At 60.8% G+C, this 55,468-nt stretch overlaps 5 protein-coding genes and 1 non-coding gene across 10 annotated transcripts; 4 read left to right on the top strand and 2 right to left on the bottom strand.

The window, feature by feature from the left end:
- The first annotated feature begins 1,731 nt into the window (after positions 1–1,731).
- LOC136305831 (extended synaptotagmin-1-like) lies at positions 1,732–14,963 on the top strand. Of its 3 annotated transcripts, none has more exons than XM_066209146.1 (14): positions 1,732–1,773; positions 2,241–2,289; positions 2,810–2,899; positions 3,988–4,084; positions 5,286–5,357; positions 6,152–6,238; positions 10,319–10,456; positions 11,282–11,436; positions 12,190–12,282; positions 12,379–12,510; positions 13,410–13,515; positions 13,862–13,911; positions 14,260–14,317; positions 14,422–14,963. In XM_066209146.1, exons 2-13 carry the CDS (start codon positions 2,285–2,287, stop codon positions 14,291–14,293), a joined length of 1,059 nt encoding a protein of 352 aa, XP_066065243.1. In that variant the 5' UTR covers positions 1,732–1,773; positions 2,241–2,284; the 3' UTR covers positions 14,294–14,317; positions 14,422–14,963. The 3 variants fall into 3 exon arrangements, with proteins under 3 accessions (XP_066065243.1, XP_066065242.1, XP_066065241.1); XM_066209145.1 differs by having other exon boundaries at positions 14,413–14,963; XM_066209144.1 differs by having other exon boundaries at positions 14,260–14,963.
- Positions 14,964–15,740: 777 nt separating this feature from the next.
- Positions 15,741–21,302, top strand: MYL6 (myosin light chain 6). 2 transcript variants are annotated; one of them, XM_066209148.1, is made up of 7 exons: positions 15,741–15,819; positions 16,058–16,085; positions 17,741–17,884; positions 19,170–19,343; positions 20,151–20,228; positions 20,334–20,372; positions 20,897–21,302. In XM_066209148.1, the coding sequence occupies exons 1-6, from the start codon at positions 15,817–15,819 to the stop codon at positions 20,360–20,362; spliced, it is 456 nt and encodes a 151-aa protein (XP_066065245.1). In that variant the 5' UTR covers positions 15,741–15,816; the 3' UTR covers positions 20,363–20,372; positions 20,897–21,302. The 2 variants fall into 2 exon arrangements, with proteins under 2 accessions (XP_066065245.1, XP_066065244.1); XM_066209147.1 differs by lacking the exon at positions 20,334–20,372.
- A 497-nt stretch (positions 21,303–21,799) lies between these two features.
- Positions 21,800–38,247, bottom strand: SMARCC2 (SWI/SNF related, matrix associated, actin dependent regulator of chromatin subfamily c member 2). Its single transcript, XM_066209149.1, is given in 42 exon segments — positions 21,800–21,920; positions 24,141–24,545; positions 25,129–25,435; positions 25,516–25,527; positions 25,529–25,558; positions 25,560–25,652; positions 25,747–25,788; positions 25,790–25,914; positions 26,014–26,161; positions 26,205–26,269; positions 26,383–26,553; positions 28,240–28,473; positions 28,476–28,497; positions 28,895–28,918; positions 28,920–28,958; positions 29,034–29,162; positions 29,391–29,483; positions 29,608–29,642; positions 29,645–29,744; positions 29,747–29,762; positions 31,588–31,614; positions 32,034–32,129; positions 32,212–32,283; positions 32,878–32,948; positions 32,950–33,009; positions 33,235–33,267; positions 33,348–33,412; positions 33,488–33,581; positions 33,584–33,614; positions 33,700–33,791; positions 33,793–33,816; positions 33,900–34,031; positions 34,109–34,170; positions 34,173–34,183; positions 34,266–34,335; positions 35,008–35,077; positions 35,173–35,265; positions 35,386–35,467; positions 35,760–35,809; positions 35,811–35,846; positions 37,824–37,943; positions 38,093–38,247. Coding segments are annotated over 42 exon segments (3,669 nt in total). The 5' UTR covers positions 38,204–38,247; the 3' UTR covers positions 21,800–21,843.
- A 1,369-nt stretch (positions 38,248–39,616) lies between these two features.
- On the top strand, positions 39,617–39,698 carry TRNAS-CGA (transfer RNA serine (anticodon CGA)). Its single transcript has one exon. It is a non-coding gene; the product is annotated as a tRNA-Ser (tRNA).
- Positions 39,699–40,883: 1,185 nt separating this feature from the next.
- RNF41 (ring finger protein 41) lies at positions 40,884–50,615 on the bottom strand. 2 transcript variants are annotated; one of them, XM_066209141.1, is made up of 7 exons: positions 50,493–50,615; positions 49,583–49,712; positions 48,722–48,834; positions 45,713–45,984; positions 44,525–44,660; positions 43,566–43,669; positions 40,884–42,882 (listed from the first exon to the last, which is right to left on the bottom strand). In XM_066209141.1, the coding sequence occupies exons 3-7, from the start codon at positions 48,809–48,811 to the stop codon at positions 42,531–42,533; spliced, it is 954 nt and encodes a 317-aa protein (XP_066065238.1). In that variant the 5' UTR covers positions 48,812–48,834; positions 49,583–49,712; positions 50,493–50,615; the 3' UTR covers positions 40,884–42,530. The 2 variants fall into 2 exon arrangements, with proteins under 2 accessions (XP_066065238.1, XP_066065239.1); XM_066209142.1 differs by having other exon boundaries at positions 45,713–45,927.
- A 712-nt stretch (positions 50,616–51,327) lies between these two features.
- Positions 51,328–54,853, top strand: LOC136305830 (SOSS complex subunit B1-like). Its single transcript, XM_066209143.1, has 4 exons — positions 51,328–51,350; positions 52,373–52,440; positions 53,174–53,316; positions 54,765–54,853. The coding sequence occupies exons 1-4, from the start codon at positions 51,328–51,330 to the stop codon at positions 54,834–54,836; spliced, it is 306 nt and encodes a 101-aa protein (XP_066065240.1). The 3' UTR covers positions 54,837–54,853.
- The last annotated feature ends 615 nt before the right edge of the window (positions 54,854–55,468 follow it).

Raw genomic sequence — 55,468 nt, 5'->3', positions numbered from 1 at the left:
GGTGCGCGCGGGCGGCAGCGCCTTCCGCAGCCGCGTGCTCAGGGAGGAGCTGAACCCGCGCTGGAACGAGAGCTACGAGGTGCGGCCCGAGCCGCGGGCGCCGCGGCGCTCCCGTTGGTGGGCTCGGCTTTTGCTGCTGCGAATGCTTCTTGTGCTTCTGTTTCTACTCGCATTCTTTTTTTATTTCTATTATTCTCATTTCTGTTTCTGTTCTTTTTATTTCTATTCTTTTCGTTTCTATTTATTTCTATTCTTTTCGTTTCTATTCTTTTTATTTCTATTTGTTTCTATTCTTTTAATTTCTATTTATTTCTATTCTTTTCATTTCTATTTATTTCTATTTATTTCTGTTCTTTTTATTTCTATTTATTTCTACTTCTTTTGTTTCTATTCTTTTTATTTCTATTCTTTTCATTTCTATTTATTTCTATTCTTTTCATTTCTATTTTTTTATTTCTATTTCTATTATTTTCATTTCTATTTATTTCTATTTATTTCTATTCTTTTCATTTCTATTTTTTTATTTCTATTCTTTTTTATTTCTATTTATTTCTATTCTTTTTGTTTCTATTCTTTTTATTTCTATTTATTTCTATTCTTTTCATTTCTATTTATTTCTATTCTTTTCATTTCTATTTATTTCTATTTATTTCTATTTATTTCTGTTCTTTTTATTTCTATTCTTTTCATTTCTATTTATTTCTATTCTTTTCATTTCTATTTTTTTATTTCTATTTTTTTCTATTCTTTTTATTTCTATTCTTTTTTATTTCTATTTATTTCTATTCTTTTTGTTTCTATTCTTTTTATTTATATTCTTTTTATTTCTCTTTATTTCTATCTTCATTTCTATTTATTTCTATTCTTTTTATTTCTATTCTTTTTATTTCTATTCTTTTTATTTCTATTTATTTCTATTCTTTTTGCTTCTATTCTTTTTATTTCTATTTTTTATTTCTATTTATTTCTATTCCTTTCATTTCTATTTATTTCTATTCTTTTTATTTCTTTTTATTTCTATTCTTTTCATTTCTATTCTTTTCGTTATTATTCGCCGCCAGCGTTACAGAAGCAGAGATGAACCTACCAATACGTCGATAGAAAACCGCTAAACGCTAATAGCAAGATATTAATTAACATTAGAAGGTGCCAATAATAAAGTATCAAGCATCCCAATAATAATAGTAATAATAATAATAATACTATAAAAGAATATAGAATAATAAGAATAATAGGAATAATAAAATAAAAATAAAAATAGAAAATTAAAATTAATGTAATGACAGTAAGTATAATAAAAACAATACAATATAAAATAATATAAAATAATAAGAATAATAGGAATAAGATAAAAAATTAAAACAGAAAATTAAAATTAAAATAAATATAAATATAAGAATAATACGATAGAAAGTATTATAAAATAAGAAGAATAATAAAAATAAAATTAAAATTAAAATAATAAAATTAAAATAATAATATGAAATAACGTAAAATAATAAGAATAATGGGAATAATAAAAAAAAAATTAAAGTAGAAATTTTAAATTAAAGTCTAAATAAATATAATAAAAATAAATATAATAATAATAATACTACAATAGAAAATGGTATGTAATGGTAATAATAAAAGTTTAAATAGAAAATTAAAATTAACATTAAAATAATGATAATGGTGATGATCCCCCCAGGTGATCGTGTACGACATCCCCGGGCAGGACGTGGAGTTCGAGCTCTTTGACAAGGACATCGACAAGGACGATTTCCTGGGGAGGTGCAGAATTTTGGGGGGGGGGGGGCTCGGGGGGAGATTTTTGGGGGTCCAGGGGGAATTTGGGGGGAATTTTGTGAGGTCCAGAGAGGTTCTGGGGGGAATTTGGGGGGTTTTCAGGCGATCCGAGAGGGTTTGGGGGTGATTCGAGGCAGTTTTGGGGTTTCGGGGGGGGGGGTGATTTGTGGGGTCTAAAAAGATTTTTTGGGGGGGTCGGGAGAGGTTTTGGGGGAGGTCTGGGATGGTTTTGGAGATATTTGAGGGGGTTTTGGGGGGTCCCCGAGAGGGTTTTGGGGGTGTCTGGGGCGTTTTGGGGGAATTTTTGGGGAGTCTGGGAGGGGTTTGAGGGGATCTGTGGGGATTTTGGAGGGATTTGAGGGGATTTTGGGGGTCCCGGGGGGGTTTGGGGGGTCTCGGGGGATTTTGGGGGTCCCGGGGGGGTTTTGGGGTCTCACCCGATGCCCCCCCAGGTGCAAGGTGCCCCTGAGGAGGGTCCTGAGCTGCCGGGTCATTGATGAGGTGAGGGAGGGGCTGGGGGGGGGTCTCACTTTTGGGGGGGGGTCTCACTGAAGGGGGAGGGGTTTATTAAGGGGAGGTCTCATCGATTTGGGGGGGGGGTCTCACCTTGGGAGGGGTGGTCTCAGTGATTGGGGGGTGTCACTGAGTGAGGAGGGGTCTCACAAAGTGGGGGGGTCTCACGGAGCAGGGAGGGGTCTCACCACTCGGGGGGTTTCATTAAGTGAGGAGTGGTCTCACCGTTTGGGGAGGGGTCTCACCATTTCGGGGGGGGGTCTCACAGAGTGAGAAGGGGTCTCACCAATTGAGGGGAGGGTCTCATTAAGTGAGGAGTGGTCTCACCATTTGGGGAGGGGTCTCACCAATTGGGGGGGTCTCACGGTTTGAAGGAGTGGTCTCACCATTTGGGGGGTCTCACTGAGTGAGGAGGGGTCTCACGGATTGGGGAGGGGTCTCACTGATTGAGTGGGGGGGTCTCGCCATTTGGGGAGGGGTCTCACCATTTTGGGGGGGGTCTCCTCAGTGGCTGCCGCTGGAGCAGGTGCGCTCGGGGCGGCTCCACGTGCGCCTGGAGTCGCTGGAGCCGCGGCCCAGCCCCGCCCTGCTGGAGCAGGTACCGCCCCCGGGACCCCTCCCCAAAACCCCGAACCCGTCCCCGGAGACCCCAGACCCCTCCCCAAAACCCCCAACCCACCCCAAAACCCCGAACCCCTCCCCAGAGACCCCAGACCCCTCCCCAAAACCCCCAACCGACCCCCGCCCTGCCCTCGGCACCCCAAATCCCCCTCCCCACTCCATCCCCGCCCTCCCGGGGGTCTCCCCCCCGCCCTCAGTGCGACCCCCCGCCCCATTCCCGTTCCCCCAGGGGTCTCTCCCTCTTCATGCGACCCCCCGCCCCACTCCCGCCCTCCCGGGGGTCTCTCCCATTGCCCCCATACGACCCCCCACCCCTCTCCCCGTGCCCCGGGGGCCTCCCCCGCCCCATTCCCGGTGTCCGGGGGTCTCTCCCGCCCCATACGACCCCCGCCCCATTCCTGGTGTCCCGGGGGTCTCTCCCGCTGCCCCGGGGGTCTCTCCCGGTGTCCGGGGGTCTCTCTCCCCCCGTACGACCCCCGCCCGTTCCCGGTGCCCCGGGGGTCTCTCCCGGTGTCCGGGGGTCTCTCTCCCCCCGTACGACCCCCGCCCGTTCCCGGTGCCCCGGGGGTCTCTCCCGGTGTCCGGGGGTCTCTCTCCCCCCGTACGACCCCCGCCCGTTCCCGGTGCCCCGGGGGTCTCTCCCGGTGTCCGGGGGTCTCTCTCCCCCCGTACGACCCCCGCCCGTTCCCGGTGCCCCGGGGGTCTCTCCCGGTGTCCGGGGGTCTCTCCCCGTGTCCGGGGGTCTCTCCCCGTGTCCCGGGGGTCTCTCCCGGTGCCCCGGGGGTCTCTCCCGGTGTCCGGGGGTCTCTCTCCCCCCGTACGACCCCCGCCCGTTCCCGGTGCCCCGGGGGTCTCTCCCCGTGTCCCGGGGGTCTCTCCCGCTGTCCCGGGGGTCTCTCCCGGTGTCCGGGGGTCTCTCTCCCCCCGTACGACCCCCGCCCGTTCCCGGTGCCCCGGGGGTCTCTCCCCGTGTCCCGGGGGTCTCTCCCGGTGCCCCGGGGGTCTCTCCCGGTGTCCGGGGGTCTCTCTCCCCCCGTACGACCCCCGCCCGTTCCCGGTGCCCAGGTGCTGCACACCAACGCCCTCCTGCGCCCCCCCCCGCGGCCCCGAGCTCTCGGCCGCGCTGCTCGCAGTGTTCATGGACCGCGCGGCCCGGCTGCCCGTGAGTCACCTGGGGTCACCTGGGGACACCTGGGGACACCTGGGGTCACCTGAGGGTCCCCGAGTGTCCATGGGTGTGCCCAAGTGTCCCCCGATGGTCCCCGAGTGTCCCCTGAGTGTCCCCCGAGTATCCCCGAGTGTCCCCCGGGTGTCCCCAAGTGTCACCTGAGTGTCCCCCGAGTATCCCCAAGTGTCCCCAGGTGTCCCCGAGTGTCCCCCGAGTGTCCCCAGGTGTCCCCAAGTGTCACCTGAGTGTCCCCCGAGTATCCCCAAGTGTCCCCAGGTGTCCCCGAGTGTCACCTGAGTGTCCCCAAATGTTCCTGAATGTCACCTGAGTGTCCCCGAGTGTCCCCCGAGTGTCCATGGGTGTGCCCAAGTGTCCCCCGATGGTCCCCGAGTGTCCCCTGAATGTCCCCCGGGTGTCCCCGAGTGTCACCTAAATGTCCCCAAGTGTTCCTGAATGTCCCCAGGTGTCCATGGGTGTGCCCAAGTGTCCCCCGATGGTCCCTGAGTGTCACCTGAGAGTCACCTGAATGTCCCCCGAGTGTTCCCGAGTGTCCCCAAGTGTCCCCAGGTGTCCCTGAGTGTCCCCGAGTGACCCCTGAGGGTCCCTGAGTGTCCCCAGGTGTCCCCAAGTGTCCCCAGGTGTCCTCGAGTGACCCCTGAGGGTCCCCGAGTGTCCCCAAATGTCACCTGAGTGTCCCCACTGGATGTCCCCGTTTTGTCCCCATTTTTTTGTCCCAGTTTTCCCTCAGATGTCCCCGAGTGTCCCCAAATGTAACGATATTATTAAACTTCGCTGTATTAATAATTTTTTAAATATCTCAGATATAAAAATATGTAGTGTATATACATATACTATTTATAAGATATAAATTATATAATAATATTATTATAATATATATAAAATATTTATAAGATATAAATTATATAATAATATTATAACATATATAAAATATTTATAAAATATAAATTATGTGCCCCACCCCCATATTTGGGGGTCGTTTAATTTGCCCTTCGCTGCCCGTACCAATTAATTTATATCTTTTATAAACGCATATCTCTATTAAAAATTTAGAAGCCTCGAAATTGAAGCATTCAATATTTGCAATTTCAGTATTGATGAATTGGTATTTCTATGCCTATATGGAGAAATAAATGGTATAAAATTGACCCCCCCCTTGCCCCCTGTGCCCCCCCAGCTGCGGAAGGGCTCCAAGCCCCCCTGTGCCTTGGTCACCCTGGCCGTGGGCGACGTCACCTTCAGGACCAAGGTGGGGTTCGGGGGGCTCGGGGGGGATTTCGGGGGGCTTGGGGGGATTTCGGGGGGCTCAGGGGAGATTTAGGGGGGCTCAGGGGGGATTTGGGGGGATTTCGGGGGGCTCAGAGGGGATTTCGGGGGCTCAGGGGGGGATTTCGGGGGTCTCGGGGGGGATTTTGGGAGGATTTTGGGGATCTCAGGGGAGTATTTGGGGGGCTCAGAAGGGGTTTGGGGGGCTCAGGGGAGATTTAGGGGGGCTCAGAGGAGATTTAGGGGGGCTCAGAGGGGATTTGGGGGGCTCAGAGGGGATTTGGGGGGCTCAGGGAGGATTTTGGGGGGCTCATGGGTGGATTTTGGGGGGCTCAGGGTGGATTTCGGGGGGCTCAGGGGAGATTTAGGGGGGCTCAGAGGGGATTTGGGGGGCTCAGGGGGGATTTGGGGGCTCAGGGAGGGATTTTGGGGGTCTCGGGGGGGATTTTGGGGGGATTTTGGGGGTCTCGGGGGATTTTGGGGGGCTCAGGGGGGATTTGGAGGGCTCAGGGTGGATTTTGGGGGTCTCAGGGAGGATTTTGGGGGGCTCAGGGGGGATTTGGGGGGTCTAAGGGGAGATTTGGGGGGGCTCAGAGGGGATTTGGGGGGATTTGGGGGGTCCCAGGGAGGATTTTTGGGGTCCCCGGGAGGGTTTGGGGGTCTCAGGGAGGATTTGGGGGGGCTCAGGGTGGATTTTTGGGGTCCCAGGGGGGCTTTGGGGGTCCCAGGGGGGCTTTGGGGTGTTTCGGGGGTCCCTGACCCCCCCGCGCCCCCCAGACGTGCGGCCCCAGCTCGGAGCCCGTGTGGGATGAAGGCTTCTCCTTCCTCATCCGGCGCCCGCACGTGGAGACCCTGGAGCTGCAGGTGCTGCGGGGGGGCGTGGGCAGGGAACGACCCCAAATCCGCCCCACAGACCCCAAACAGACCCCAAACCCACCCCACAGACCCCAAACCCACCCCACAGACCCCAAACCCACCCCAGAGACACCAAACAGACCCCAAACCCACCCCACAGACCCCAAACCCACCCCACAGACCCCAAACAGACCCCACAGACCCCAAATCCGCCCCAGAGACCCCAAACCCACCCCACAGACCCCAAACCCACCCCACAGACCCCAAACAGACCCCAAACCCACCCCACAGACCCCAAACCCACCCCAGAGACCCCAAACCCACCCCACAGACCCCAAACAGACCCCAAACCCACCCCACAGACCCCAAACAGACCCCAAACCCACCCCACAGACCCCAAACCCACCCCAGAGACCCCAAACAGACCCCAAACCCACCCCACAGACCCCAAACCCACCCCAGAGACCCCAAACCCACCCCACAGACCCCAAACAGACCCCAAACCCACCCCAGAGACCCCAAACAGACCCCAAACCCACCCCACAGACCCCAAACCCACCCCACAGACCCCAAACAGACCCCAAACCCACCCCACAGACCCCAAACCCACCCCAGAGACCCCAAACCCACCCCACAGACCCCAAACAGACCCCAAACCCACCCCACAGACCCCAAACCCACCCCAGAGACCCCAAACAGACCCCAAACCCACCCCACAGATCCCAAACCCACCCCACTGAACCCAAACCCACCCCAGAGACCCCAAACAGACCCCAAACCCACCCCAGAGACCCCAAACCCACCCCACAGACCCCAAACAGACCCCAAACCCACCCCAGAGACCCCAAACAGACCCCAAACCCACCCCACAGATCCCAAACCCACCCCACAGACCCCAAACCCACCCCAGAGACCCCAAACAGACCCCAAACCCACCCCAAAGACCCCAAATCCACCCCACAGACCCCAAACAGACCCCAAACCCACCCCACAGACCCCAAACCCACCCCAGAGACCCAAACAGACCCCACAGACCCCAAACAGACCCCAAACCCACCCCACAGACCCCAAACCCACCCCAGAGACCCCAAACAGACCCCAAACCCACCCCAGAGACCCCAAACCCACCCCAGAGACCCCAAACAGACCCCAAACCCACCCCACAGACCCCAAACCCACCCCACAGACCCCAAACCCACCCCAGAGACCCCAAACAGACCCCAAACCCACCCCACAGACCCCAAACCCACCCCACAGACCCCAAACAGACCCCACAGACCCCAAACAGACCCCAAACCCACCCCAGAGACCCCAAACCCACCCCAGAGACCCCAAACAGACCCCACAGACCCCAAATCTGCCCCACAGACCCCAAACAGACCCCAAACCCACCCCACAGACCCCAAACCCACCCCAGAGACCCCAAACAGACCCCAAACCCACCCCACAGACCCCAAACCCACCCCAGAGACCCCAAACAGACCCCAAACCCACCCCACAGACCCCAAACCCACCCCACAGACCCCAAACAGACCCCACAGACCCCAAACAGACCCCAAACCCACCCCAGAGACCCCAAACCCACCCCAGAGACCCCAAACAGACCCCACAGACCCCAAATCTGCCCCACAGACCCCAAACAGACCCCAAACCCACCCCACAGACCCCAAACCCACCCCAGAGACCCCAAACAGACCCCAAACCCACCCCACAGACCCCAAACCCACCCCAGAGACCCCAAACAGACCCCAAACCCACCCCACAGACCCCAAACCCACCCCACAGACCCCAAACAGACCCCACAGACCCCAAACAGACCCCAAACCCACCCCACAGACCCCAAACCCACCCCAGAGACCCCAAACAGACCCCACAGACCCCAAATCTGCCCCACAGACCCCAAACAGACCCCAAACCCACCCCACAGACCCCAAACCCACCCCAGAGACCCCAAACAGACCCCAAACCCACCCCACAGACCCCAAACCCACCCCAGAGACCCCAAACAGACCCCAAACCCACCCCACAGACCCCAAACCCACCCCACAGACCCCAAACAGACCCCAAACCCACCCCACAGACCCCAAACCCACCCCACAGACCCCAAACCCACCCCACAGACCCCAAACCCACCCCAGAGACACCAAACAGACCCCAAACCCACCCCAAAGACCCCAAATCCACCCCACAGACCCCAAACAGACCCCACAGACCCCAAATCTGCCCCACAGACCCCAAACAGACCCCAAACCCACCCCACAGACCCCAAACCCACCCCAGAGACCCCAAACAGACCCCAAACCCACCCCACAGACCCCAAACCCACCCCAGAGACCCCAAACAGACCCCAAACCCACCCCACAGACCCCAAACCCACCCCACAGACCCCAAACAGACCCCAAACCCACCCCACAGACCCCAAACCCACCCCACAGACCCCAAACCCACCCCACAGACCCCAAACAGACCCCAAACCCACCCCAGAGACCCCAAACCCACCCCAGAGACCCCAAACAGACCCCAAACCCACCCCAGAGACACCAAACAGACCCCAAACCCACCCCAGAGACCCCAAACAGACCCCACAGACCCCAAACCCACCCCAGAGACCCCAAACAGACCCCAAACAGACCCCAAACCCACCCCACAGACCCCAAACCCACCCCACAGACCCCACAGACCCCAAACAGACCCCAAACCCACCCCACAGACCCCAAACAGACCCCACAGACCCCAAACCCACCCCCAAAAATTCAGCAGTCCAAATTCGAGCATAAATTTAAGTATCGAAGTATAAATTTAATTTATAAAGTGATTTTTTAAAAAATATAAAAATTAAATAACAATTAAATATCGATTTAAATAGTGAAATATAAATTGAATTTATAAATGTAATTTTAAAAAAATTAATATTAAGTGTCAATATTAATATTCAAATATAAATTTAATATCTTTTTAAAATTTAAATAACACTAAATATCGACTGAAATGTTAAAATCTGAATTCAACTTTTGTACAAAAAAATAAATAACATTTAAATATCGACTGAAATATTGAATTACAAGTGTAATTCATAAAGCTAATTTTTAAAAAAAAATTTAAATGACCTTTAAATATCGACTTAAATACTGAAATATACATTGAATTTTTTCAAAAAATTAAATAACATTCAAATATCAATTGAAATATGAATTTAAAAAAAATTAAATAACATTTTAATACGGATTTAAATACGAATTTTTTTTAAAATTAAATAACATTTAAATATCAATTGAAATATGAATTGATTTTTTTAAAAAAATTAAATAACATTTAAATACCGATTTTAATATGAATTTATTGTTTTTAAAAATTAAATAACATTTCAATACGGATTTAAATATGAATTTATTTTTAAAAAATCAACATTTAAATATCAATTGAAATATGAATTGATTTTTTTTAAAAAATTAAATAACATTTAAATACCGATTTTAATATGAATTTATTGTTTTTAAAAATTAAATAACATTTCAATACGGATTTAAATATGAATTTATTTTTAAAAAATCAACATTTAAATATCAATTGAAATATGAATTGATTTTTTTAAAAAAATTAAATAACATTTAAATACCGCTTTTAATATGAATCTATTGTTTTTAAAAATTAAATAACATTTAAATATCAATTGAAACATGAATTAAAAAAAATTAAATAACATTTTTATACGGATTTAAATATGATTTTTTTTAAAATTAAATAACATTTAAATATCAATTGAAATATGAATTGATTTTTTAAAAAAAATTAAATAACATTTAAATACCGATTTTAATATGAATTTATTGTTTTTAAAAATTAAATAACATTTCAATACGTATTTAAATATGAATTTATTGTTTTTAAAAATTAAATAACATTTCAATACCGATTTAAATACGAATTATTTTAATTAAATAACACTTAAATATCGATTGAATTATGAATTTATTGTTTTTAAAAATTAAATAGCGTTTCCGTACGGATTTAGATATGACTCTATTTTATTCTCTATTGTTTTCGTGTAACGGTCATTAACTCTTGCCGTGCCGCCCCGGGTGCCCGCAGGTGAAGGACGAGGCGGGCGCGGCCCTGGGCTCGCTGTCGCTGTCGCTGTCGCCGCTGCTGGCCCTGCCCGGGCTGGCCATGGACGGCTGGCTGCCGCTGCCCGGGGGGGGGGAGCTGCTGCTGCGGGCACAGCTCGGGGTGAGCGGGGGGCGGCCGGAGCGCCCCGACCCCCGGGACCCCCCCCCGACCCCCGGGACACCCCCGTGACCCCCCGTGACCCCCCCGTGACCCCCCCGACCCCCGTGACCCCCCCCGACCCCCGGGACCCCCCCCCGACCCCCGGGACCCCCCCGTGACCCCCCCGACCCCCCGTGACCCCCCCGTGACCCCCCCGACCGTGCTGACCCCCCCGTGACTCCCCCGACCCCCCCGTGACCCCCCCGACCGTGCTGACCCCCCCCGACCCCCCGTGACCCCCCCGTGACCCCCCTGACCGTGCTGACCCCCTGTGACCCCCCCGACCCCCCCGTGACCCCCCTGACCGTGCTGACCCCCTGTGACCCCCCCGACCCCCCGTGACCCCCCCGACCGTGCTGACCCCCTGTGACCCCCCCGACCCCCCCGTGACCCCCCCGACCGTGCTGACCCCCTGTGACCCCCCCGACCCCCCGTGACCCCCCCGACCGTGCTGACCCCCTGTGACCCCCCCGACCCCCCTGTGACCCCCCCGACCATGCTGACCCCCTGTGACCCCCCCGTGACCCCCCGTGACCCCCTCCGACCGTGCTGACCCCCTGTGACCCCCCGTGACCCCCCCGACCGTACTGACCCCTCCCCCGACCCCCCGACCCCGGGGACCCCTCCCCTGACCTCTCCAACCCCCCGCCCCCTCCCCTAACCCCGGGGACCCCCCCCAACCCCCCCCGACCGTCCTGAGCCCCCCCCCCTCGACCCCGCTGCCCACCCTGACCCTCGGGACCCCTCCCCTGACCCCCGCTGACCCCTCCCCCGTGTCCCCCCCAGGTGCTGGTGTCGCAGCAGGTCGAGGACAGCGCTGTCCCCGCGGGGGGGGACACGGAGCGCCGGCAGGAGGAGGAGGAGGGGGAGGAGGAGGAGGAGGGTGAAGATGAAGAGCGCGGGCCGGGGGGGCTGCGCCGGCGCCGGGCCCCGGCGGACAGGTGGGGACGGGGGGGGTGGTCCCAAATTCCCAAATTCCCAAATCCCAACCCCCAAAGCCCCGGCCGTGAGCTGCGGGGGGGGTTTGGGGTGCTGACCCCACACCCCTGAGGTCCCGAGGCGGTTTTGGGGGGTCCCGGGGTGGTTTTTGGGTTCCCGGGGTATTTTTGGGGTCCCGGGGGCAGTTTTCGGGGTGCTGTGGGTGGTTTTTGGGGTCCCGGGGTATTTTTGGGGTCCTGGGGGCAGTTTTCGGGGTGCTGTGGGTGGTTTTTGGGGTCCCGGGGTATTTTTGGGATCCCAGGGTATTTTTGGAGTCCCGGGGCGGTTTTTGGGGTCCCGGGGCGGTTTTTGTGGTCCCGGGGTATTTTTGGGGTCCCGGGGCGGATTTCGGGGTGCTGTGGGTGGTTTTTGGGGTCCCGGGGCGGTTTTTGTGGTCCCGGGGTATTTTTGGGGTCCCGGGGCGGATTTCGGGGTGCTGTGGGTGGTTTTTGGGGTCCCGGGGCGGTTTTTGGGGTCCCGGGGCGGTTTTTGTGGTCCCGGGGTATTTTTGGGGTCCCGGGGCGGATTTCGGGGTGCTGTGGGTGGTTTTTGGGGTCCCGGGGCGGTTTTTGTGGTCCCGGGGTATTTTTGGGGTCCCGGGGCGGATTTCGGGGTGCTGTGGGTGGTTTTTGGGGTGCTGTGGGTGGTTTTTGGGGTCCCGGGGTATTTTTGGGGTCCCGGGGCGGATTTCGGGGTGCTGACCCCCCCCGTCCCAGCCGCCCGCAGCCCCCCCCGGGCCCGCGGCTGCAGCTCTCGCTCTGGTACCACGGCGAACAGCAGAAGCTCGTGGCCATCGTGCACGGCTGCAGGTGAGGATGAGGATGGGCGCGGGGGGCTTTGGGGGGCTCCGATGTCGGGGATCCCCCCTCCCCCGGCGAGGCTGAGCCCCCCCGGGCCGTCCGCAGGGAGCTGCGGGGGGGGCCCCGGGACCTGCCCGACCCCTACGTGTCGCTGGTGCTGCTGCCCGACCGCGCCCGCGGCACCAAGAGGAAAACGGGGGTGCAGAGGAGGAGCCTGAACCCCGACTTCAACGAGAGGTGAGGGGGGACCCCGGCAGGGGCTTCATGAGACCCCCAAACCCTGCCCAGGACCCTTCTGGGACCCCAAACCCTGCCCAGGACCCCCAGACCCCCCAAACCCTGCCCAGGACCCACAAACCCCCCAAACCCTGCCCAGGACCCTTCTGGGACCCCAAACCCTGCCCAGGACCCACAAACCCCCCAAACCCTTCCCAGGACCCCCAGACCCCCCAAACCCTGCCCAGGACCCCCAGACCCCCCAAACCCTGCCCAGGACCCACAAACCCCCCAAACCCTGCCCAGGACCCTTCTGGGACCCCAAACCCTGCCCAGGACCCACAAACCCCCCAAACCCTTCCCAGGACCCCCAGACCCCCCAAACCCTGCCCAGGACCCCCAGACCCCCCAAACCCTGCCCAGGACCCTTCTGGGACCCCCAAACCCTGCCCAGGACCCACAAACCCCCCAAACCCTGCCCAGGACCCCCAGACCCCCCAAACCCTGCCCAGGACCCACAAACCCCCCAAACCCTGCCCAGGACCCCCAGACCCCCCAAACCCTGCCCAGGACCCACAAACCCCCCAAACCCTGCCCAGGACCCCCAGACCCCCCAAAGCCTGCCCAGGACCCCCAGACCCCCAAACCCTCCCCGGGACCCCGAACCCCGATTTCAGCGGGAGCTGTGGGTGGTCCCCGTGTCCCCCCCGGCCCGGTTCGGCCCGGTTCGGCCCGGTTCGGCCCCCCGTGCCCAGGTTCGAGTGGGAGCTGTCCCTGGAGGGGGGGTCCCGGTGTCCCCCCGGTATCCCCGCGGTGTCCCCCCCGGCCCGGTTCAGCCCGGTTCAGCCCGGTTCGGCCCGGTTCAGCCCGGTTCGGCCCGGTTCGGCCCGGTTCAGCCCGGTTCGGCCCCCCGTGCCCAGGTTCGAGTGGGAGCTGTCCCTGGAGGAGGCGGCGCGGCGCCGGCTCGAGGCCACCGTGAAATCCACCCTGAGCTTCGTCACCCGCGAGAAGGAGGCGCTGGGCAAGGTCCGGGGGGGCCGGGGGAGGGTTTGGGGGGTCCAGGGGGTCCTGGGGTGTTTTTGGGGGGTCTGGGGGTGTCCTGGGGAGGATTTGGGGGGTCCTGGGGTGTCCTGTGCAGGGTTTGGGGGTCCCGGGGGGTCCCGGGGAGGGTTTGGGGGTCTGGGGTGTCCTGTGCAGGGTTTGGGGGTCCTGGGGGGTCCCGGGGAGGGTTTGGGGGGTCTGGGGTGTCCTGTGCAGGGTTTGGGGGTCCTGGGGGGTCCTGGGGGGTCCCGGGGAGGGTTTGGGGGGTCTGGGGTGTCCTGTGCAGGGTTTGGGGGTCCGGGGTTCCCCCTGAGCCGCTGTCCCCCCACAGCTGCAGCTGGACCTGGCCCAGGTGGATCTGTCCCAGGGGGAACCGCGCTGGTCAGTGGGGCCGGGGGGCTGGGGGAGGTCTGGGGGGTCTGTGGGGGGGTCTGGGGGGTTGAGGGGGGTCTGGGGGGGTCTCTGGGGTCTGTGGGGTGGGAGGGGTCTGTGGGGCTGGGGGGTTGGGTGGGGTCTCTGGGGGCGTCTCTGGGGTGGGAGGGGTCTGTGGGGTGGGCCGGGCTGTGGGGGTCTCTGGGGTGGGGGCTGTGGGTGATCTGTGGGGCTGGGGGGAGGTCTGTGGGGTCTGTGGGGGTCTCTGGGGTGGGAGTGGTCTGTGGGGTGGGCGGGGTCTCTGGGGCGGGGCCAGCTGTGTCCCCGCCCCCCCCGACGCCCTCCCCGCCCCCCCAGGTACGAGCTGCAGGACGAGCGGAGCCCCCCCTAAACCCGGGGACCCCCCGGACCCCCCCGGACCCCATTTGGGGGGCGCTCGGGGGGCCCGGACCCCCCCCCCCCGGCTGCTGCCGCCCCCCCCGACCAAAGACGGGCCGGGCCGGGCCCCCCGCGCCCCCCGGACTGTTACAGAGCCGTGCCTTGCACCCCCCGACCCCCGGGCTGGGGACCCCCCTCATCCCGGGGGGCGCTTGTTGGAGCTGCTGCTGCCACCGCCGGGATGTCACCGGGGTGTCCCCGGGATTGTCACCGCCGGGATGTCACCGGGGTGTCCCCGGGATTGTCACCGCCGGGTGTCACCGGGGTGTCCCCGGGATTGTCACCGCCGGGTGCCACCGGGGTGTCCCCGGGATTGTCACCGCCGGGATGTCCCCAAGATTGTCACCGCCAGGATCCCACCCGTGTGTCACCGCCGGGATGTCCCCAAGGTTGTCCCCACCGGGATGTCACTGAGCTGTCCCCACCGGGATCCCACCCGGCTGTCACCGCCGGGATGTCACCGAGATGCCACCGCCAGGCCACTGCCGTGCCGCCACCACCGTGCCGCCTTCCGGGGATGTCCCCGGGATGTCCCCGGGATGTCACCGCGCCGCCACCCCCCGCCGCCTTCCCGGGGCTGCGTCCCCGTCCCCCCCCGCGCTAATAAAGGAGGGAGGACACGGCGGTGGCTCCGTGTGGCCTCGGGGGGTGGTGGCCCTGTCCCCGCTGTCCCACCCCCGCGGGTGTCCCCGGCCCTGCTGAGGTGTCCCCGTGGTCAGCGGGGTGTCCCCAAAGTGGGGGCTGCGGGGGGGGGGGTTTGGGTCCTTGGGGTGTCACACTGGGGTGTCCCCTGTGGGGGTGGCTGTCCCTTTAGGGTGTCCCCGTGGGTGTCACTTTGGGGTGACTGTCCCTTTGGGGGTCCCTTTGGGGTGTCCTCTGTGGGGGTGGGTGGTCCTTGAGGTGTCCTCACTAGGGTGTCCCCTATGGGAGTGTCCCCTGTGGGTGTGGCTGTCCCTCTGCGGTGTCCCCTGGGGTGTCCAGTCCCGGGTGACCTCCCTGGAGTGTCACCCTGGGGTGTCCCCATGGGACGCTGTCACTTGGGGGGCCCCTGGGGGGAGTTGATGTCCCTCGTGGGGGAGGGGGTGTCCCCTGTGATGTCCCCCGTGGGGTCCGAGTGCTGGATGTCCCCTGGCGTGTCCCCTGGGATGATCCCCGATGCAGGGATGTCCCTGGTGATGTCCCCTCGCCCCGTGATGTCCCCCGTCGAGGGGTGTCCCCTCGCCCCAGAGTGTCCCCTGTGATGTCCCCCGTGATGTCCCCTGTCGGGGGGTGTCCCCCGCCCCGGGGTGTCCCCGCGGGGGGTGGCGGTGACCGCTCCGTGCCCATCTATAGCCAAAACATCCCCCGCGGGGGGAAGGGGCGTGTCCCCACCTCCGCCCCGCCCTCTCATGAATAATTAACACCCTCATTAGCGCGGTGACGCAGCCGCGCGGCGACGCCCGAAACGCGCAGGAACGGACGGGAGCAGCCGGCGCCATGGTGGGCACCGGGAACCGGGAACCGGGAGCGGGAACCGGGAACGGGGCGGGGGATGCGCGGGCGGGGCCGGGCCGGGGGTCGCAGCGGGGCGAGGATGGCGCGGGGGGGTCCCGGGGGCACCGGGCGGGCACCGAGCGCGGGCGGCGGCTCCGTCGGCGGGGGATGCCGCTGCCGGTGCCGGTGCCGGTGCCGGTGCCGGTGGTCCCGGTGCCCGCTGACCGCCGCGCTCTCCCCGCAGTGCGACTTCTCCGAGGAGCAGACCGCGGGTGAGTGACCGGCACCGGACACCGGACACTGGGCACGGGGCACGGGGCGCAGGGAGCGGAGCCCCCCGAGCTCGGGGCACGGCCCAGGGACCCCCCCCGGTCCGGCCCGGCCCCGCCGCCCCCGGTCCCGCCGCTCCCGGCGCTTCCTGCGCGTTCCCGGGCGGGGCCGTTCCCGGCGCAAAGTCCGGCCCGGGCGGGGCCGTTCGGACCGGGGGGGTTGGATGGGGGATGGATGGGGGGCCGCGGCACCGGGACAGGAACCGGGATAGGAACGGGGATAGGAACGGGGATAGGAACGGGGAGCGGAACCGGGCCCGGGCGGGTTCGGGCCCCTCCTGCGCAATTTGCCCTTATATGGACACGGAGCGCGCCGGGCGCGCATTCCTGCGGGGCGGGGCCGCGGATTCCGGAGCGCTCCCGGTGTCCCGGGGCCCGCCCGGCTCCTCCCGGTGTCCCGGGGCCCGCCCGGCTCCTCCCGGTGCCCCGGGATCCATCGGGCGCGGGCAGCATCCCCCGAGGGCGGCGGCCCGACCTGCATCCCGGGCGGTGTCGGGTTCCGCCGGGACACCGGATCCCGCCGGGACACCGGATCCCACCGGGAACCGACACCGGATCCCGCCGGGGGCCGAAACCCGACCCGGGCCGCAGGGGGGGGGGGGGGGGGTCTGGGGGGGTCCGAGCTGCGGGGTCCCGGGGATGGGGCTGTGGGGGCCCCGGGGGTCCCGGAGGAACAAACCCGGGGGTCCCGGTGTGTTGGGGGTCCCAGAGGCGCCGATCTGGGGGTCCCGGTGTCCCGGCGGAACAAACCCGGAGGTCCCGGTGTGTTGGGGGTCCCAGAGGCGCCGATCTGGGGGTCCCGGTGTCCCGGCGGAACAAACCCGGGGGTCCCGGTGCCACTGACACGTGGTGGGGTCCTGCCATGGGGGTCCCGGAGTGTTTGGGGTCCCTGAGCCAGGGGAGGGTCCCGGTGCCCCCAGTGGGGGTCCCGGTGACTCGGGGGGGTCCCGGTGGTCCCGTGGTGACCCGGGGGTGGCACTGACCCCCTCTGGCCCTGTCATGTCCCGGGGTGGGGTCCTGGTGCCCCCGTGACCCCATGTTGATCCCGAGGGGTCCCAGTGCCCTGGTGGTCCCAGCACTGACCCAAGGGTGGTCCCGGTGGTCCCAGCACTGACCCAGGGAAGGTCTCGGTGGTCCTGGCAGAGCGGCTCCCGGTCCCCCGGTGGCCCCACACTTGTCCAGGGGTGATCCTGGTGGTCCCACCCTGAGCCGGGAGGTTCCCAGTGTCCTGGTGGTCCCGGCACTGACCCAAGGGTGGTCCCACACTGACCTTGGGGGTTCCCAGTGGTCCCACCCTGATGTGGGAGTGGATCCCGGTGGTCCCACACTGACCCCGGGGCTGGTTCTGGTGGTCCCACACTGACCCAGGGGTGGTTCTGGTGGTCCCACACCGACCTGGGGGGATCGCGGTGGTCCCACACTAACCCCGGGGCTGGTTCTGGTGGTCCCACACTGACCCAGGGCTGGTTCTGGTGGTCCCACACCGACCTGGGGGGGGTCCCGGTGGTCCCACACTGACCCAGGGGTGGTTCTGGTGGTCCCACACCAACCTGGGGGGGGTCCCGGTGGTCCCGCCCTGACCCCGGGGGTCCCGGCAGAGTTCAAGGAGGCGTTCCAGCTGTTCGACCGCACGGGGGACGGGAAGATCCTGTACAGCCAGTGCGGGGACGTGATGAGGGCGCTGGGGCAGAACCCCACCAACGCCGAGGTCATGAAGGTGCTGGGCAACCCCAAGAGCGATGGTGAGTGGGGGGATCCCCCCCTTTTCCCGCCCCCTCGGGACCCCCGGGACCTGATCAGTCTGAGTTTTGTATCCAGAGAGAAACAGCCTTGACCAAAGATTGATTTTTTTTTTTTCCCCACGTGTCATTAAAATCTGGGCACAAAAGTAGAGTGGTTAAGGAGAAACATCCTTCACCGGAGATCGGATTTTTTTTTTTTTTTTTTTTTTTTTTTTTTTGCTGTATAATTAAAATTTGGGCACTAAAGGTCGTGCCTGCAGAGCCAGGAGTGGCTGATGCTTTGTGTTCATGCCTTGGGAAGTATCCCCCGGCACTGCAAGCAGCCAGTGGAAAATGACTTCTCTGGGATAGCGCAGGAAATAAAGAGGATATTTAAATCTCGTGGGTTGGCTAAAGACACCCAGACGTTTGTTTTGAGTGACTGGCTAATCTGCAGACTGAAAGCAAGGAAATTAATGAACGCGAGCAATAAAGCACAGCGTTCGATTGAATCCCATATTTCCCTTAAACTGTCCACAGAACAAAGAGACAAACTGTAAGACAAAGAGACAGAGGAGCCAAAGGGTTTATCTGTATTTTCTTTTCTTTTTCTTTCCTTTCAGTTACTTCCAGTTCATTTTTTTTCTATTCCTTCCTTTTCTGCCCCGCCCTGATGCCTTTTTTAAAAAAAATTTAATAAACAAAATGCAGAAAATTAAATGAAATTGAATATAAAATAAAATATTACAAACATATTAAAAATGAAATAGGCCTCCTGGTCCGGGTTTGATCACAACACTTTGCTCTTTGGTGGGTTGGCAGGTGAGGTTGCATTGCTGAAGGCTGTGTTTAAATCTGTGTTTAAATATAAATGTGTATTCTAATTATAAGTATAAAAGATGAATTTATATATAATACATAAATATATAAAAAATATCTTAAAAATATATATCTAAATATATATTCTAGTAATAAGTATTTATATTTATATGTATATAGATTAAAATATTTTAAAATATATATTTATATATAATAATTATAATATTTATTTACATATAATATATAAAGATATTTTAAACGATTTAAATATATATTTAAATAAATATGTTTATATTTATATTTATATTTATATTTATATTATATTTATATTTATATTTATATTTATATTTATATTTATATTTATATTTATATTTACATCATTATAAATATAAGCATATATTCTAATTCTGAATATCCTACATATTATCCTAACCCGTAATTGCTGCTCTGGGTAATTCGGTTCCTTAACGACCGCCCTGGCCCGCAGAGATGAACGTGAAGACGCTGAGCTTCGAGCAGTTCCTGCCCATGATGCAGACCATCGCCAAGAACAAGGACCAGGGCTGCTTCGAGGACTACGTGGAGGGGCTCCGGGTGTTCGACAAGGAGGGCAACGGCACCGTGATGGGCGCCGAGATCCGCCACGTCCTCGTCACCCTGGGTGAGCCCCTAAATCCCCGCACCCCGGGGGGTTTCCACCGAAACACGGGGATGCTGCCGGGAAAAGGGCCTGGAGGGGGTTGGGAGTGGGAGCCCCTCGGGGGGGGGGGGGGGGATCCCGGGACCCCCAAGTGGGGGGGGGTCTGGGGAGGGGTCTCGGTGGGTTGGGGGGTGCTGGAGGTGCTGAGATGGGGGGTTCTGGTGCCCTGGGGGTCCCAGAGGTGCTGGTGGAGAGGGGTCTCAGTGCCCTGGGGGTCCCAGAAGTGCCCTGGGGGTCCCAGAGGTGCCTCAGGGGTCCTGGGGGTCCTGATGTCTGGGGGTCTCAGTGCCCTGGGGGTCCCAGAGGTGCTGATGGGGATTCTGGAGGCTCAGGAACAGGAGGGTCCTGGTGTCTTGGTGGTCCTGGAGACACTGACAGGGGGGTCCAGGTGCTCTGGGGGTCTCAGTGCTGCTGACACAGGGGGGGTCTCAGTGCCCTGGGGGTCCTGGAGGTGCCTCGGGGGTCCCAGAGGTGCTGATGCGGGTGGTCTCAGTGCCCTGGGGGTCCCAGAGGTGCTGATGTGGGTGGTCTCAGTGCCCTGGGGGTCCCAGAGGTGCCTCGGGGGGTCCCAGAGGTGCTGATGCGGGTGGTCTCAGTGCCCTGGGGGTCCCAGAGGTGCTGATGCGGGTGGTCTCAGTGCCCTGAGGGTCCTGCAGGTGCTGCCAGGTGAGTCCTGGTGTCACCGATCTGGAGTTTTGAGGACCCTCAAAGCCGAGGGACCCCCCGGAGTGGCCCCCAGCCCCCCAGGGTGACACAGGTGTCCCCCAGGTGAGAAGATGACGGAGGAAGAGGTGGAGCAGCTGGTGGCCGGGCACGAGGACAGCAACGGCTGCATCAACTACGAAGGTGAGGGCTGGGGGTCCCGGGGGGGGTCCCCGGGGGGGTCCCGGGGGGGTCACCCACAGCCCCCCACTCCCTCCCTGACCATCATGTCTCGTTCCTTCCCCCCAGCCTTTGTGCGACACATCTTGTCAGGGTGACGCCGCAGGGGTAACGCCTCCCCCCGCCCCCTCCTCAGTTACTTCCGGCTCATTTTTTTATTTCCCATTCCTTCCTTTTTTTTTTCCTCCTTTTTTTCCCTTTTTTTGCCTTTTTTCTACTTTATTTTTTTTTTCCCCGCCCAGCCCGATGCCTTTTTTTTTTTTTTTTTTAAATTTAAAACCAAAAATGCAGAAAAAAAAAAAAAAAAAAGAGGCTGCCTAGTCCTGGTTTGTGCTCTCCGCCCCCTCGGTGCAGCCCCCCCCTCTCCCCTGTGCCCCCCAAACCCCCCGCATGCCCCTCTGCATGGAGCCCCCCTCTGGGTGCCAGGGCTGGTTTTGGGGAGGGGGCTGCAGGAGCCCCCCCCCCCCCGCCCTCGGGGCTGCCGGGTCCTCCCTGCGCTCTTCAAGCATTTATTTATTTGACTTTTTGGTTTTTCCTGCCTATCTCCGGGATTCGGGGTCTTGGGGAGGGGAGGGGGGGTGGGATTCTGGCAGACCCTTCCTCATCCTCCTCTTCCTCTCTTCTCTCCACAGAGCTCGTCCGGATGGTGCTGAGTGGCTGAAGACCCCTCCCCAAATTTCTGTGTCCCCCCATCATTCTGTGTCCCCCCCTCCTCATCCTCCGTCCCCTCCCCATCACTGTCTACTCTCCATCACTGCGTCCCCCTCCCCATCATTGTGTCCCCCCTCCCCATATTTTCGTGTCCCCCCTCCCCATCATTCTGTCCCCCTCCCCATATTTCCGTGTCCCCCCTCCCCATCATTCTGTCCCCCTCCCCATATTTCCGTGTCCCCCCTCCCCATCATTCTGTCCCCTCCTCACTCGATTTTGTGCCTTTTCCCCTCATTTTACTCTCACGGACACCACGTCATCCCCTCAGCCCCACCGGCTAAATTATTTGCTCCACAAGCATCCAATAAAAGTTTCGGAGTGGTTAAATGGTCTTTTTTTTTTTTTCTTTATGGTCATTTTTTCTTTTTTCCCCCCCTTCCTCACCCCTCCTGTGTGTGTGTTTTTTGTGTCCCCGGACAGATCCAGCCACCACCAGGCCGTTTCTTCCCGCCCCGGGGAAAACAACTTGGAATTTTTATTATTTTTTTTTTTTTCATCGGTTTTTTAAAAAAGAAATGAACAGAAAAAAAAAACCAAACAAACAAAAAAAAAAAAAAAAACCAAAAAAAATGAAACTAAAAAAGGGATGAAGAGGAGGAGGAGGAGGAGCTGGGAGAGGGGAAATGCCCATGTGCCAGGTGGGATCGGAGCTTGTCTCATAAATAACCGGGGAGGGGGACAGCAGGACCCCCACCCCCGGGAGACCAACACTTAAATAAAATCCGGGACAATCATAAAAAAATACCGAAGCTGGGAGGGGCTGGGGAGGGGCGGGGAGGGAGGAAGGTGATGATGATGATGATGGTGGCGGAGGGGAGGAGGACGGGGGGCGGTTTTTGGGGGGCGGGAGGGGCCGTCCAGGGGGGTCTCACTGCGTGGGGGGCACGGGGGTGGCCGTGCTGGGGGTGGGCACGATGGGCTCCGGCGGCAGGGGGGGGCCTTGGTCTGTGGGAGAGAAAATAACAACGGGGACACAAATGTCACAAACGCTGAGGGTGAGGAGGGGGCACAGAGAGCGCTGCCCCCTCTCACAGAATTCCACAGAATTCCACAGAATTCCACAGAACTGACAGGTTGGAAAAGAGTTTTGAGATCATCGAGTCTAACCCAGCCCTAACAGCTCAGCTAAACTGAGTGCCGCAGCCACAGCCAGGCTTGGTTTTTAGAAAGTGTGAAATATTCCAGTGCTGAGCAGAGAAATATTCCAGTGCTGAGCAGAGAAATATTCCAGTGTTGAACAGTGAAATATTCCAGTGCTGAGCAGAGAAATATTCCAGCACTGAACAGAGAAATATTCCAGTGCTGAACAGAGAAATATTCCAGCGCTGAACAGTGAAATATTCCAGTATTGAACCTGAACAGTGAAATATTCCAGTATTGAACAGTGAAATATTCCAGCGCTGAGCAGTGAAATATTCCAGCGCTGAACAGAGAAATATTCCAGCACTGAACAGAGAAATATTCCAGCGCTGAGCAGTGAAATATTCCAGCACTGAACAGAGAAATATTCCAGTGCTGAACAGAGAAATATTGCAGTGTTGAATAGTGAAATATTCCAGCACTGAACAGAGAAATATTCCAGTGCTGAGCAGTGAAATATTCCAGCACTGAACAGAGAAATATTCCAGTGTTGAACAGTGAAATATTCCAGCACTGAACAGAGAAATATTGCAGTGTTGAACAGTGAAATATTCCAGCACTCAACGGTGAAATATCCCAGTGCTTCACTGTAGCCCTGGTTCCGGCCTGAGATGTTCTCGTTTCTGAAATTCCTTTTTCCCCACAGAATTTTCTGCCTTAACCCAGAACATCTCAGGCACGAACCAGGCCGACACTTCATCACTTTTTCCATGAAAAACTTCCTAAATACCCCAACCTACATTTCCCTTGAGGCAGCCTGCGTCCTCTCCTCCTGTCAGCTGCTGCCTTTCCCCCCGCCCTCTGTGCCACCCTCCAACCTGCCCCTCCCGATCTTTTTCTGATCTTTGCGTTTTTGTAGTGGAGTTTCTGGTGGATTTTCAACAGAAGTGATGTCCTCTAAACTGCTCCCCTCTGGAGGAGGGGACAACTGATGGATTTCTGGTTTGTCGCTAGAACCACACTCACCCGTCAAGCTGAGTGAGTTTATTATGATTTGGGGTTTAAACAGGCTTTGGAATTTGTCCAGGGATTGGGGGATGAGAGTTAACACCTCTGTGACCTCAGTGGTCAACACACAAGTCCATCAATTTGTCCTTCCCCCAGGAAGGAACGTGTTATTTACAAAAGAAATAATAACAAATTTGGTTTCGTCACCAGCTCCAGGAGAAACGTGAAGAAAGATCAGAAGGCTGAAAAAACCAGGGGCGACGTTGGTCACTTTGTCTGCCGCTCTGATTCTCAGCCTTCTGACTGTCTCCAGTTTTTACTGGAGCTTTCTCGAGGTTTAAATATAAAAAATACTGGTGGTTTTTGGAAACAACGTTCTTTCTAGAGGGGAAGGACAAAGTGATGGAGTTGTGAGCTGGCCACCGGGGCCAGAGAAGTTGGTCCTTTCGTCCCCCAATCCTTGATCAGATTCCAAACCCTATTTAAACCCCGAATCATAATAAACCTCCTTCTTTTCCTCGCTTCAACCGGACTGTGAGTGTCGTGAACAGCGACAATTGTCCAGAATCTATTTAAATCGAGGTCGAAAATAAACTGTCTCCTCCTAAGTTTTCCTTGCATGTTGATTATTGTGTATATAACTACAGTCAGAAATATTAAAAATATAGAAATATAGGAATATTGGAATATAGGAATATAGAGCTTTCCTTCTGACAAAGTGTATATAAATAGTCAGAAATATTAAAACAGAGAAATATAGAAATAGAAATATAGAAATATGGAGCTTTCCCTTCTGACAAAGGGTATATAAACAGAGTCAGAAATATTAAAATATAGAAATATAGAAATACAGGAATATAGAAATACAGGAATATAGATAAACAGAAAAAACAGAAACACAGAAATGCAGAGCTTTCCTGCCCGACCTTCTGCCGCCCGCCTCGTCCTTTGTGTGTCCCAATCAGCGCCAAAACCTTGACGCGCCCCCTCTGTCTGCCCTGACCGTGCGCGTGTCCCCGCGTTACCTGCAGCCCCCGCCCGCCCCACAGACACACGCAGCCCCCCGCGGTTCCTCACCTGTCAGGCTGGGCAGGAGGCTCCCCTGCACGGCGGCCACGATGGCGGGGCTGTGCGCGGCGGCCGAGCCCCCCGGGCCGGCGGGGTGGGCGTTTGGGGGGCAGCCCCCCCCACCCCCGGCATGCTGCCGCCCAGGGCCCCCGTGCGGGTTAGCGGGGAAGGGGGTCGCAGCGAGGGGGGTTAGCCATGCTCGGGGTGACGGGGGGCAACACGAAGGGCAGGCCCGCGCTGGCATTACCGGGCACGGCCGACGAGGGGTGGCCCATGCTGCTGCTGCCGGTGCTGCTGCCCGCCGCCGGTGCTGCTGCCGCCGGTGCTGCCGGTGCTGCTGCCGCCGCCCAGGGTCACCGCCAGGCTCTGCTGAGACGGCAGCGGCGGCTGCTGGCCCGGGAACGGGGCCGGGGGCTGCGGGACAGAGGGGGGAGAGCCCCGGTGAGACCCCCGGCCATGGGGGGAGAGGGGGACAGCAGTGGGGAGAGCACCGGTGAGACCCCCGGCCATGGGGGCAGAGGGGACAGCAGTGGGGAGAGCCCCGGTGAGACCCCCCGGCCATGGGGGGCAGAGGGGACAGCAGTGGGGAGAGCCCCGGTGAGACCCCCAGCCATGGGGGGGAGAGGGGACAGTGGTGGGGAGAGCCCTGGTGAGACCCCGGCCATGGGGGGGAGAGGGGGACAATGGTGGGGAGAGCCCCGGTGAGACCCCCGGCCATGGGGGGAGAGGGGGACCAGCGGTGGGGAGAGCCCCGGTGAGACCCCCCAGCCTGATCCAGGCACCAGTGGGGGAGAAGGGGACAGCACCCCTGAGACCCCCAGTGTGATCCAGTCACCCCCTGGGGCTGGGGCTGTGGGGAGGAGCGACCCTGAGACCCCATGTGAGACCCCCACCCTTATCCAGCCAGCCTCTGGAGCTGGGGCTGTGGGGAGAGTGGTGGTGAGACCCCCACCCACCCCAGCACTGTGGGAACCCCCCCACGACCCCCCGGACTGACCGTGCGTGCCGGCCGGGGGCTCCGGGGGGCGCGGCGGCGGCTGCGGCGGGGGGCGCCCCGGGCAGGGGGCTGCCCCACGGGCTCGGCGGGGCCCACCATGGCGGGGGCGGGCAGCGGGTGGGCGGCGGGGGCCAGGGGGGGCGGCGGGCAGGGGCTGCGCCCCGGGGGGCAGCGGGGGCTGCTGCTGCTGCTGCTGCTGCTGCAGGTGCTGGAAGTGCTGCTGCCGGGCTCGCATCTCGGCGTACTTCAGCTGCTCCATGTGGAAGGCCTGGCGGTCGGCCAGCAGCTGCTGCCGCTGGTATTCCAGCTGGAGGGACAGCGGGGAGGGCTCAGCGGGGCGCGCGGGGCTGGGGGACAGGCGGCTGGCCCCCTCCCCCGGGCACTCACGGCCTCGCGCTCCGCGGTCCATGATGGTCTCCAGCTCCTCGAAAGTGCCGCAGTTTGATCTCCAGCTTCTTCATCTGCGTCTCCACCAGCAGCGCCACCAGCGACTTGATCTTGCGCTCCTCCACGGCCGCCAGGTGCTGCCAGGGGGACGGCGGGGGCGGGGTCGGAGGTGACACCTGGAGCGTGTCCCCCCCAGCCCGCCTCCCAGCCCAGCCCGGTGCTGCCCCTCACCTTGGCCTTGACGGCGGCGGCGGCCAGCGCGGCAGCGGCGGCCCGTGGACAGGTTCCCCTCGCCGATGTCCCGCTCCACCTTGGCCTTGCGCTCGCCCTCGGGCTCCGGGGGCTCCTTGGGCGCCTCGTCCGGCCCCTCCTTCACCTCCTTGTCCTTCTCAGGCTCACCTGCGGGCAGGCGGGGGCCGGGTCAGCAGCGCCGTGGGCGGCTCGGCGTCCCCGCGGCCCCCGCCGGGTCCGCGCTCACCTGCGCTGTCCCCCCGTCACCCTTGTCGGGCTCCTTGTCGCCCTCGGCCTCCTTGCCCTTCTCCTCCTCCTTCTTGGGCGTTTCCCCGGCTTTCCTCCTTGGCCTCCTCCTCGGCGCTGCCATCCCGGGGCTCCCTGGGGAAGGCCCGGCCCGGTGGGTGCCCAAGCCCTGCCCTGTTTACCCGCAGACCCCCAGCCCAGAACCCTTTTACCTTCGCCTCCTTCTTGTCCTCGGCCGGCTGCGCCTCTGCCCGCGCCTCCTCGGCCCCGCTCTCCTCTGGGGACACAGACCGGGGCTCAGACCGCGGTGTCACCCCCCCAGAGCCCCCCGGTGTCACCCCCCCCCGGCCTCCGCTCTCTCCTCTGGGGACACAGACCGGGGCTCAGGACCGCGGTGTCACCTGCGCTCGGGCTCGTCCGAGGCGGTGCCGGCGATGCCGCTGCTCTCCAGCCCGAAGGCGGGGTCGGCCTTGCCCGTCACCTTGGCCGCCTCCTCCACCTTGCGCACGTGGGCCTCCACCAGCGCCGTGGGCACCTCCTCCTTCATCTTGGAGAACTCCTCTGCGGGGAGGGAATCCTCAGCGGGAGCCCCAGAGGAGCCGGGAGTCCCCCTGGGAGCCCACCCTGCGCCCCCCAGCCCCGCACTGTCCCGGCTGGCTGTGGAATGTTCTGGAAGGCTCATGTCACCTCCCTGGAGCTGTTCTGTGACCCCAGAGGGGATCTCCACAGGACTTGGTTGTGTCCCCATGCTCCTCGTCCCTCTCCCCATCAGACTCACCCCTGTAGGGCATCCTGTAGGATTCAGCCTCCATTTCCCTACAGGAACCCCTTTCAGACTCTAGCCCTGTTCCCATGTTCCTCATCCCATCTCCTGATCCTATTTCCCTGTAGGAACCCCTATAGGATCACCCCTTGTCCCCATGGTTCCTCATCCCATCTCCTGATCCCATTTCCCTGTAGGAACCCCTATAGGATCACCCCTTGTCCCCATGTTCCTCATCCCATCTCCTGATCCCATTTCCCTGTAGGAACCCCTATAGGATCACCCCTTGTCCCCATGTTCCTCATCCCATCTCCTGATCCATTTCCTGTAGGAACCCCTATAGGTACATGCCTTGTCCCCATGTTCCTCATCCCATTTCCCTGTAGGACATCCCATAGGACTCAGCCCTTCTCCCAGCCGGAGTCTTCCCATCTCCCCGCAGAACTCCTATAGGGCTCATCCCATCTTCCCCACAGGATCCATCCCACCCCACCGCAGCATTCCCCACAGAAGTCACCCCACCGTCCCACAGGATCTTGTCCCCCTTCCTGTAAGACTCACCCTATAGAACTCCCTATAGGACTCATCCCGTTCCCTTACAGAGCTCCCTATAAAACTCCTTGAAGAGCCCCTTCCATCCTCCTACAGGAACCCTTATAGGACTCGCCCCTCTCCCAGAGAATTCATTTCTGTCCCCGTAATTCTGTCGGCCTGCAGAGCTCACACCCATCCTATAGAACCCCCATGGGATTTGTCCCTCTTCCCATGAAACTCACCCTGTCCTCCCTCCAGAACTCCCTGTAGGACTCATCCATTCTCCTGCAGGATTCCCTACAGTCCATCCCTTTCCCTATAGGACTCCTCCCTGTCCCCACAGCCCCTGTCCCCTCTCCCTATTGGATTCATTCCTTTTCCTACAGGACTCACCCCACTCCCCACAGTCCCCATCCCCTCTCCCTATAGGACTCATCCCTCTCCCCACACTCCCCGTCCCCTCTCTCCCCCCACTCCCCATCCCCTCTCCCCCCACTCCCCGTCCCCCTCTCCCCGCACTGCCCGTCCTCCCCTCTCCCCCCACTCCCCGTCCCCTCTCCCCACACTCCCCATCCCTCTCCCCCCACTCCCCGTCCCCTCTCCCGCACTCCCCGTCCCCTCTCCCCGCACTCCCCGTCCCCTCTCCCCGCACTCCCCCGTCCCCTCTCCCCGCACTCCCCGTCCCTCTCCCGGCACTCCCCGTCCCTCTCCCCGCACTCCCCGTCCCCTCTCCCACACTCCCCGTCCCCTCTCCCCGCACTCCCCGTCCCCTCTCCCCGCACTCCCCGTCCCCTCTCCCGGCACTCCCCGTCCCCTCTCCCCGCACTCCCCGTCCCCTCTCCCACACTCCCCGTCCCCTCTCCCCCGCACTCCCCCCGTCCCCTCTGACCCGCGACATCTGCCCGTCCCCCAGCCCCCCCAGCCCCGCCGCCCAGGCCCCGGGGCGTTACCCAGGGCCGACTTGGCGGCGGCCGAGGCCACGCGCGGATCCACCACGGAGGCCAGGAAGGCCACGGTGCTCATGACGGGGTTGCCCGACTGGCTGAAGGGGATGGGCTGGTAGGCCAGGGGCCCCAGCGACGCCTCCGAGTCCTCCAGGTAGGGATCCTCGATGGGCAGGCGCAGGAAGTGCAGGATTGCACTCGTCCTGCGTGCGGCTGCCACGTGCTCCGACACCTTGTTCAGTCGTCCTTGTACATCTCCAGGGCCTGCGGGCCGGGGGGACAGCAGTCAGCGGGGTCACGGAGTCACGGGATGCGCAGGTTGGAAGAGACCGTCCAGATCACCGAGTCCAACCCAGCCGCCAACACCTCGACCAGATCACGGCATGGAGTGTCACACCCAGGGACGGTGACCCCACCACTACCTCCCCGTGCAGACCCTTCCAGTATTTGATCGCTCTTTCAGTGCAAAACCTAACTTCCTACGATCATCCAACCTGTATTTCCCTTGCCGACGCAGCTTAAGACTGCATCGGCAGCTTAAGGCTGCGTCCAGCAGCCTTGTCCCCACATCCCCTGTCCCCACATCTCCTGACCCCATGTCCCCTGTCCCCACACCCTCTGTCCCCCACAATCCCCCGGTCCCCAGTGTCCCCTCGGTCACCTCCAGCAGCAGCAGCGTCTCCTGCTTCCGTCCACTCCCGCGTGGCGCTGGCGGCGGCTTTGCTCTGCGGCAGGAAATTCGGGGTGAGGGGCAGCAGGCGGGTGGGCCGGGCCCGGGCCCGGGGTGGCGCGTCACCCACCTTGGAGGGGACGTTCTTCTTGGTGTACATGTCGGTGCGCAGCCCGAAGTTCTGCATGTCGGCCGGCTTCTCCTTGCCCTTCTCGGGGAAGTTCAGCATCTGCTGCGAGGCCGAGGTGGGCTGCTGCTGCTGGGGGAGAGGGGACACGCTGGGCCGGGGCCGCGGGGCGGGACGTCGGCGTGTCCCTCCTCCCCGTCTGTCCCGGAGGAGCCTTCGGTGTGTCACGGTGTCGCGGTGTCCCCATCCCCGGGGGCGGGGCGGCATGCGAGGGGCAGGAGGAGGAGGAGGAGGAGGAGGAGGGAAGGAGCCTTCCTCGGCCCAGCGGCGGGGGGGCACGGACCCCAAGGAGCCGCCTACCAGCTCCGGCTTGCCCTTCACCGTCTCGCTGACCAGCTCCTCGATCTCTTTGCTCTTGCGGCCCGTCTTGGCGTCGCCGTCGCTCTGCCGGCCCTGAGGCACGGATCGAAGCTGTGCATCCCCACCCCCCGCCCCACCCCGCGCCCGGCCCCCGCGGGGACCGGGGGGCGGCAGGGGGGGTCGCGGCTGGGCGGGCCGGCCGCCCCCCGGCACCCACCTGGGGCGTCTTGGGCTGCAGCGGCACCAGCCCCGAGGCGTGTCGGCCAGCACGTGGAAGTGCGAGGTGGGCGGGGGGCCCATGGGCGTGGGCCGGCTCTCGGCGTCCACCTGGTAGTTGATGAGGCCCCCACTGCTCTCAGGAAGGCGTGGACCCTGCGGGGAGCCGGGGTCAGAGCCCGCGGGAGCGGCGCGGTGTGACACTGACCACCCCATCACCCACCAGTGCCACAGTGCTAACTGACCACTCCTATCCTATTGTCACCGGGGTCAGAGCCCGCGGGAGCGGCGCGGTGTGACACTGACCACCCAGCGTGGTGTGACACTGACCACCCAGCGCGGTGTGACACTGACCACCCAGCACAGAGTGACACTGACCACCCAGCATGGTGTGACACTGACCACCCAGCGCGGTGTGACACTGACCACCCAGCGTGGTGTGACACTGACCACCCAGCGTGGAGTGACACTGACCACCCAGCACAGAGTGACACTGACCACCCAGCACAGAGTGACACTGACCACCCAGCGTGGTGTGACACTGACCACCCAGTGTGGAGTGACACTGACCACCCCTGTCCCATTGTCACTGGGGTCAGAGCCCGCAGGAGCGGCGCGGTGTGACACTGACCACCCAGCGCGGTGTGACACTGACCACCCAGCACAGAGTGACACTGACCACCCAGCACAGAGTGACACTGACCACCCAGCATGGTGTGTCACTGACCACCCAGCGCGGTGTGACACTGACCACCCAGCACGGAGTGACACTGACCACCCAGCACAGAGTGACACTGACCACCCAGCACAGAGTGACACTGACCACCCCTGTCCCATTGTCACTGGGGTCAGAGCCCGCGGGAGTGGTGCGGTGTGACACTGACCACCCAGTGTGGAGTGACACTGACAACCCAGCACAGAGTGACACTGACCACTCAGCGTGTTGTGACACTGACCACGCCAGCGTGGTGTGACACTGACAACCCAGCAGAGTGACACTGACCACCCAGTGTGGAGTGACACTGACAACCCAGCACAGAGTGACACTGACCACTCAGCGTGTGTGACACTGACCACCCCCGTCACCCACCAGTGCCACGGTGCCAACTGACCACTTGTGTCCCACTGGCACCGGGGTCACAGCCTGCTGGACTGGCATGGGCAGTGCGGTGTGACACTGACCACAACACTGGACCCCCACCAGTGCCAGCGTGCCACACCTTTGGTGTGACCCCCCCAATGCCACTGGCACTACTGCTGTCACCCCTGGGGTGCCAAAATGATCCCCCTGCCCCAGCGGCACCGGATCCCTGCCAAGCCTGGGGTGCCACGCTGACCCCTCGCCACCCACGGGGTGCCATGCTGACCCCCAGCCCCACAGCACCAGCCCCCGGGGCAGCACTGGGGTGCCAAACCAACCCCTCAACACCACCGGCACCAGTCCCGTTACACTGCGGTGCCAAACCAACGCCGAAATGCCACAAACACCAGCCCCCTGGCACACTGGGGTGCCACCCCAGCCCCCTGGCACAGCAGGGTCCCCAGCCCCTGTCCCCCCGGGGTCCCCAGCTCCTGTCCCCCTGGGGTTCCCAGCTCTGTCCCCAGTCCCCTGGCACAGCAGGGTTCCTTGTCCTCAGCCCTGTCCCCAGTCAGACACACTCCATGATGGCGCAAACGTCCCCGGCCCTGTCTCTGTCCCCTGTCCCCATCCCTGTCCCCGTCCCCAGCCCTGTCCCCTGATCCCATCCCCGTCCCCTGCCCCTTGCCCCCATCCCTGTCCCCACGCACACGCATGATGGCGCCCACGTCCCATCCCTGTCCCATGTCCCTGTCCCTATCCCTGTCCCCAGCGCTGTCCCCATCCCTGCCCCCAGTCCTGACCCCTGTCCCTGTCCCCATCCCTGTCCCTATCCCTGTCCCCAGTCCTGTCCCCTGTCCCTGTCCCCATCCCTGTCCCGTCCCCAGCTCTGTCCCCACGCACCGCATGATGGCGCACATGTCCCGGCCCCTGCCCCCTGTCCCTGTCCCCATCCCTGTCCCCTGTCCCCATCCCTGTCCCCAGCCCTGTCCCCAGCCCTGTCCCAGCCCCGTCCCCTGTCCCCAGCCCTGTCCCCATCCCTGTCCCCAGCCCTGTTCCCTGTCCCCAGCCCCGTCCCCTGACCCCATCCCTGTCCCCAGCCCTGTCCCCATCCCTGTCCCCTGTCCCCATCCCTGTCCCCAGCCCTGTCCCCATCCCTGTCCCCTGTCCCCATCCCTGTCCCCAGCCCTGTCCCCATCCCTGTCCCCAGCCCCGTCCCCTGTCCCCAGCCCTGTCCCCATCCCTGTCCCCAGCCCTGTTCCCTGTCCCCAGCCCCCGTCCCCTGACCCCATCCCTGTCCCCAGCCCTGTTCCCAGCCCTGTCCCCACGCACCGCATGATGGCGCACACGTCCCGGCCAGGTTGCGGCGGCAGGCCGTGGAGGTCAGGTACTCCTGCGGGTTCAGGCGGTACGTGTCGATCATGAAGTTGCGGTAGGCCAGGTATCTGTGGGGGGCACGGGGGGGGCTCAGCGCCGGCCACGGCCCCGGGGGGGCACCGGGGAGGGACAGAGGGGGTCTGGCCTCACATCTCGGGGGTCTTGGATTTGTTCTTGCCGTTGAAGAACTCGGGCAGGGCGCGGCGCTCGATGGCGTGGACGCTGCGGGAGGAGAGGAGAGGAGAGGAGAGGAGAGGAGAGGAGAGGAGAGGAGAGGAGAGGAGAGGAGAGGAGAGGAGAGGAGAGGAGAGAGGAGAGGAGAGGAGAGAGGAGAGGAGAGGAGAGGAGAGGAGAGGAGAGGAGAGGAGAGGAGAGGAGAGGAGAGGAGAGGAGAGGAGAGGAGAGGAGAGGAGAGGAGAGGAGAGGAGAGGAGAGGAGAGGAGAGGAGAGGAGAGGAGAGGAGAGGAGAGGAGAGGAGAGGAGGAGAGGAGAGGAGAGGAGAGGAGAGGAGAGGAGAGGAGAGGAGAGGAGAGGAAGAGGAGAGGAGAGGAGAGGAGAGGAGAGGAGAGGAGAGGAGAGGAGAGGAGAGGAGAGGAGAGGAGAGGAGAGGAGAGGAGAGGAGAGGTAGAGGAGAGGAGAGGAGAGGAGAGGAGAGGAGAGGAGAGGAGAGGAGAGGAGAGAGAGGAGAGGAGAGGAGAGGAGAGGAGATGGAGAGGAGAGGAGAGGAGAGGAGAGTCGAGAGAGAGGAGGCTCAGCTCGGGAGGAGCCTCCTCATCCTCAGGCGATGAAGGGCGGCTCAGGAGCCCGTGGCTGTACCTGTTGTAGTCGAACCAGGCGGCGTAGCTGGGGATGATGATGTGGTGGGTCTGCTCCGTCACGTTGTCCTCAGTGCAGGTCGGGGTTCTTGGCCTGCTCCCCTTTGCTGCCCGTGCCGTTCTCCTCCTCGTCCTGCCCCGCAGAGCGGCACCCCATGGGCAAAGGGGACCCCCTCAGCGCCCTTCATCATCCTCACCCACGGCAGGATGAGACCAAGGGCCCCGGCTGCAGCCCCAGGGGTGAGGGGAAGGGCAGAGAAAGGAGCGTTTTTGTACCCAAGACAGGGACAAGGGATGAGAGAGAGAACCAGGGTGATGATGAAGCAAAGGTGCTGGGAACACCTTTCCCTGGGCTCACCTTGCCAGCTGTCTCCATGCTCTCGTCTTCCTGCTCATCTGGAAGGGAGGACAGGGGTGTGTTTGGGCACTGCCAGGCCGGGGCTCCCGGGGCTCTGCTGTGGCTCCTCACACTCACCCCAGGTCTGTCATGGTGCCCCCCTTGACGGGCGCCGACTCCGAGTCCTTCTTGGTGTTGACTGTGGGGGGGATGGAAAATGGTGCTGAGCACCCCGGGGACCCCTCCCCACGCCGCTGGGGACCCCCACACTGACCTGTTTTGGGCAGGGTGACCTCCTCCACGTTGGGGACGGGCGAGGGCTCGTCCATGTCCTTGGTCAGGTCCTCCTGCTCCTCCTCGCCGGTGCCCGCCGCTTGGATTTGTTGTAAGGGGTGGAGGGTCTGCCAAGGGAGAGACCCCCACCCCGGTCACCACTGAGCCCTGGGGCTGAGCTCCCCCAGAGCCCCCCAGAGCCCCCCGGCTCACCCCTTCTTGGCGTTCTTCTTCTTGGCCTCGGGGGTGGGCGACGGGGAGGGCGAGCGCTTCCTCTTCTTGTAGTTGCCTCCCTTCTTGTCCCGCCCGGTCCGAGTCGGGGCTGTTCACCTGGGGGGCACCGTGGGGGTCCAGCTGAGCGGGCTGAGATCCCCCCCAGGACCCCTCCCGAGGGGCTCTGAGCTGGCTCTGACCTCGTCCGTCAGCGTCTTGGCCGAGATCTTCTTCCTGCGGGTGACGGGGCTCTTCTCGTCCGTCACCTCGTAATCCTCCTCGTTCATCCACTCGTTGAAGGTGTCCGTGTCCAGGATCCACTTGGCGTGCACCTGCGGGGCAGGGGGTGGCTCAGGCCAGGCACGGGGGGCTCCGGCTGCCCCCCAAACCTGGGGGTCCCCCCCGGTACCTTGCGGGGTTTCTCCGGGGTCGGGGGATCCTCCACGGACGCCTCGATCTCGCTGGCGGGATCCAGGTGTCGTAGCTGGGGGAGGAAAGGGTTAAAGTGGCACACCCACAGGGATTTGGGGGGACAGGGGGTGCCCAAAATCTTCATCCCCCCTCACCTGTCGGGGTAGTACCCCCAGTGCAGCAGCACCTGCTTGTCACGCTTCATGACAGGCCGGACCCACTCCTCTGCGGGACACACGGACTGAGCACGGATCCTCGGGTGCTCCAGCCCCCCAGAACCCCAAAAACCCAAACCCCCCTCCTCCTGCACCCACCACCTTCCTCTGACCCCCAAAACCCCAAAAACCCCAAACCCCCCTCCTCCTGCACCCACCACCTTCCTCTGACCCCCAAAACCCCAAAAAAACCCCCCAAGCCCCCTCTTCCTGCACCCACCACCTTCCTCTGACCCCCAAAACCCCAAAAAACTCCCCAAACCCCCCTCCTCCTGCACCCACCACCTTCCTCTGACCCCCAAAACCCCAAAAAACCCCCCAAGCCCCCTCTTCCTGCACTCACCACCATCCTCTGACTCCCCAAAACCCCAAAAAACCCCCCAAACCCCCCTCCTGCACCCACCACCTTCCTCTGACCCCCAAAACCCCAAAAAAACCCCCAAACCCCCCTCCTCCTGCACCCACTACCTTCCTCTGACCCCCAAAACCCCAAAAAACCCCCAAGCCCCCTCTTCCTGCACCCACCACCTTCCTCTGACCCCCAAAACCCCAAAAAAACCCCCCAAACCCCCCTCCTCCTGCACCCACTACCCTTCCTCTGGAGCCCCAAACTCCCCTCCTGCCCCCACCTTCCTCTGGCCCCCCCTTGTGACCCCCCAAACCCCTCTCCTCCTGCCCCCACCTTCCTCCAGGTTCCCGGGCACGGGGCAGACGATGTGGGACGCGTTGCTCTTGTCCTCGGTCACGGTGCCCTGTGACATGCAGGGGGACAAATCCAGGGATAAATCCGGGATGAGGCCTCGGCTGAGCCCCCCCGCGCCCCCCCAGCCCGGCACTGCCACCCCACCTGGTGCCTCTTGACGATGTCCTTGAGCTTCCCCAGCAGTTTGGGCTCGATCTCCTGGTGCAGGAAGATGTTGGGCCGAGCCAGGCAGTTGTTCTGAGGGGGGAAAAAGGGAGAGAGGAGAGCTGTGAGCTGAGGATGGGGGGCACACATCTGGGGGGAGGAGGGGGGCTCCCGGGGTTGGGGTGGGGGGCTCAGGGTTGTGGGGGGTCTCACCTGCACCAGGGATTTCTCGATGGTCATGAACATCTCCACGTTGCGGTCCATGCGCGAGGGATTCTGGAAATCGAAACGCCGCCTTATTGGAAGAAAAGAGCGACTCTCATGAAAGCCACAGCTCAGGTCTCCTGCTCAGCACCCCGAATTTGGGGACGGGGGAGGGGGGGGGGCAGTGGGGAACGTGTGGGACCCCAGCAGGGTCCACAGTGACAAGGGGGGCGGGGGGACACGTCCCAGCGCCTGTTTGCTCTGGAGGTGACAGCCCCACAAGCGCCCCCACCCCCAGCCAAGGGCACCCCGGGGTGTTCCCCACCCCAAACGCCCCCCCCAGGGACCCCCAGAGACCCCGATGGGTGCAGGAGGGTGCTCACCATCCTTGGTCGCTCTTGAATTTATAGGCGGCTGCCAGGATGTGGCACAGGGCTCCCCCCCGCCTTGAAATCCAGGAAGCATTTGATCTGGAACGGGACATGGGGTCAGGGGGACAGGGACACCGCCCTGCCGGGGGGACAGCTGCTCCTCGGGGTGCCAACCCCTTGTCTGGGTGACGTCCCCTCCCTAGGGTGACATCCCCTTGTCTGGGTAACATCCCCATGTGTGGGTGACATCTCCTTGTCTGGGTGACACCCCCACGTCTGGGTGACATCCCCATGTCTGGGTGACACCCCCACGTCTGGGTGACATCCCCATGCCTGGGTGACATCCCCTCCTTAGGGCGACATCTCTTTGTCTGGGTGACACCCCCATGTCTGGGTGCCATCCCCATGTCTGGGTGACACCCCCATGTCTGGGTGACACCTCCATGTCTGGGAGACATCTCCATGTCTGAGTGACACCCCCATGTCTGGGTGACGTCCCCTCCCTAGGGTGACATCCCCCTTGTCTTGGGTGCCATCCCCATGTCTGGATGACACCACTATGTCTGGGTGATATCCCCTCCTTAGGGTGACATCTCTTTGTCTGGGTGACGTCTCCATGTCTGAGTGACACCCCCATGTCTGGGTGCCACCCCCATCTCTGGGTGACATCCCCTTGTCAGGGTGACATTTCCCTGTCAGGGTGACACACCCTCATTAGGGTCCCATCTCCTCTCCCAGCCGCCACCACCTTGGGTGGCTCTGTCCCCAAGCTGGGATGGAGTCCCTGCAGTGATGTGGCACTGTCCCCAACTGGGGCCCTGTCCCTTTGTGGGGACACTGTCCCCAGGTCCTTTGGGGGCTGTCCTGGGCTCCCTGGGGCAGTGTCCCCTGGTCCTCGGGGTTCTGTCCCTTTGTGGGGACACTGTCCCCAGGTCCTCTGGGGGCTGTCCTGGGCTCCCTGGGGCAGTGTCCCCTGGCTGAAGCCCTGTCCTGGTGTTGGGGTGTCCCTTTTTGGGACACTGCTCCTGGCAGGGCTCTGTCCCTGCTGGTAAAACTGTCCCTGTGCGGGGACACTGTCCCTGGTCCTTGGGGACAGCTCCCAGTGTCCCAAGGTCCCTGGCACTGTCCCCAGCATGTCCCTGAGCGGGGCACTGGCACTGGCTGCTGTCCATGGTCAGCTGCTGTCCCCGAGTCACCCAAAGGCTGAACGGTGTCACCAAGGCCGTGCTGCCCCTGCTCAGGGCTGTGTCCCCAGCTCACGGTCCCCAGGTATGGGGGGCTGTCCCTGCTCGGAGTTTTGGGGACACTGGGGACACTCAGGACCTTGTCCCTGGTCGTCACTGTCCTTGTCCCCTTTTCACTGGGGCTCTGCCCCAAGGTTTGGGGTGATGGTTCTGCGTATCTGGGGTGCTGTTCCCATTCAGGCCTTGTCCCCACCTCGCTGGGCCCCTGTCCCTGGGTGCTGTCCCCACTCAGGGCCTTGTCCCCTGTTCTTTGGGGCCTTTTTCGGGGTCTCTGGGGCCTCGTTCTCCCCCAGCTTTATCCCCAGGTTTTTGGGGCGCTGCCCGTGGGTCATTGGGGCCTGTCCCAGGGTCATCGGGGCCTGTCCCCAGGCCTTTGGGGCACTGCCCCTGCTCAGCAGGGTCACCAGGGCCACGTCCCCAACACACTGGGGCTGTCCCTGGTCACCAGGGCTGTCCCCAACCCACCGGGGCTGTCCCCATCCCACCAGGGCCAGGTCCCCAACCCACCGGGGCTGTCCCCATCCCACCGGGGCCACGTCCCCAACCCACCGGGGCTGTCCCTGGTCACCGGGGCCACGTCCCCATCCCACCGGGGCCGTCCCCGGTTATCAGGGCCACGTCCCCATCCCTGCGCGCTGCTGTCCCCGTGTCTTTGAGGCGCTCTCCCCAACCTGGGCTTTGTCCCCCGTCCTCCGGGGCTCTTCCCCGGCTCACGCCCGGCCCACGAGGCTCCATCCCCGCACCTCTGGGGCCCCGTCCGTGCCCGGAGCCCGGTCCCCAGGTCCCCGCGTGTCCCCCGCGCCGTGTCCCCGCGTGTCCCCGCGGCTCTCACCGGCAGCTTGGTGAGGGGCGCGTTGCTGACGTGCTTCCCGAACACCTCCTCCTGGAACTGCAGCAGCTGCACCACCAGGCTCGACAGCGACTTGTTGGTGGGGGGCTCGGCCTGGATGTACTGCGGGGCCCGGGGCTCAGCGCGGCCGCCGGGGCCGCTGAGGGGAGCCAGGGAGGGAGGGGGGGGGCGCGATGGCGGCGGCGGCGGCGCCGTGACAGGCCGGGCCCGGCGGGGCGGCGGCGGCCCCCCGCGCGGTTCCGAGGACCTACCTTCTTGTAGTTCTTGCCCAGCCAGAGGCGCACGTTGTCGAACTGGCTGACGGTGTCCGAGGCCTCGTAGTACTTGACGTTGGGGCCGCCGTCCTTCTTCCGCACCGCCATCTTGAGCGGGCCGGGCCGCGCCGCCGCCTCCGCCCGCCGCTGCCGCCCCCTGCCGGCCCCGCGCCGCCACTGCCGCGCCCGCCGCCGCCGCCGCCGCTCGCCGGCCCCGAGCGCGCTCGCTGTCCCCAACCCCGGTCACCGTCCCCGCTCCCGGTCGCTGTCCCCAATCCCGGCGCTGTCCCCAATCCCGGGCGCTGTCCCCGCTGTCCCCGCCGCTCGCACCGGCCCCGGTCGCTGTTACGGCCCCGCCGCCCCCCTTTGGCGCTCTCCCGTTCCCGCACTGCCGCCCCCGCTGCCGCCCCCTGGCGGTGTCGCTCCCGCACTGCCGCCCCCGCCGCTCCCGCCCGGGGTTCCCGGTCTTGGTCGCTGTTCCCGGTCCCCCCCCGGTGTTCTCAGTCCCGGTCACTGTTCCCGGTCCCCCCCTGGTGTTCCCGGTCCCGGTCACTGTTCCCAGTCCCCCCCCGGCCGGTGTTCCCGGTCCCGGTCGCTGTTCCCGGTCCCGGTCGCTGTTCCCGCTCCCCCCGGTGTTACCGGTCCCGCACCGCCGCCCCCCCGATCGTTGTTCCCGGCCTGGATCGCTGTTCCCAACCCCACCACCCCCGTTCCACCGCCCGCCGCCGGTCCCGCCGCGCCCGCCACCGCCTCCTGCTGGTCCCGCTCCCGCCGCTCCCGTCGTCCCCGGGCGTTGTTCCCGGCCCCGGGCGCTGCTCCGGGCCCCGAGGCCCCGCTCCACCGCCCGCAGGTGTGACAAGAGAGGCGAGACAAGGAGAAACGGGTTCAAATCGAAGGAGATCGGGTTTGGGTGGGATATGGGGAAGAAATTCCTCCCTGTGAGGGGCTGGAATGGATTTCCCAGGGCAGCTGTGGCTGCCCCATCCCTGGAGATGCTCCAGGCAGGGTTGGACGGGGGTGGGAGCAGCCTGGGATGGGGGAAGGTGTCCCTGCCCGGGGCAGCAGCGGGAAATCGAGGAGCCCCGGAGCGGCACGGGGCACCGAGAGCCGGGAACGGAGCTCCAACCACCGGGCAAAGAGCACCGGGCGCTGAAAACCGCGCACCGAGCACCGGGCACTGAACACCAGGCACCGAGCACTGGGCACTGAGCACCGGGCACCGGGTACTGACACCGGGCACTGAACACCGGGCACTGAACAACGCACACCGAGCACTGGGCACTGAACACCGGGCACTGAAAGCCGGACACCGAGCACCGGGCATTGACACCGGGCACTGAACACCGGGCACTGAAAGCCGGACACTGAGCGCCGGGCACTGAACACCAAACACCGAGCACCGGGCACCGAGCACGGGGCACCGAGCACCGGACACCGGGCACTGAACACCGAGCACCGGGCGGGGCCGGGAGCGGCGGCGGGGCCGGGTCTATGTAAAGCGCGGCGCAGGGAGGCGCGAGAGTCACGGTGGCCGAGTGGTTAAGGCGTTGGACTCGAAATCCAATGGGGATTCCCCGCACAGGTTCGAATCCTGTCCGTGACGCCACGATTTGTTTTGCTGCCGGGGGAAACACGTGGGAGCTCCTCGGGTACCGGCGAACGAACCTTGTTCTTCCGGTACCGGCGCTTCGAACGGCGGGAGCAGCACGGAGCCTCCCGCCCGCCGGTACCGGCTCTTTTAACGGCGGAAACGGCGGGGCAGACACAGCCCCGGCCTCCGGTCCCGGCTGTATTAACGGCCGGGAACATCACAGATCCGCCAAGCCCCGGTCCCGGCTCTCCTAACGGGGGTTACCGTAGGGATCCTCGCTCGGTACCGGCTCTTAACGGCTGCAGCAGCGGGGAAAACACGTTCTCCCTCCGGTACCGGCTCCTTTAACGGCGGGAGGAGCAGAGAGTCCCCAGGCACCGGTACCGGCTCTCTGAGGGGTGGGAACAGCGGGGACGCCCCTCTAAATCTCACTCTTTTTGGGGTGCGAACAGCAGGGACCCCCCTCTAATCCCGGCTCCTTTTGGGGTGGGAACGATGGGGACCCCCCTCTAATCCCGGCTCCTTTTGGGGTGGGAACAGCGGGGACCCCCCTCTAATCCCGGCTCCTTTTGGGGTGGGCACGATGGGGACCCCCCTCTAATCCCGGCTCCTTTTGGGGTGGGCACGATGGGGACCCCCCTCTAATCCCGGCTCCTTTTGGGGTGGGAACGATGGGGACCCCCCTCTAATCCCGGCTCCTTTTGGGGTGGGCACGATGGGGATCCCCCTCTAATCCCGGCTCCTTTTGGGGTGGGCACGATGGGGACCCCCCTCTAATCCCGGCTCCTTTTGGGGTGGGCACGATGGGGATCCCCCTCTAATCCCGGCTCCTTTTGGGGTGGGCACGATGGGGACCCCCCTCTAATCCCGGCTCCTTTTGGGGTGGGCACGATGGGGACTCCCCCCTCTACCCTCTGCTCTTTTTCAGGGCAGAAGGGGGAACCCCACTCCGGTCCCGGCTCTGTTAAGGGTGGGAACACGGGATGGGTTCATCCTTTTTGGGGAGCACATTTGGGGGGTTTAGGGCAGGGGAACCCCCCGGGACCCTCAGTCACTCCCATCCCCTCCCAGGAGTGACAGTTATTGGTCCCCAGATCCCCCCAGGCATGGGGAGGACACCCCCAAACCCACCCATTTTCACCCCAGGATGGACACGGGGAAGGTTTTGGGGTGCAGGAGGAGACCCCAAAGCGGGGATAAAGCAACCGGAATTCTGTTTATTGATCACTTCAATCCCTGCCTCCTGCCGGATCTGCCGGGACCGACACCGGAGGAGAAACAATGGTTAAAAAAAAAAAAAAAAAAAAAATTAATCCAACAAAATAAATGCAAATAAATTAAATTCCCAACGAGCCCCAGGCCAGAGGCGCCTGCCCGCGGTACTGGGAAAAAAAAAAAAAAATCAAATAAAAAGAGAGGAGTAAAAATGAGAAAAGGTCCAAAAAAAAGAAAAGAAGAAGAGTACAAAAAGAAACAAAAAGGACAAAATACAGAACCACAATCACGGAGCGTCTGGAAAATCAACACCAGGGGTGGAGAAAGCAGAGCCCACCACGGACTGGGAGGAGGTGGGAGATGCCCGGGGGGGGCACAGGGAACGGGACATGCACGGAGCGAGGGGGACAGGAGGGTCCCCAAGGCCAAGGGCCCCTCACTCCAGCCTTGGTGACACCAGCAGGGCCCGTCTGGGGACACCAAACCGGGGGGAAATTCCAGAGGGGGCGAGGGGACGGAGCTGGGGGGGCACGGGCTGGGATTTGGGGGACCCCCGAGGGGTCTGGCAGTGCGTGGAGCCCCCGCTGCCCCTCTCTCCTTGTGAGTTGGAAACCGGGTCCAATCAACCGGGGGGAACCCTAAAATCCGAGTCCAGGACATCCCGAGGGCGGCAAAAATCGCTGATTTTGTGCGGTGGGTTGGGGTTTTTTTTTCCAAATCTCCTCCACCCCATGAGCGAAAATCACGATGAGCCCGCGCTGCCCCTCTCTCCTGGTGAAAACATCTTGAGTTTGAGGTCCAATCAAGCCAGGGTGGAGGAAACCCTAAAATCCGAGTCCAGGACATCCCGAGGGCGGCGAAAATCGCCGATTTTCCCTTTTTTTCTTTCTTTTTAATCGAATCTCCTCCACCCCATGAGCAAAAATCATGACAAGCCGCTGCTCCCTCTCTCTCCTCATGAAAACACATTGAGTTTGAAACCAGGGGGGAAACCCTAAAATCCGAGTCCACCCTAAAATCCGAGTCCAGGACATCCCGAAGGACGGCAAAAATCGCGGATTTTCTGGGTTTTTTTTCAAATCTCCTCTACCCCACAAGCAAAAATCACGACGAGCCCTCGTTCCCCCCTCTCTCCTTGTGAAAAAATGTCGAGTTTGAGTTTGAGTCGAGGTCCAATCAAGCCGGGGGGGAACCCTAGAATTGGAGTCCACCCTAAAATCCGAGTCCAGGACATCCCGAGAGTGGCGGAAATCGCCGATTTTGTGGCGTTTCATCAAATCTCCTCCACTCTGTGAGCAAAGATCGTGACGAGCCCCCATTCCACCTCTCTCCTGGTGAAAACGTGTCGAGTTTGAGGTCCAATCAAGCCAGGAGGAAACCCTAAAATCCGAGTCCAGGACACCCCGAAGGGTGGCGAAAATCGCCGTTTTTTTTTTTGTTTTGTTTTGTTTTTTATCAAATCTCCTCCACCCCGTGAGCGAAAATCGTGAAGAGGCCCTGCTCCCCCTCTCTCCTTGTGAAAACACGTCGAGCTTGAGTTGAGGTCCAATCAAACCGAGAGGAAACCCTAAAATCCGAGTCCAGGACATCCCGAAGGGCGGCGAAAACCGCCGATTTTGTGACGTTTCCTCAAATCTCCTCCACGCCGTGAGCGAAGATCATGACGAGCCCCGGCTCCAGCACCATGTCCTCGCCCATGTGCTGGTTCTCGCAGGCCATCACCACCACGGCCTGCTTGCCGGGGATGCGTTTGGCCACGTAGTTCTCGTAGTAGCGGCGGTTCATCTGGCGCGTCTCCAGCGTGGCCAGCCCCTGCGGCCAGTTGCGCTCGTGGGCGTTCTCGATGAGCTCGTTGGTGATGGAGGCCGGGCAGCCGCTCTCCACCAGCGAGCGCTTGATGACGGCCTGCAGCACGGCGTCGGGCGTGGAGATCATCCCGCCCCAGCGCGTCACCCGCGCCGGCTGCAGCGAGTTCACCCACCTGGGGGGGACAGGGAACGGGGTTTGGGGGGGAATTGTGGAGTTTTACCAACCTTGGGACACACACGGGGATCAGGAATGGGGGTTTGGGGTGAAAATTGTGGATTTCTGGGGGTTAACACAGCTGGGGACACTCAGAGGGGTCAGGGGTGGGAGGTTTGGGGTGGAATTGTTGAGGTTGGAAAACATCACCGCGACCATTGAGTTCGGCCTGAGACCGATCCCCAGCAGGACCAAAAAGAACTGCAAACTCCCCTCAAAAACCTACAAACCCCCTCGAAAACCTACAAACTCCCTCAAAAACCTACAAACCCCCTCAAAAACCTACAAACACCCTCAAAAACCTACAAACCCCCTCAAATACCCACAAACACCCTCAAAAACCCACAAACTCCCCCAAAAACACACAAACTCCCTCAAAAACCTACAAACACCCTCAAAAACCTACAAACTCCCTCAAAAACCTACAAATTCCCCTCAAAAACCCACAAACTCCCCCAAAAACCCACAAACTCCCTCAAAAACCCACAAACTCCCCCAAAACCCGACAAATTCCCCCCCACCCCCCCCAAAGTCCACATGTCCCTCGGAAAACGACGCGTCTCCCAGAAGAAGGGCAGCCTTCCCTCCAAACCGCCCGGATCGCCCTCAGGCCGCGGCGCGTTCCCGTCCGGCAGCACTCACTCCAGGATCTCGTTGTACTCGATGGTCTCCTCCAGGTTCTGCAGGTTGGGGTTGACGCTGCGGATCGCCCGCATGTACGCCTTGAGCAGCTGGATGTCCCTCTTCTGCCGGCGCGCGGAAAGCGGGAGTGGGAACGGGATTGGGATTGGGGATGAGCCCGGGGGGAATCGGGAATGGCCCCAGGGGGAATTGGGAATGGGAATGGCCCGAGAGGGAATTGGGAATGGGAATGACCCCAGAGGGAATTGGGAATGGGAATGACCCCAGGAGGAATTGGGAATGGAAATGATGATCCCACAGGGAATTGGGAATGGGAATGACCCAAGGGGGAATCGGGATTTGGGAATGACCCCCGGGGGAATTGGGAATGGGAACGACCCGAGAGGGAATTGGGAATGGGAATGACCCAAGAGGGAATTGGGAATGGGAATGACCCCAGAGGGAACTGGGATTTGGGAATGACCCCAGGAGGAATTGGGATTGGGAATGACCCCGGCAGGAACTGGGATTGGGAAACCCCCCCTGAGACCCCAGCCCGGCCCCACAGAGCCACGCTCAGCCCGCTTTTCCCCCTTTTTTTGGAGGGATTTTGGTGTCCAAGCACCAAAAAATGACCTTTTTTCCCCCCATTTTTTAGCATTTTGGTGCCCAAGAACCCAAACCTGCCCCCCGCTTCTTGGAGTTTTTTCTGATTTTGGGATCCAAGCCCCCAAAAACTGATCCTTCCCATTCCAATCCCAGCCCAGTCCTGGCATTCCTGGAACCCAACCAACCCCTGCAGAGCCACGCTCAGCCCACACCTCTTCCCCCAACCACTTTTCCCCTGGTTTTTCCAGGATTTCACTACCCAAAAACTCAAACTTCGCTTTTTTCCCGGTTTTTTTTTTTTTTGGATTTTGCTATCCAAGCCTCCAAACCTGCCCCTTCCCAACCCGATCCCGCCGTTCCTGCAGCCCCACCTGCTCGGCCAGCTGGTGCTTGTGCTCGGCCGAGGTTTTCTCCAGCTCAGCAATCCGCGTCTGCTGCTGCTGCACCACCGAGCGCAGGTGCTTGATGCAGTTGTGGTTGGGCAGCTCGTCCTTGGGCATCTCCAGGCTGCCAGGGAAAACGAGGTGGAGACCCCAAATTAGGGGGATTTGCACCTTCTGCAGCTAATCCAGGTGCGGCAACCCCCGAGGGCCAGAATGAACGGGGGGGGGGGGATAAATCCGGGGGTAAATGGGGATTTTCCTCCTCCACCTGGGGAGTTTCAAACCCTGACAGAGCTTGCCAGGGAAAAATTCCTCCTGATGTCCACCCTGAGCCTCTCCTGGAGGAATTCGGGGCTGTTTCCTCTCATCCTGGTGCTCCTTTGGAGCAGGTTTTGACCCCACCCGGCTCCATTCTCCTGTCAGGGAGTCCTGGGGTGAAAATTCCCCTCTGAGCCTCCTTCTCTCCAGGCACTTCCAAGGCCTGAACACCTTTTCCATGGAAAAATTCCCCCTGATGTCCATCCTGTGCCTCTCCTGGAGGAATTCTGAGGCATTTCCCTCATCCTGCTGTTCCCCTGGGAGCAGATTCCAGTCCCACTCTCCTTTCAGGGAGTCCTGGGGTGAAAATTCCCCTCTGAGGCTCCTTCTCTCCAGGCACTTCCAAGGCCTGATCGCCTTTTCCGTGAGCAGCTGCCAGTGAGGAAATGGATCCTCTGGGAAGGGTTGGACTGTGCCCATCCTGGTGCCATCCTGTGCCCATCCCCATCCCAGTACCCACCCCACGCCCTCACCCGCAGCCCTGCTGGCAGGTGATGGGGCACTTGGAGTTGTGCTCACAGTCGTTCAGGTGGGCAATGAGGAAGGCCAGGGCTCTTCCTGTGCCCATCCCAGTGCCATCCCATGTCCATCCCAGGGCCCTTCCTGTGCCCATCCCTGTCGTGTGCCCATCCCAGAGCCCTTCCTGCGCCCATCCCTGTCCTGTGCCCATCCCAGTGCCATCCCAGGGCCCTTCCTGTGCCCATCCCTGTCCTGTGCCCATCCCAATGCCATCCCAGGACCCTTCCTGCGCCCATCCCGTGTTCATCCCCACCCCGTGTCCACCTCAGGGCCCTGCCTGTCCCGATCCCACGGCCATTCTGCGCCCATCCCCACGCCGTGCCCACGCCACGCCCTCACCCGCAGCCCTGCTCGCAGGTGACGGGGCGCTTGGGGTTGTGCTCGCAGTCGTTGAGGTGAGCCATGAGGTTGTCGAGGCGCACGACGACGGTGCAGCCGAAGACGGCGTTGTCGCAGGTGATCTGCAGCTTGGAGAGCATGTTGCGCATGATGCGCGGCACCGGGCGCAGGTGGGCCACCGTCACCACGCTGCGGTCCACGGGGCACGTCTGCTGCTGCGAGAACCACTGCGTGATGCAGGCATTGCAGAAGGCGTGCTCGCAGTGCGGGGCCTGCGGGGAGCGGGACGGAGTCACGGCCGGGAGCGGTGGGCCGGGGGAAACCGCCGCGAGCGAGGCCCGCCGGGGCTGGGAGGGCCCCCAAGGATTGTTCCGTCATGGGATCACCCATGGGCCAGTCATGGGATCAGTGGGGTGGGGGAAAACCGCTGGGATTGGAGAGTCCGAGGTGGGAGCAGAGCCCTGAGCGCCACCTCGGATTGTTCATCCGTGGGATCAGTTATGGGATAGTTCATGGGTTCACCCACGGGATCAGTTATGGGATAGTTCATGGGTTCACCCACGGGATCAGTTATGGGATAGTTCACGGGTTCATCCGTGGGATCAGTTATGGGATAGTTCGCGGGTTCATCCGTGGGATCAGTTATGGGATAGTTCACGGGTTCATCCACGGGATCAGTTATGGGATAGTTCACGGGTTCACCCACGGGATCAGTTATGGGATAGTTCACGGGTTCATCCGTGGGATCAGTTATGGGATAGTTCACGGGTTCATCCGTGGGATCAGTTATGGGATAGTTCACGGGTTCATCCACGGGATCAGTTATGGGATAGTTCACGGATTCACCCACGGGATCAGTTATGGGATAGTTCACGGGTTCATCCAGGGGACCAGTTATGGGATAGTTCACGGGTTCATCCGTGGGATCAGTTATGGGATAGTTCACGGGTTCATCCGTGGGATCAGTTATGGGATAGTTCGCGGGTTCATCCGTGGGATCAGTTATGGGATAGTTCACGGGTTCATCCGTGGGATCAGTTATGGGATAGTTCACGGGTTTATCTGTGGGATCAGTTATGGGATAGTTCACGGGTTCATCCGTGGGATCAGTTATGGGATAGTTCACCGATTCACCCACGGGATCAGTTATGGGATAGTTCACGGGTTCATCCGTGGGATCAGTTATGGGATAGTTCACGGGTTCATCCGTGGGATCAGTTATGGGATAGTTCACCGATTCACCCACGGGATCAGTTATGGGATAGTTCACGGGTTCATCCGTGGGATCAGTTATGGGACAGTTCACGGATTCATCCACGGGATCAGTTACGGGATAGTTCACCGATTCACCCACGGGATCAGTTATGGGATAGTTCACGGGTTCATCCGTGGGATCAGTTATGGGATAGTTCACGGGTCCATCCGTGGGATCAGTTATGGGATAGTTCACGGGTTCATCCGTGGGATCAGTTATGGGATAGTTCACCGATTCACCCACGGGATCAGTTATGGGATAGTTCACGGGTTCATCCGTGGGATCAGTTATGGGATAGTTCACGGGTCCATCCGTGGGATCAGTTATGGGATAGTTCACGGGTCCATCCGTGGGATCAGTTATGGGATAGTTCATGGGTTCATCCGTGGGATCAGTTATGGGATAGTTCACGGGTTCATCCACAGGATTAGTTATGGGATAGTTCATGGGTTCATCCACAGGATTAGTTATGGGATAGTTCACGGGTTCACCCACGGGATCACTCACGGGATCACTGAGTTTGGGGAAAATCCCCCGGAACAGACAGTCCGAGGTGGGACCAGAGCCCTGAGGGCCACCTTGGATTATTCATCCATGGGTTCATCCATGGGACCATCCATGGGATCGCTCAGGGGATCAGTCACGAAATAATTCACGGGTTCATTCATGAGATTGCACATGGGAATGGTGGGGCTGGGGAAAACCACCCAGAGTGATCCCTGCCAGAACCATGAGTGTCACCTGGGATTGTCCATCCATGGGATCATGATTCTCTTGGAATCATTCATGGGATCATCCACAGGATCGCTCTGATCTCACCTGCGCTGATCCCTCACCTGTGCTGCTCAAACCCTTCCCAGGCCCACCCAGACCCCCTGGATCTCCCCTCACACCTGATCCCAACACCCTGGAGCACAGGTGTCCCCTAGGTGAGCCCCAGGTGTGCCCAGGTGTGTCCCACGTGTGCCCAGGCGTGTCCCCAGGTGTGCCCAGGTGCCCCCAGGCTGTCCCCAGGCGTGTCCCAGGTGCCCCCAGGTGCCCCCAGGCTGTCCCCAGGTGTGTCCCAGATGTCCCCAGGTGCCCCCAGGCTGTCCCCAGGTGTGTCCCAGATGTCCCCAGGTGCCCCCAGGTGCCCCCAGGCTGTCCCCAGGTGTGTCCCAGATGTCCCCAGGTGCCCCCAGGTGCCCCCAGGCTGTCCCCAGGTGTGTCCCAGATGTCCCCAGGTGCCCCCAGGTGCCCCCAGGCTGTCCCCAGGTGTGTCCCAGATGTCCCCAGGTGCCCCCAGGCCGTCCCCAGGCGTGTCCCAGATGTCCCCAGGTGCCCCCAGGCTGTCCCCAGGCGTGTCCCAGATGTCCCCAGGTGTCCCCAGGTGCCCCCAGGCGTGTCCCAGATGTCCCCAGGTGCCCCCAGGCTGTCCCCAGGCGTGTCCCAGATGTCCCCAGGTGCCCCCAGGCGTGTCCCAGATGTCCCCAGGTGCCCCCAGGTGAGCCCAGGCTGTCCCCAGGCGTGTCCCAGATGTCCCCAGGTGCCCCCAGGCTGTCCCCAGGTGTGTCCCAGATGTCCCCAGATGTCCCCAGGTGCCCCCAGGTGCCCCCAGGCGTGTCCCAGATGTCCCCAGGTGCCCCCAGGCTGTCCCCAGGCATGTCCCAGGTGCCCCCAGGTGAGCCCAGGCTGTCCCCAGGCGTGTCCCAGATGTCCCCAGGTGCCCCCAGGTGCCCCCAGGCGTGTCCCAGGTGCCCCCAGGTGAGCTGTACCTGCACTGGCTCCTCCAGGACCCCGCTGCAGATGGGGCAGATCAGGTCCTCGTCCACGTCCCCCTGGAAGCGAGTCACATCATACCCCATCGCTCGTCACCGGCGCCAGAACCCTGCAAAGAGCCACGCTGCTGCTCCTTCACAACAATCACATTTCAAATAATCAACTAAACGAGCTTTTCGGAGCGTTAATGAGCCGCCCGTCACCTCTGGCTCCGAAAAAAAAAAAAATCTTCTTCTGCTTTTTATTTGGCCTTTCACCGGCATCAGAAGCCTGCAAAGATCCACATTCGTGCTTCTTCACAGGGATTACATTTAAAACAAGAAATTAAATCATCTTTTTCTTCCCAGAGAAGAAAACTCGAAGGAATTCCCATGGGGAGGAAAAAAAAAAAAAAAAAAGAAAAACTGAGTGAATTTTCATGGGAAAAAGGAAAGATTGAAGGAATTTTCACAGAAAAAGTAAAAAAAAAAAGAAAATGTGAAGGAATCTCCGTGGAATACAACAGGAAGGATAAAAGGAATTCACATGGAAAAAGGAAGGATTTGAGAAATTCCCGTAGGGAAAAAAAGGATTGAAGGAATTCCCTTAGAAAAAAAAAAAAGGAAGGATTGGAGAAAGACCCATGGGAAAAAGAAAGAATAAAATCGGAATAATTCCCTTTTTTTTCCCATGAAAAAAAAGGAAAAATTGAAGGAATTCCCATGGAAAAAGGAAAAATTGAAGGAATTTCCATGGAAAAAAAATTTTAAAAAAAGGGAAGAACTGGAGAAATTTCCATGGAAAAAAAACCAAAAACAAAAACAAAAAAAAAAGGATTGAAGGAATTTTGATGGAATAAAAAGGGATCCTGGCTTTACCTCCCGTGGCAGAATTCCTCCTGGCAGGACTCAGGGCTGGGCTGGCCTCACTCTGTGCTGGGAATCCCTCCCAAATTCCCATTTTTCCTGCTCCTCTCCCGCTGCTCCTGCACGATCCTGGAGCTGTGCCCTGAAAAAAGAGAGAGAGGAAAAAAAAAAATAGGGAAAAACGAGGATGAAAAGGGGAAGATTCCGGGGGGAAAATTGGAATTTTCTGGAATTTCCACCTGGAAAAGGAAATTCCCACCTGGATCCAGGCTCAGAAATTTGGGAATTCCAGTCCCATTCCCAAAAATTTGGGAATTTCAGCCCCTGTTTCAGGGATCTAGGCTCAGAAATTTGGGAATTCCGGGAATTCTAGGATTCCCCCAGGAATTTGGGGCGCTTTTATGTTTATGGCTCGGAATTCCATTAAAAAAAAAAAAAAGCTGGAAAATCAGGTTTTAATTCCTCCTGGGTGCTTCCCATATGCTCCAAACATTCCCAAAATTCCTCTGGATTTTCCCTAAAAATCTTCTGGATTTTCCCCCAATTTTTTTTTTCAGATTTTCCCCCAAATTCTTCCGGATTTTTCCCTCAAATTCTTTCGGATTTTTCCCCAAATTTCTGGGGATTTTTCCCTCAGATTTTTCTGGGGATTGTTCCCCACATTCCTTTGAGATTTTTCCCCCCAAAAATTCCTCGAATTCCTTGGGAATTCTCCCCAAATTCCTTGGGAATTCTCCCCAAATTCTTTGGAATTCTCCCCAGATCCCCCCGGGGATTCTCCCCCCCGGTTCCCGTTCCCGGCCAATTCCCGCCCGGAGCCGCTCCCGGTTCTCCCTCCCGCTGTTACCGGGGCCGCCCCTCCCGGGAGCCCCGAACACCGGCCCGGTGCGCTCCGTGCTCGGGCTCCCTCAGCCGCACGTACCGGGGCGGCGGGCCGGGCCCGCTCGGGGCTCAGCGGCGGCCGCGGCCTCCCCCCGGTACGGGCTCCCGGTGTCTCCTCCCGGTTCCTCCTCCCGGTGCCCCCGCCCGGCCCCGCCGCGCCGGAAGTGACGCGCCGGAAGTGCCGCTCTGCCCGCGCGAACTCGGTGGTACAAGGGCAGGAGGAGGGGGCGTGGCCCGGCCGCGCAGTCCCGCCCCCGTTCTGCATCGCCATTGGTCGGACCCGCGGCGCGTCACCCGCCTCCTCTCCCCCGCGCGCTGAGTTGGCTGCGGCCGCCCACTTCCGGGAGCGCCCGCGGTGGCGGCGGCGCCGAGCCCGGTGAGCGGGAGGGGCGGGCGCCCCCTGGCGGCGGGGCGGGGGGGAGGGCGGCCCCGCTCCCACGGTCCCGGTCCCGGTTCGGGTTCTGCTCCCGGTTCCGGTTCGAGTTCTGCTCCCGGTCCCGGTCCCGTTTTCTGTCCCCGGTCCTGTTCTGCTCCCGCTCCCGGTCCCCCGCTCCCGGTGGCCCCGCAGTGCCGTTCGTCGGTGGTCCCGTTCCCGCGGTCCCTCCCCGCTGATCCCGGTCCCCGGCGGAGACGCTCCCGGTTTTCCGGCGCTGCTTTCGTGTTGCCGTCCCCGGTGTCCCCGGTGCTGTCCGGTCCCCGGTGTCCCCAAGGGCCACCCCCGATGTCACCCCCCGTGTCCCGGTGTCCCCTCCCCACTTGTCCTGTCCCGGGACTGCCACCGCCGCTGTCCCCGCGGTCCCCAAAGTCCTCGGTGTCCCCCCGGTCCCTTGTCCCCGGTGTCCCCTCATCATTGCCGGTGTCCCTCCTGGTCCCCAATGTCCCCCGTCTGGTCCCCAGTGTGTCCCCAGCGTCCCCAATGTCCCCCCACTGTCCCCTCCAGTGTCCGCCAGTCCCCAGTGTCCCCAGTGTCCCCCAGTGTCCCCCAGTCCCCAGTGTCCCCAGTGTCCCCCCAGTGTCCCCCAGTGTCCCCCCAGTGTCCCCTCGTGTCCCCAGTGTCCCCCAGTGTCCCCCAGTGTCCCCCAGTGTCCCCCAGTGTCCCCAGTGTCCCCAGTGTTCCCAGTGTCCCCCCAGTGTCCCCTCGTGTCCCCAGTGTCCCCCAGTGTCCCCAGTGTCCCCCAGTGTTCCCCAGTGTCCCCAGTGTCCCCCAGTGTTCCCAGTGTCCCCCCAGTGTCCCCCAGTGTCCCCCCGTGTCCCCAGTGTCCCCAGTGTCCCCCAGTGTCCCCCAGTCCCCAGTGTCCCCAGTGTCCCCCAGTGTTCCCAGTGTCCCCCCGTGTCCCCAGTGTCCCCAGTGTCCCCCAGTGTCCCCCAGTGTCCCCCCAGTGTCCCCCAGTGTCCCCCAGTGTCCCCCCAGTGTCCCCCCAGTGTCCTCCAGTGTCCCCCAGTGCCCCCCAGTGTCCCCAGTGTCCCCCAGTGTCCCCCAGTGTCCCCCAGTGTCCCCAGTGTCCCCAGTGTCCCCCCAGTGTCCCCAGTGTCCCCCAGTGTCCCCCCAGTGTCCCCTCGTGTCCCCAGTGTCCCCAGTGTCCCCCAGTGTCCCCCAGTCCCCAGTGTCCCCCAGTGTCCCCCAGTGTCCCCTCGTGTCCCCAGTGTCCCCAGTGTCCCCCAGTGTCCCCCAGTGTCCCCCAGTGTTCCCAGTGTCCCCAGTGTCCCCCAGTGTCCCCCCATCCATCCATACTGTCCCCTCCAGTGTCCCTCCAGTCCCAGTGCCCTCCCCCAGTCCCCACTGTCCTCCCTCCCTGGTCCCCACTGTCCCCCAGTCCCAGTGTCCCCTCCAGCATCCCCGCTGTCCCCAGGGGTGACATTTCATGTCCCCGCTGTCCCCAGGTGCCAGCCCGTGTCCCCAGTGCCACCATGAGCACCGAGAACGTTGGTCAAGGACGTCAAACCGGGGCTCAAGAACCTGAACCTCATCTTCATCGTGCTGGAGACCGGTGGGTGCCGCCCCGAGGGTCCCCTGGGTGTCCCCTGGGTGTCCCCTGGGTGTCCCCTGGGTGTCCCCTGATGTCCCCTGGGTGTCCCCCGGTGTCCCCTGGCTGTCCCCTGGCTGTCCCCGGTGTCCCCGGTGTCCCTGGTGTTCCCTGGCTGTCCCTGGTGTCCCCTGGCTGTCCCCTGGCTGTCCCCCGGTGTCCCCGGTGTCCCCAGTGTCCCCCTGGCTGTCCCCTGGCTGTCCCCGGTGTCCCTGGTGTCCCTGGTGTCCCCAGTGTCCCCCTGGCTGTCCCCGGTGTCCCCTGGCTGTCCCCGGTGTCCCTGGCTGTCCCCTGGCTGTCCCCGGTGTCCCCGGTGTCCCCGGTGTCCCCTGGCTGTCCCCGGTGTCCCCGGTGTCCCCGGTGTCCCTGGTGTCCCCTGGCTGTCCCCGATGTCTCCTGGCTGTCCCCGGTGTCCCCTGGCTGTCCCCGGTGTCCCCGGTGTCCCTGGTGTCCCCTGGCTGTCCCTGGTGTCCCCTGGCTGTCCCCGGTGTCCCCAGTGTCCCCAGTGTCCCTGGTGTCCCCTGGCTGTCCCCGTGTCCCCGGTGTCCCTGGTGTCCCCTGGCTGTCCCCAGTGTCCCCAGTGTCCCCTGGCTGTCCCCTGGCTGTCCCCGGTGTCCCCAGTGTCCCCGGTGTCCCCTGGCTGTCCCCGGTGTCCCCGGTGTCCCCGGTGTCCCCTGCATCCCCCCGCTGTCCCCAGGCCGTGTGACCAAGACCAAGGACGGGCACGAGGTGCGCACGTGCAAAGTGGCCGACAAGAGCGGGAGCATCAACATCAGCGTGTGGGACGACGTGGGACACCTGATCCAGCCCGGGGACATCATCCGCCTCACCAAGGGGTACCTGGGGACACTGGGGACACCTGGGGACACTTGGGGACACTTGGGGACACCTGGGGACACTTGGGGACACTTGGGGACACTTGGGGACACCTGGGGACACACCTGAGGACACCTGGGGACACCTGATCCAGCCCGGGGACATCATCCGCTCTCACCAAGGGGTACCTGGGGACACTGGGGACACCTGGGGACACTTGGGGACACTTGGGGACACCTGGGGACACACCTGGGGACACCTGGGGACACCTGATCCAGCCTGGGGACATCATCCGCCTCACCAAGGGGTACCTGGGGACACTGGGGACACCTGGGGACACTTGGGGACACTTGGGGACACCTGGGGACACACCTGGGGACACCTGATCCAGCCTGGGGACATCATCCGCCTCACCAAGGGGTACCTGGGGACATTGGGGACACCTGGGGACATTGGGGACACCTGGGGACACCTGGGGACACACCTGGGGACACTGGGGACACACCTGGGGACATTGGGGACACCTGGGGACACACCTGGGGACATTGGGGACACCTGGGGACACTTGGGGACACCTGGGGACACACCTGGGGACACTGGGGACACACCTGGGGACACTGGGGACACTGGGGGCACCTGGGGACACACCTGGGGACATTGGGGACACTGGGGACACTGGAGACACCTTGGGGACATTGGGGACACCTGATCCAGCCCGGGGACATCATCCGCCTCACCAAGGGGTATGGGGACACTGGGGACACCTGGCGACACACCTGGGGACACCTGGGGACACTGGGGACACCTGGGGGACATCATCTGCCTCACCAAGGGGTATGGGGACACACCTGGGGACACTGGGGACACACCTGGGGGACACACCTGGGGACACTGGGGACACCTGGGGACACTGGGGACACCTGGGGACTTTGGGGACACTGGGGGACACCTGGGGACATTGGGGACACCTGATCTAGCCCAGGGACATCATCCGCCTCACCAAGGGGTACCTGGGGACATTGGAGACACCTGGGGACACACCTGGGGACATTGGGGACACCTGGGGACACCTGGGGACACCTGGGGACATTGGGGACACCTGAGGACACTGGGGACACACCTGGGGACACCTGGGGACACACCTGGGGACACTGGGGACACCTGGGGACATTGGGGACACCTGATCCAGCCCGGGGACATTGGGGACACCTGGGGACATGGGGACACACCTGGGGACACACCTGGGGACACCTGGGAACACACCTGGGGACACCTGATCCAGCCCGGGGACAACATCCACCTCACCAAGGGGTACCTGGGGTCATTGGGAACACCTGGGGACCTTTGGGGACACTTGGGGCCCCTTGGGAACAGTTGTGGACACTCAGGAACCCCTGGGGACGCCAGGGGGACCCTTGGGGACACTCTGGTGACACTCTGGTGACACCTGTGGCCCCCGTGTCCCCAGGTACGCCTCGGTGTTCAAGGGCTGCCTGACGCTCTACACCGGCCGCGGGGGCGACCTGCAGAAGATCGGGGAGTGAGGACACAGCCCACACCTCTGGGGGGTCCCGGGGGGGTTTGGGGGGGCCTGGGGGGGAGTTGTGGGCTCTGGGGGTCCTGGGGGAGGGATTTGGGGGGATCCTGGGAGGGATTTGGGGGGTCCTGGGGGGGGTTTATGGGGTTCTGGGGGGAGTTTGGGGGGTCCTGGGGGGAGTTTGGGGGGTCCCTGGGGTAGGGGGTTTGGGGGGTCCTGGGGGGGTTTATGGGGTTCTGGGGGGAGTTTGGGGGGTCCTGGGGGGGAGTTTGGGGGTCCTGGGTGGGGAGTTGTGGGGTCTGGGGGTCCTGGGTGGGGGGTGTGGGGTGGTCCTGAGGGGGATTTGGGGGGTCCCTGGGGGGATTTATGGGGTTCTGGGGGGAGTTTGGGGGGTTCGCGGGGGGCTTTTGGGGGGTCTTGGGTGGGAGGTGAGGGCGTTTTGGGGTCCTGGGGGGGCTTTCTGGGGGGGTTGTGGGGTCGGGGAGGGAGTTTGGGGGGTCCTGGGGGGGGGGAGGTGAGGGGGTTTTGGGGTTTTTTTTGGGGGGGGGGGGATTTTAGGGGGGCGGGTTGTGGAGTTCTAGCGGGGAGTTTTGGGGTCCTGGGGGGGTCCTGGAGGGGGTTTGTGGGGTCCTGAGGGAG

Source organism: Chamaea fasciata, unplaced genomic scaffold, assembly GCF_029207755.1.
Source record: "Chamaea fasciata isolate MVZ Bird 193981 ecotype frontalis unplaced genomic scaffold, bChaFas1.0.hap1 SCAF_688, whole genome shotgun sequence".
Taxonomy (NCBI): domain Eukaryota; kingdom Metazoa; phylum Chordata; class Aves; order Passeriformes; family Sylviidae; genus Chamaea; species Chamaea fasciata.
Note: the sequence above shows the minus strand (reverse complement) of the source record. Positions and strands in the feature narration are given on the sequence as shown.

What these genes read in the sequence shown, in the direction of transcription:
- LOC136305831 (XM_066209146.1), top strand. An exon ending in GCCATCGTGCACGGCTGCAG is followed by an intron (nt 12,283 to 12,378) that starts GTGAGGATGAGG and finishes GGCCGTCCGCAG; the next exon opens with GGAGCTGCGGGGGGGGCCCC. An exon ending in AACCCCGACTTCAACGAGAG is followed by an intron (nt 12,511 to 13,409) that starts GTGAGGGGGGAC and finishes CCCCGTGCCCAG; the next exon opens with GTTCGAGTGGGAGCTGTCCC.
- MYL6 (XM_066209147.1), top strand. An exon ending in CTCCGAGGAGCAGACCGCGG is followed by an intron (nt 16,086 to 17,740) that starts GTGAGTGACCGG and finishes GGGTCCCGGCAG; the next exon opens with AGTTCAAGGAGGCGTTCCAG. An exon ending in GGGCAACCCCAAGAGCGATG is followed by an intron (nt 17,885 to 19,169) that starts GTGAGTGGGGGG and finishes CCTGGCCCGCAG; the next exon opens with AGATGAACGTGAAGACGCTG.
- RNF41 (XM_066209141.1), bottom strand. Translation starts at nt 48,811, where the DNA reads ATGGGGTATGATGTGACTCGCTTCCAGGGGGACGTGGACGAGGACCTG. An exon ending in TCCTGGAGGAGCCAGTGCAG is followed by an intron (nt 45,985 to 48,721) that starts GTACAGCTCACC and finishes CGCTCCCCGCAG; the next exon opens with GCCCCGCACTGCGAGCACGC. An exon ending in ACCTGCGAGCAGGGCTGCGG is followed by an intron (nt 44,661 to 45,712) that starts GTGAGGGCGTGG and finishes TTTCCCTGGCAG; the next exon opens with CCTGGAGATGCCCAAGGACG.
- LOC136305830 (XM_066209143.1), top strand. Translation starts at nt 51,328, where the DNA reads ATGTCCCCCGTCTGGTCCCCAGT. An exon ending in TCCCCCGTCTGGTCCCCAGT is followed by an intron (nt 51,351 to 52,372) that starts GTGTCCCCAGCG and finishes ATGAGCACCGAG; the next exon opens with AACGTTGGTCAAGGACGTCA. An exon ending in CTTCATCGTGCTGGAGACCG is followed by an intron (nt 52,441 to 53,173) that starts GTGGGTGCCGCC and finishes CGCTGTCCCCAG; the next exon opens with GCCGTGTGACCAAGACCAAG.